Source organism: Megalops cyprinoides, chromosome 3, assembly GCF_013368585.1.
Source record: "Megalops cyprinoides isolate fMegCyp1 chromosome 3, fMegCyp1.pri, whole genome shotgun sequence".
In the NCBI taxonomy this organism is placed as follows: domain Eukaryota; kingdom Metazoa; phylum Chordata; class Actinopteri; order Elopiformes; family Megalopidae; genus Megalops; species Megalops cyprinoides.
Window position 1 is genome coordinate 42,627,380 of NC_050585.1, and position 70,182 is coordinate 42,697,561.

Consider the following 70,182-nt stretch of genomic DNA (forward strand, 5'->3'; position numbering starts at 1 on the left):
TTCTTATTTGAAGTAAAAGGAATAAGACAGGCTCGATTTAAAGATTCAAGGTGCGTGTGTGTGGGTGTGTGTGTGTGTGTGTGTGTGTGTGTGTGTGTGTGTGTGTGTGTGATAAACATGATGTGGAAAATAATTAAATACGATAAATACAACACAAAATACAAATTTCGATTTTGTGGTCTGTATACTGGGTGCATAACTCGTGTCTTGAGATCCTCCAAAAGCCCAGGCTTCTCTCGCTGTAATGTAAAGTATTGTGGCCCAAATAGATTTATTTTAAAATACAAGAATGATGAGTAAATGGGGAATGAAGAGGATGTAAATAATTTAATATAAATGTAATAGTTATTGTTTACAACGGCAGAGAAAACAACACAACGTGCACCATATAAACATATGAGAGAACATAAACGTATGTTACTTGTATTTATAAATACAGATTGCACTTACATTACTTTGGCAAGCTCCAGCGAACCTATAGGCCTATCTTAAAGTCTTTTGGCTTTGCAGATAAAAGGAAAAATCCATGAAAGTAATTCCGAAAAAAAAGTCGGTCAAAGCATCAATAGCATAAATGACTATTTCTATATTTTTGGGGTTATTTTACGCGATCGATCATTCCCCCAGCCGAAGTTCCTGTACAGTAGTATAACGCTGTACGGTCCGTACCCTGCTCACCGAAACTCCAAATGCCGTTTCTAGCTCTTTTTTCTTATTATGACTTTATTTCTTACCTTCAGTTTTTCTTTCATTTCCTTCTGTGTTTTTTTCCAAGGAGGTTTGTGAGAGTCGTCGCTGTATGATTCATTCTGGTACCTGTCCGCCTTACGGGGACAAAAGTTCAGGTGTCTGTATAGGCGTTTTCCTTCTGCTTAATACATTATTTAAAAAAAGAAGAAGAGGGAGGAGAAAATGAACACATTTCACCTACGCTCGATTCTACACTGGCTCGTGCTTTGACCTCATTCGTATATAAAGGAACTGATTACTACTGATTTGCATAGACGTATATTCCATTTAACACACGGTACACACATTTAGCTACGGAAAGTCCCCGTGTTATCCCTTTGCTAAGAGAGAGATGGCATATTTGCACAAGAGGGATGATAAAGCGTACTACAGTGTCACAAAACATTCGATAAAACTGCTACCATTATCATTAACGTTGTCAAGAACTGAAATAGTTAATTGATAATATTTTATGGAAATGCAAAAAAAAAAAAAAGAAGAAACGCGCACCGCTGGTGTTACACAAAAGCCCGCCGCCAGAGCAAGAGGAAATGTTGGTTAAGTATTCGATACATCGCTTCCGTTCTGTAAATTCCGTGGGCTGAGCCGGGGAAATCCTGGACCTCACAATCAACTGACTGATAAACTCAGCTGCTTTTCAAGGACTCTGTCTCCTCTACAAAACTCGACATTATCATCTCTGTCATATGGTTATAACTTGCTATTTTTATTATTCATTCTGATCAATTATTCTCACTGCAGGTTGAGACCAGAGATGTATTATTCCCTGGCTTTCAAAAGCTGAGATGTACCACAAAAGGTTGTCACAAAAGCAGTTAATTTGGTCTAGGGTATTATTTATTTTATTATTAGAATGTGTTAAACTGTGATGCAGCACAACCCCTCCTAGGAGCAAAGGCAAACCACACAGCTTTAAAATGGGACCTTGTTGTGTCTGGATCTGCCCACATGACTTCTGCAGCCGACAGACACTTCAGACCTACAGAATGGTGAAAGCCATTCTCTTGCTGCACTCCCCCAGATTCTGTGATGATGTATGTGTGTGTGTATATATGCATGTGTGTCTGTTTAGTACGTGCTTGATGGCACTTAAGGAATTGCATCTTTGGACCCGTGGCCAGGGACAGAGGTAGAGCTAGCTATCTTGCTCTGCATGAACCTGTGAGAAAGAGGCTGTTTGCCGCATGTCCATCATCCACCTCAGAGTGTAATTCAATAGCGAATAAACACGTCGACATCAACATCCTGTGGCACAACCACTTTCAGAAAAACACCTGGATTGCAAAAGAGCCTTGTGCGCAATAGCTGGGAACGTCCCTTATTGAAACCATTGTGGCTGAGCCTTGTGTACACCGTGACGCCACTTCAAGCACTCTCTGTGCGGATGTGTGTGTGTGTATGTGTGTGTGTGTGTGTGTGTGTGTGTGTGTGTGTGCATGCAGAGGCCATATTAGGATTGTGTAAATGGTACAATGTAAAATTCAGTTCTATAGATCACCAGCAACAATGTTAATATGCTTAATCAGACCCTTTAAAGACTGTTGAATATAAAAACTTTGCAACATCTCAGGAAAAAAAACATACACAGTACACAGTCAATAGCCTGAATTTTTTTTAGCAAATTAAATTCCTAAAAGATCAAAATGTTATAACCAAAACTAAAGCAGAGGGATGAGCCAGTGTCTTGAAAAAATATAATGAAATGGCTAATTTCGAAAGCACAGAACCTGATAAGCCTTTGCATGTATCTGAACAATACGATACAGCCCATTGTATATAACACCTACTTGTATGAGTATGCGTGTGTGTGTGAGAGAAAGATGCCGAGGGAGGTGTATGTGAGAGAAATAGAGAATAGTGTTACATCTCTGTGGGTTGGTGTGTATATTTTTCTTGGCTGTGTTTAGGATCACTTACCATCAGAAGGTCAGCAGGCAGCTTCCTCCTCCATCGCAGCAAAAGGACGAAGGGGCGGAACACGCTGTGAGGCCCAGGAGGATTGCTGAGTTTCACTCCTTTAATGATCGTTTCCTCCACTGAGGCATGCAGTTTCTCCGTCTGCTGACCTCACATGACTGGAGTCAGGTCCTATCAAGTGACTTATGACTTTAAGTCATGGGGGAGGATGACAGGAACAAAATGAACACATATGTGGCCTTTTCTGTAGTCAAGCTAGTAAAAAAAACTGTCAACAGGACAGAAAAAGAGAATGATTGGTTGAGCTGTGGCTCTACTCTCTCATTTTGCTCATGAGTAGGCTGAAAGACAGATAAGATGTATATATAGATGAATGTGTCGCGGCTACGTCAACAGGCTGATGAAAACTAATGTCTAATTCCTAAACCAAAAGAAAGAAATGAGAGTCACAATGTGGTGCATGCAATTTGCGTTCAACCAAGGGGCTTTGTAAATCTATCAACCAACCTAGATCAACCATGACTTGTGCAGTAATAACGTAGACTCCTTTGCATGACTAATTTCTGTATGAATATAGATCGTCACATGCTAAAAGCATGCTTGAGTGAAAGCATAGAGATACAGTATCTAGTGGATACAGTTATGTTCTATTGTGCTGGAAGTCACTCTGAACAAGAGTGATAAATGAATGTTATGTAATGTTATGTAATGTAAAACTGTCAATAAGTTAAGGGTCCATAAAAGCTATTTCTACAATGAAGTGTTGTTTCACATAGAGTCCAAAATATTAATCTAGACATATAACTGTTTGGGTGGCAAAATCTACCAAATAATTTTTAGAACTCCATATGTATACCAAAGCAAGTCTGAAATGAGGGAATACTACAGTAGTCTATGTATTCCACCTGTTCGTTTATATAAGGGAGATATGTTTTTGCAAGCACACCACTGCTTTTTTATAGTTTCATAGGAAATCAAAGTATAAATGAACTAGGCAGTTGAACATTCATCTCATTGCAGAGAAGTTTATCTCAATACATAACTTCCCGGGAAAATTTTGATGTAAAATGAAGTTAACTTTGCTTGTGATGGAAACGCCATTATTGTTATCCTGTATCACAGTGAGACTACCATAAGATTGTCGTGTTAATTGGAAGTGCCTTTATATGTTTAATGCAAACAAGAACATCTACGTCGAATCTGAGCAGAACTGAAACAAACGTAAGCGTCTCCATAGACCTCTATCGTTTCAGAACTGCCGACACATGCACTCATGTTGTTTCGGCTGTGTTTTTACAGCAAAAAGGCAATCCTTTCAATTTCAGTGACCAATATCAGTCGCGCGTTTTTTTTTTGCATTGCGGTCACTGCGGAACAGCCAGTACGATATGTCAGCATATTTAACCCACGGTTTGACAGCCATTCAAGCGCTCTGACTGACCACAGCGGGAGGTCAACAACCATGATGACAAGGACAAGCATTCCTATGGTGGTTATCTTCAAAAAGATTGAAAGGCCACTGAAAGATGGTGTGACACATCTTTTAACACTCCACCATCTTTGTACCTGATGTCACGCAATAACCCTCCGGAACGAGATCTTTTCTTTTTAATTTAATTGGTCTACGCAGAAGTCTGATGGATCACGCGGTTCCGCTGCCGGATAATAATCAAAAAGAGCATCTGCATTGCCCATGTTTTGATTCTCGTCCCCATTCATCATGCTCCGATGTCTGTCGTGGCGATGTATTCTGATATTGGTGTCATCCCTGTCTGCGCTTGGAGATGCCGATTCTGCACAATTAGACGGGGCTCCCCCTTCTAAAATCGGTAGCTATAGCTCGCCCGCAATGAATGATCACATTTTTTTTTGACAGAAATCAACCAACTTTTTCTCCATCAATACTGTTTGGTGTTATTACTTTGTGGGATCTTCAGAGGCATGCGTAATCTTTAATGCTCATGCATGCGCGTCGTTAGCAAAGGTTAGCTTGTCTTGCTAAGTAGCTAGCTATCATGTTAATGTCGCTGTGTCGCTGGCAGTGCAAGGTTCCCATGTAGCTAACATTAGCTCATCTATATGTGGCACCCCAGCTAGCTACATATCTAAACATCTAAATTACCTAAATTAGCTCTGACCAGATGACCACATAATCAAGCTAACTGTCAAGGTAACGTTACATTAGAGTTGCCAGTTTGTTAGTTATCTGGCGGTCAACTTTGCCAACTAATTAGACCAAACAGTTTAATCTAAACAGTGAAATTTAGCTGGTTTGGTGGATTGGCAACTACCTCTTTCGTTAAAAGGGAATTTGGGGAACTGTAATACTGTAGCTAGCTAGCCAGCCAGCTAACCACTGCAAGCAGCCTGTCACTTCATCAGCTGCCTTTGTTCACAGCCATAGTCGGAGCCGGGATCGGCGGAACTGCGACGGCACATTTCCTACGCCAACACTTTGGACCGGAGGTGCGCATCGATGTTTTTGAGAAGGGCACAGTCGGGGGCCGGCTGGCGACCGTGACCGTCAACCACCAGGAGTACGAATCCGGAGGCTCCATCATCCACTCCCTCAATCTGCACATGCAAGACTTCGTGAAGCAGCTCGGTGGGTTTAAGTGGCTGGGAGACAGTGATAGTCCCCCGCCGTAGCAGAAACGTTGCTGACCAATTCACGGGCAAAGCCACATTGTCTGTGAAGCTCTCTTACACTTTTGGAGAGTAACGTTTATTTAAAACCGTCGCATCCCGGTAACTATCTACGCCACTCCCGGCCGGCTTTGCAGGTCTCAAGCACCGGCGCAGCGTGGCGGGGAAGACGGCGGTGTTTAACGGGGAGGAGTTCATCTTGGAGGAGACCGACTGGTACTTGCTAGACCTCTTCCGACTGTGGTGGCGCTATGGCATCAGCTTCATCCGCCTGCAGATGTGGGTGGAGGAGATCATGGAGAAGTTCATGAGGTAGGGAGCTGCTGGAAGGAGAGCAGCGGGAGGCAGAGAAGGCAGTCAGAGAGGAGGGTTGGGTGATGGGGAGGAAGGCAGAAAAAAAAAACACAAGTGTTTTGGGTTATGGTGAAATCAGGGAACACAATGTTAGAAAGGCAGTGGACATCTGGATTACCAGGGGTAGGAGGGTGAAGCTTGGCAAGGGATAGGTGGTGGAGGATGGAAGTAGTCAGTGCACATGGTACAGGGTGGGTGGGTTGGTGGGGTGTTGGGGGTCATACTCTTACAGGAGGGCCTGTATCAGAGGCTTTACTGTATTGTGATCCTGGACTACAGTTAAGTGCTGGTCATTTCGCAATGTTTATTTCCTTTACCTTTGCAGCCATTTCTGTTCTGAAGACTGGGTGACATTTTAGCATGTATCCGGCTGACTTGTATGAACCAATCAAAAACTTTGCTTTCTGTTGAGAAAACACCCTATTTGGTTCAAATCAGTGAGTCACTGATAGTGAATGTGAGCTCCATCCATTTTGGGGTTTATTTTTTTTTGCAATCACTAGTGTACCCCCATCTATGTGCTTCTGTACAGGATCTATAAGTACCAGGCCCATGGGTATGCCTTCAGCTCGGTGGAGGAGCTGCTGAACTCCCTCGGGGGTTCTGGGTTCCTCAACATGACACGCCGCTCCCTGTCTGAGTCACTGCTGGAGCTGGGAGTCTCCCAGCGTTTCATCGATGAGGTCATCGCCCCCATAATGAGGGTCAACTATGGTCAGAATATCAGCATTCCTGCTTTCGTAGGTAGGTTGAAACAGAGAGCTGATGTTGTACAGAACAGTGCTGACTTCTGTTGATCGATGATCATTCTTTAGAGGCTGTGCACCAAAGGTGTCAGGCACCCCATTATTTTAGTTTCACACATCAGGTCATACGTAGGTCACATGGGCTTGAAGCTGTACTGCATTTTGTGGGGACTTTCAAATTTATCAAAATTAGTTATTGGAGGTGAAAAGCTTCTCTGTCACGCTTCCACTAAAACTTCAATTTGCTAAGGTACATACATAGCCTTTGTTAAAATGTAAACCAGATAAGGTAGAGAGTTGCCCAACGCCATTTGAATAAACAGATAAGCACCATTAATATGTGTGCTTACTGGTGTCAGAACTGCAGCCAGAGAAATATATTCATTCAGCTATTAAATGTTGTGTTGAAATAATTAATATACCATACACATAGCTGGCCAACTAGATATCTGTAGCTGTATTAATTCAGGTATATATAACTAACCTGCTTGGTGCTTGCTTGATTGTATTTTCCTTGCAAGTTAGCAAGTTAATTTACAATAGTATCCATAGGTTGCTAATTCATATTTCAGATTTGTATATTGGCTCTTTTTAATATATGAAATCAATCTTAATATTGCTAGTGTGCGAGTAAGAGGGTAAGCTTTGTACTGCACACCAGAATGAAAGTATTTACATTTGTTACAATACTATGCTAAAAGATTTATTTAAACAGTTGTCTTGTGCCATCAGCCAACCGATGCATTGCCATTTCAGACCACACTGCAAAACTGGCAAAGTCCCAGCCCTAAACTTTATCAGGGCCCATGTTTGTCTTGATTGTGACCTCATAGTTCCTCTCTGTCACAGGTGCAGTGTCACTGGCAGGTGCACAGGCCAACCTGTGGGCAGTGGAAGGAGGGAACAAGCTGGTCTGTCTAGGGCTGCTGAAACTGGCAAAGGCCAACCTCATCCCAGCACAAATCACCACCATATCACCTCACACAGCAGGTACATGAGATGAGTGCAGCTGTGCAGCACAGTGAAAATGACCAAAGTCCCAAACCCATTCCAAAGAGAATTTGATTTTTATATGATTCACGGTACCTGTAATTGTGGACAAGCGGTAACACATTGTAGCTCTGGCAACACTCTGTTTTGTTATGACTGCCAAACTCTGAGGGATGTACAGGTGATTGCAGCTGAACACCATTATTGCCACATTTTAATGTATTATTACCCCTTTATCCTGAACTGTAAAGTCAACTCAGTGCGGACAAGAGACATAAAACATGCAATGAGAACTGTAACTGGCGGCTTGCATGAGACATGTGTACTCTATAATTTTTCAGTGTCATTCAACTCTGTCCAAAAATGAGTTCTTGTCACATACTAAACTTCACTATTTTTTACACTGTGTGTCACTTGCATGCAAGACATGCACTTATTTGTATATCTGTATTTGTAGATGAACTTCAGATCTCCTAAAGGTGTTTAGTCTGTACCTTTTACATTTAAATGATTAATATTGATTTACATATCCTGTTGTCTGTACTGACCGCTTTGTTTTATATATATAAATATATGTATTTGTCATTACTTCATTTAAATCCACAAAAGGAGACTCCACCCAATATCAGCTGAGCTACGCCACTAAAACGGAGAAGAGTTCCGAGGTTTACGACATTGTGGTGGTGGCCACACCCCTTCAGCCCAGCGTAGGGGCGGGCATCTCCTTCCAGGGCTTCGAACCTCAGCTTCCTGAAATTGGGGGCTCCTACCACCACACAGTGGCATCCATTGTCCATGGCTACCTGAACTGCTCCTACTTCGGCTTCCCGGACCCCAAGCTCTTCCCCTTCGCCAGTGTGCTGACCACTGACACCCCCGGCCTCTTCTTCAACAGTGCCGCCAGCGTCTGCCCCGTCAACATCAGCACCAGCTTCCGGCGCAAGCAGGCCCAGGAGGCCGGCGTCTACAAAGTCTTCTCCCAGGAGCCCCTGGGCAAGTCCGAGCTGAAGACTCTCTTCAAGTCCTACTACTCGGTGCAGGTGACGGACTGGCAGGCATACCCCCACTACGGCAGCACTCAGGGGCTGCCGCCGATGGTCCTGCACGACAGCCTGTACTACCTCAACGGCATTGAGTGGGCCGGCAGTGCCATGGAGATGAGCTCCGTGGCTGCCAAGAACATTGCGCTGCTGGCCTACCACCGCTGGAGCCGGCAGTTTGAGATGATCGACCAGAAGGACTTGATGCACAAGATCAAAACCGAGCTCTGAGCTGTGACCTCGCAATGGGGGATCAAGGGGACAGGAGGGCAGGGAGGTTGAGAGAAAGGGCACCACTTGGGTTTTTTTCTGTGGTGCGCGGCCTATATGTTGCCTTCTCCTACAAAGATTCGGGTAGGCCTGCGGCTTGTAATTTCCTTTGAGCCATCCTCACAGCCTGCCCCACTGCCTTTTTTTTTTTTTTTAAAGTTGTGTTGACCTCCTCGGAATCTTATAAAGTTTGTGTTTTATTTAACGGAGATGGGAAAGGACATTTCAGTTTACACAGATATATTGCATTCCAAGCTGAGCCTTCCAACAAACCTAAGAAAATAATTTCAAGTTGCCTCGGCAGCAAATGTTCTGGGGAAATGCACCCTGTGTTAAAAAAAAAAAAAAAATGTGTGTCTCATAAAATGCACTGCAGTTTTAACTAGATCAAGTGACACGCACTGAACTGTCAGCATTTCATTTGCAGCAGTATTCTAAGAATCAGGCCATTTAAGTACTTTAAATAAGCTCTTTAAGTTGACGGGTTTATTCTTTTGCACTGTTTCAGAATAATGCTATTTGTTGAGGTGCTGACTGGGGGCTTCTTTGCATCTCTTCGAGAAAGAAACTGTTTGCATAATTTGTTCTGGATTGCTTTGAACAATAGGATGACCAAAATGTTTTAAGTGTTCGTTTGCCATGGGAAAAAAACGTAAGTTATTTTGTTGATGTGAATTCAGATTGAGGTGTCAACAGCAGTTTGAAATAAACCTCAATTTGTGAAAAAAATTCTGTGTGTGTTCCATCAATCCACTTATCTAGATTAATGAAGAGTATTAAAAGTGCAGTAGTTTATAACTGAAAAGTTGCTGATTCAATTCCCTGCTCTGAAGCTGCTACTGTGTCTCTGGACAAGGCATTTAACCCACAATTGCCTCAAATATTCAGTTGTATAAATGGATAAAATTGTAACCTATGTAAGCCACTCTGGATAAGAGCATCTGCTAAATGAATTAATTCAACGGTATACTGTAAAGCTACTAATGTTGTACTATGAAAGTAGAAGTATGTCCATACCATGCTGGTCCCATTTTAAACCAACTGGCATCATTTGCTCCTAAGTTATGTGCATGATCTGGTTACATGTATGGCGTTACAGTAATCCTAATTGTCCCAATATGCAATTATCAGGGCTTGACTGTAAAATTAAAATAACACTTTTGATTAGGTTACCTACTAAGACCCAGGCGGGTAATATATTGAGTTTGGTGACAGAAGGGAAATCCAAGGTGTTCAATATTTACGAAACTTCTCTTCTAATGGCAGTCAATAGTTCACAAGACATATGAAATACCCTTTTACTTTGTGGACGCGGGTCAAGTTAAAAGGAAGTCTCGTTCAGTGTCTCACACTCTCGCGGGAACAGAATGCCGACTACCGCAAGCGGAAGTAGGCTGAGTGTCTCTTTTGCGGCGGCCATAATACACATTTCGCCAGGGTAAGGGCTACCGGCAACCAAGGAACCCTATCATATCTCCATTCATCCTTGGCACAATCAGCTGGCATTACAACCAGATCCCCGTTTTGCACAATGGAGACCTTGTTCTGCGTTTTAATATCTATATTTCTGCCGGATACGTTCATAAAACAACCTTAACGTTAGTCGCCTATGTCACCAAGTCCACATCTATGGCATTAGCTTCTCACGTTTTCTTTGCCATTGAGGATGCGTAGGTATATATACCATATATGACTATCCAGCTTGAACATTTGTTAAATGCTCCATAGCACCGTAACCCATGCTAAAATGTAGAACTCTTATCTAGGTAGCTAGCGAGCAAGTTGTTGGCATGGTTGTCCACTCTGCGAAAATAAACTGGCTGGCTATCCAGAATGTCACGTTGGATATCTTGGTAACGCTGGTTAAGAGGCAATCATCACAGTAATAAAATGCAAGCAAGTTCCAGTCCAGTTTTGGTTTACATAGCCAGCCAGCTAGTGAAACCTTTACGCTGTCCTGTAGCCAACAAGCTAGGAAAGGATATGATCCTTATTGAATGAACTAGCTAGTTATGGTTTTATTGCAGCCATTACATTTGATCAGTGTGACAGATCATTTGAGGTACACAGTTATGCATTCTGGTAGATATCTTCAAAGTTCAGATACGATGACTGTGTTAGAATCGGTTTGTAAGCCATGTTGTTTGTCATATGTCGTGAACTCATGTCATCCTGCCGTTCTAAGCGTTTTACGCGTCTCTCGCCACAGCCAACATGAAGCTGAACCCGTTTGTGACGTCGTCCCGCCGCAAGAACCGCAAGAGGCACTTCAATGCCCCCTCTCACATTCGGCGGAAGATTATGTCCTCTCCGCTGTCCAAGGAGCTTCGGCAGAAGTACAACGTGCGGTCGATGCCCATTCGCAAAGACGATGAGGTTCAGGTAGGAGGGTATACAGACCCCGCCCCCACCCACCTTTCACGTGGTCCATGGCAACAGCCAGTTCCAGTCTTTGTCCACGCTTAAAACTGTTAAGCTTAAGCAGTTCTACGACTCATTGAAGACCCGCATGCTTGTTTAAAGTTCAGCTTTGACTGTTGCTGTCGAGTGGGCTACATAGAATGGGCAACACTGTCACTTACCAGTGACTTGATTTATGATCTTAACCCCCAAAGTGTGTTTCATTTGCAAGTGCATTGGTGCCTTACTCACTTGCTCAACAGTCACCCTTAAGGGAAGCTTAAATTTTGCATATTCTGTAAACAGTTACGGGATCAGTTCAAGTTAAGCACAATACTTTGCACGTGGGAAGAACAGCAGTGCTCCACTCCGGATGTGAACCTGTAACCCTCTGGCAGCAAGTCAGGTTCCCTGTCCATTGCAGCACGCTGCCACCATAGATGTGTCTTGGCCAGCATGAGTTTGCTGTCCCGCATAAACCCTTGCTAAAATGGTGTTTGGTCTGCAGGTCGTCCGGGGACACTACAAAGGCCAGCAGATTGGCAAGGTAGTGCAGGTGTACAGGAAGAAGTACGTCATCTACATTGAGCGCGTGCAGCGCGAGAAGGCCAACGGCACCACTGTCCACGTCGGGATTCACCCCAGCAAGGTGAGGACCTTCACCTGTCCAGCTCGTCTACAGGAGCTTGTCCATCACTATCCCAGCACAGTCTGTTTGCTGAGCCGGATTCATAGTGATATTTGGAGCTACCCACATTGTGTGTGGAGTGTTGGATGAGTTTAATTTAAATGCCATATACTGCTGAAGCCAAAGCGTCTCCAGCTGGGAAATATGTGCTTATATTTCTCGGTTTCTTGTGTCCAGAGTGAGCTGTGGTTAGAAACCCCTGAATTCCAAGGCCTCCCTGCATGCTGTCCTAATGACTAATCAGATTTCTCCATCTGTTTCTTGTGTGTGAAGAGTTTGAGGTGAAGGTGATGTAAGCAACAAAATTGTCAGTTTCAAAATGGGGGGGTTGAGGACAAACCCATGAACAGTAAATGTCATTTCAGGTTGAACCTTTTTATGGGAAAATTTTGTGAGGGTCCTGGTTGGCAGTGTTATAAAATGATTACAAAGTGTCATATGAAAACCCTTTCTCCCAATTTAGCAATAATGTTTGGTTTGTCATTTGTGTGAATCTGTTACACTAGTGGCAGTCTCTATTTGATTAACTTCCTTGAACCCAATTTTGATATGTGCAACTAGCTGAAATATGGCTTTCCATCCTGACATTGTGCAGTCAATTTCTGTGGCAGACCCTCTGTGAAGCATTGTATTTTCACTAAGCAATCAATGAAGGCTTTTGAGGCTTGGGTGACTGTTTTCCAATAATATCACAATGTTACAGTCAGTCACATTCTGAAACAGAGAAAAGGGAATGTCCACAGTCTTTCGGGGTGACATTGTGTTCAGATGTGATGACATGGGTTCACTCTAATGGTCCAAGTAAATAATGGGTTGAATCCTTGAAGGTGAACTGATGAACCAGACATGAATTCATAAATACATGGTCGACTGGTCCACATGTAAGGTAGTTTCCAAGATGAGCTGTTTTTTTGGGTATCTCCTGTCTCACACTCTGTTGGTCTTGCCGTGATGACTTTGTGACTTTAGCTGATGGTGTGATGATTCTAGTGGCTTGAGTGACGGGCAGCCAGATTCTGTACTCTGTGTGCTTTAAACACATATCTTATGCTCTCTCCTGTTTTGGACGCCAGTATAGCAGCACGCAGTTTCTTCTGGTTTTTCCTTAACAAATGAATAAAGAGGAATGATGTTATGAGCTCCATGTATGGTGTGCCCAGATTGTGTGAATGAGTGTTAACAGGCTAATCAGAAAAAGAAGTGGTTAAAACTGACGTTTTTCCACTTTTTGTAAAGGAGGCAAAGTATAACAATTCAAGTTGCATGAAGGAAATGGCACAGTAGCATCATCAGACAGGTGGTAGTTTGAATATCAATGTTAAAGCCTAACCCTGATATGCTTATCTTTTATGTTTTTTTTTCCTGTAGGTTGTGATCACCAGGCTAAAGCTCGACAAAGATCGCAAGAAGATTTTGGAGCGCAAAGCCAAATCTCGACAGGTCGGCAAGGAAAAGGGCAAATACAAGGAGGAGACCATCGAGAAAATGCAGGAGTGAACAACACACCCTTGTTTTTCTCACAATAAAAGACTGTAAAAAATTCATTTACTGGTATCTTTTGTCCTGAATTTTTTGGTGCAAATCTTTCTAAATTTGTGTGGAGCTATTGTGTCCAAGATAGAAATGCAAAGGTAGGCCTGCCTTTAATTGCCTGGTGGTGATTGTAGCTCATGGTGATATAAATGCTACACGAAGAGTTTCTAGACATTTATAATGTGGTGATGGTAATTATCATGACATGCATCTGGGCAGAGAATTGTGGGTATCCCTAAACTGATGCTGTATGCAGTAAATGTCACAAAGAAATCTGCTGGCTTGGGGCTCCACCTGCAGGACTAACTGCCATAATTCAGTGTGTGAAGTCCAGTGGCATTGTGGTTTTCCTGCTGGGCTTAGGAGGCTGGTTGGGGGAGCCAAGTGTCAGGTTTTCATTCCTTGAGTCTTATATTGTCAAACTGCAGTGAGCAAATCAGATACATGCAAACTTCCAGGATTTGGAGTAGGGTTGTGAGGCCCTGCTTTACAATAGGCTGCTCTACCAAAACGACATAATACATATTCAGTGCTTAGAGCTTTCAAGCTGGTAGTGGCTTGTTGTGGGTGTTTGTAGTGAACGTGTAGTAAATCAGTGGTGTGTTACAACCTGTTACAATCGTGAGCTTTTTCAATTAGTAACTGAAATAAATTTATTGGTCCCTAACCATAACCGCTACCGTCGAAACGCCGTGCTCCCAGTTCAAGACTAGGCTGTAAAAACTGTAAAATTTCGATGTGACGTCATTCCGCCCTTCGTGCCATGTGACCGTCACTTCCTGGTGTGAAACGCTCTGCAGTTTCCACGGTACTTTGTGAGTATGTGACGAAGTGACAGGAATTTTTGCTATTTACTCTTATAATCCGTTGGCCAAATTAGACTGCAACAATGGCAGAAAATACTTTTGTTATTGCCATGGTTGTGTTTACGCTATTTTGGGCATTTGTCGGAGGGGTAGTGCCATGGTTCATTCCTAAAGGACCAAACCGGGGGTGAGTATCTAGCTGGTTTGCAACATCCATACTAAAATACTTAAATTTCTCGTTTGTTTCTTGTTTCATTTTTTTGCATGAAGGAATTATATAAACAACTTCTATGGATGATGTTTTATACCTGGAAACATTTCGTAGAAATTCAGTTAATAAGCAGCCTGCCCTCTCCGTTGGGGAAACTACAAAGTCAAACGGCAGTCATAACACGATGATTCTTACTTAAAAAAATATGTCTGAAATAAGCAGTTCCTCTTCCTCATAACACAGATGAACAATCACTTTGAATTAGTTTGTTAGCTGACGTAATTCCCATCAAACGCAGTCAACACCTGGGTGTTTTTTGATAGTACGATCGTCACTTGTGACAGTGGAAAGGCTAACAGCTTCAATAGATCACAAGACACGGTGACGTAAACGTTCCCATCATTCTTCAATAATTTAGGACCTGTTTTTAAAGGTTTAAACGATACGGTTTTAGTATTGGACATATTCGAATTTCAGTCTTACATTCGTCCTTACCGTACGTATTACACTCAGTGTATGCGTAGATGTAGTTCGCACTGCAGAAATGACATAAAATATTCCATCAGTGAGTGCGGGTCATGTTAAACTTGTCTCTTTGTGGTCATAATTCTCTAGGTGTCCTATATGATAAATTCAGATTGTGGGGGCAAACATCGTTGACTATTAACTCCCTCTGCATGTACTTTTAGGTTGCTTTTAAATTCAACAACACCCATACCGTCGAAATGATCTGGTGCCTGATTTGACTAAGGTTTCCGTTTAGCATAACTACTTTGCCCTTTGGCTCAAACGTGAGTGACAAATATAAGCAAGTAATATGCTTTTCAGATTTTTATATTTTTTTCTGATGCAACATTTCATTATTCATTATGATATTTCAGTAATGGCAGAATTCGTAACATCAATGGGTAAAATGGGTAAATTGTAACGCTTGTATAACATTTCATTCAGTATGAAAGAAAAGGTGCTTTGAAGTTAGAATTAATTGAGACCTTTCATGACTTCTTGGTACTGTATGTTCTTCTTGGTGGATTAAAGACGCGTTTTTCCTCTCACAGGGTCATCGTTACCATGCTGGTGTTAACGGCAGTCTGCTGTTATCTTTTGTAAGTAGAAATGCCTCAGGAACAACCTTTCTAGAATAACGGAAATGAAGCGCATGTGGAAATATTCTGTGTGACACAGTATATTGATATTTTGAATTATTAGACGAGCCATTATATCTATATATATATATAAGATTTTGTGTTATTTTTATATAATATATATTTGTATTTGTATATTTGTATTTTTATATAATATATTTATGTAGCAAGCAACCCTTGTTACATTGTTGCAAATAGCCTGAGAACTTGCGGCAAGCGCACTTATTTATTGGAGTTCATAAACAGTCACTCAAATTCTCAGTGAACTAAGATTTTACCATTTCCAAGCAATATTAACGGAAAACAGAATGGTACAATACCCGCCTTAGATATACATTTCATGTGGTCTGTAACTTAGGTTACTGGTTTGGTTTCCCAGGTGAGTCAGTGTGATTGTTTTTTTATCTATTCAGTTCAAAAAACTATTCGGCTATTATTCAACTACTCCTGGTTCTCTAACCAGGAAGTTCAGTATAGAACCAGTTCTAATTTACAATAACATTCTTGCCAAGAGGCATGAAAACATTGCAGTTAATTCATGCACAAAGTGCAGAGCAGTTAAAAATAGGCGTGTATGAACAAGCATAAAACCACAGAACTATATATTGTGCCTTATACACAGTATGTTGTGCATGATACGTACTAAAGCAGGTCAATAAGAGGAAGAGCCTGAGAGCTTGTGACTTCTCCCTTTACAACAACGACTGAGAAACGGCTAGTTAATGTCAGACTCTGGTAGCTCATTCCAGGCTCAAGCTACAGCTAAATGCAATGGATAGCAATTGAATGTAACATGCTGATTCAGAGCTGTAATTACTAATTACATTATTGGCATTTAGCCAATCGTCTTATCCAGAGCGACTTGCATAGGTTACAGTTTTTACATATCATCCCTTTATACAGCTGGAAATTTACTGAGGCACATCTGGGTTAAGAACCTAGCCAAAGGGTGCAGCTGCAGTGCCCCAGCAGGGAATCAAACCAGCAACCTTTCGGTTGCAAGTCCTGCTCCTTACCACTGTGGTACTCTGCAGACCTGCCTGTATGTATGGTTGTACCCTTGATCATGGTGCTTCACATAAATTTGCAGGTAAATATTGAGCAGTATAAATGGGTCTTATGGTACCTGTGTAAGGCACTCCGAATAAGGGTATATGCTGAGCACCCGTGTAATATAGTGATTCACTAAACTCTTTACCACTCCTTTGGAGAGCAAGGTTCGTGACTACCTCAGGCTACCTTTTTCTATGGACCAAGTGAGAAGGTACTATTCTACAGAAGGCAATTAATATAACTTCACATATACATCAGGAAGTTATACTTCAAGGCTTTTCACAGTGGATATGTAAAGTCTGCCCAGGTGGGCCTTGTTTCGGTGCATATGAGGGTGCTGGAAAGCAGGAGCCTGTGGAGGAAAACTGCTAATATCCCCAGTGAGCAAGCCGCAGGTGGTGATAATGAGGCCTAACACCATCCAAACCAGGGTGGAACAAGCCTCAAGGAACCAGATCTTTGCAGTACAAAAGCCGGTCCCAGTTCTTCTTCAGGTTCTTTCCATACTGGTGGTAGCTGGTCCATATCTGTAAGTTTTCGTGGGCTTTTTCCATTAAATCCCATCACCATGTTTGCACAGACTGTATAATAATTTGGGTTTTGGCTCTTAACATTTGTTTTGTTTTTGCTGAATCTGTTTTTTTTTAAATGTTCCCGGCCTTTGATCTTCACAACTGGTGAGATCAGCTTGATACCTTGGCCAAAATGCTTTCACAGTCAGACTTCCACTTTGCACCAGTCCAAGGCGGTTTGACAGGGTTTCTTCCTGCCAGTGTGAAAATTCAAAATGATTGCTGTATGGCAAGCATTTTCAAAGCTGGAATGAATTAATGAGAGAGCAGATGGATACGCAATTAATCATCAAGTCTGAAGTTGGACAATTAGTGTTTACTTTTCACAATGCATTTTGTCGTTTGCTGTGCTTATTTAAACACTTTAGACAAACTAAACAAGCTGAGCAAACAGAAGTCATTGGTTGTGGGATTTTTTTTTAGCTACACAAGGGGGCAGTAGAAACCAGATAATGAATTTAACTTATATTGTGTGTTCGTTTTTGCAATCATCTGATGCAAAAATACAGCTCTTCTGGTCATATTAGTCTTCCATGACATGACGGCGAGTGAGTCGGGGTTTTTCTGTTGTTGATACATGCATATACGTACAAATCTTAAAAGGAATATACAAAAAAAAAGAGAATGCCAGTTCAAGATCCTTTTCCTGACACAATCCATGGGTGTAGGCTGCCAGGGTATGACACAGGAGTGCTGCTGGATGTTTAATGGTCCGTGAGAATTTTGGCTCTGGCAGACAGATGCCTTTGACAGAGATGTTTGTTACCTCCACCCTCTCCTGCCAAGCGTGACAGCTGGACCGATCACAGTACGCCCGTGCTCTCAGATCCAGGAAACTGCACAAACGAACAGCCGGGTTCTGCCGTTTTAAACAGCCTGCATCGTTTATTTATACAGCGGCACATGAATAAATATTGAGTCCGTTCAGCAGAGCCTGTTTCTGTGTGCAGCCGGGTCGCTGTGTTTGTGGCAGAGCACAGAGTGGTGGCAAACCGTGGGTTTCAAACCAAACATGCAGAGCAAACGTGCGCTGCGTTGTCGGTCAGATGTCTGCTGTTGTCCTGCGTACAGTTGTGTCCCAGCGTTGCCCATCTGTTTTCAGGGAATTGTTGTTTTTTTTTTTTTTTTTAAATTGCGTAGACTTGTGCTCTCATGTTTAGTATCATTAATGTTGCATCACTGAACATGCACGCACCAGGAACTGGGAGGGCTCTGTCTTGCAGGGCAGAGAGTACTACACGGGTTAAAAAAAAAAAGCTGAATCATTGAGGTTGGTCCTGACCTGATGTTAAATGTGGATGTCTGTTCTTCTAACCCGCAGCTGGCTCATTGCGATTCTGGCCCAGCTGAACCCTCTGTTTGGACCCGCCCTGAGCAACGACAGCATCTGGTACCTACGGTACCACTGGAAATAGAGTCAGCACCCCCACGCATTAAAGGTATTCACATCCCAGCTGATCACATCTATAAAATTAAGTGAAAAGGCAGAAATGCTGTTACAATATAGCCATGTTGTACACATGACTGTTACCTACTGGCATAGTTTTCTTTCCTTTTAATGCTGACAAGCTTTTGGTGGTACGCAGAGGACTTTGATGCTATTGTCATAAATGTCCATCATCATGTCTGAATAGTTTATTTTAGTCATGTTATTCACCTCCTGACTGAAAGAGGGTTTAGAGCAGCTTGCATTACGAGTCATTTTTGTTTGCCCCAGCACAACAAGGCACACAGTCAGGGCTCAGTAAACCTGCTGGCAAAGGTTAGGGAGGAGTGCTGGAGCCTTCAGTCTGTCCCTCTCAGCTCCTCTCATGGGGTTCATCTCACGAACACTGGCGTCCAGATCCTGCAGAGTTATTTCGGGAAGCAGCCTGGCAGCTTCTTCTGCTGTAAAAAGGAGGAAAGAAAGAAACAACGTTAAACTTGTAATCAGTCTGGAGGCACAAAGCCCCATTCAGGTGGGCTGTGTGTCAGTTTTATTCCATTCTGCTGAGTAATAGCCGTCATAATTGGGTGATAGGGCTGGCATGTCGCCCAGGCAGTCCTAGGCAGATAGTGCGGAGCAGAGTCCTCCAGACTGTCCCAGGGTGCTTTGCACAAAGCCCCTCCCACTGATAGAATCCTGGTGCTTGTTGCTATCCTTGTTCTTTTTTTTTTTTTTTTTTTTTTTTTGCTGCTGCATGCTCTGAATGCGCAGTGTTTTCTTTGGTGCTGAATTTACTCCACCGAGTCAGTGGTTTACTCGGGCCTTCGCTCGAAGTGTAGCCTGAGAAACTGCTCCGGGGTAAGGACTGCAACCACTGTTTTGAGAGGGAAAGGTTGACATTGTATCGGATGAAATTACGTTTCCTCTTCCTTTTTCCACAGTGCGCAGAACGAGGCCTCCTCCTAACCCCCCCCCCCCCCACCCGTCCACTGCTGTACTCACAGTTCTCTCCCTCGTCGGAAGGAACGTTTTGATTGCCTTACCACACGCCTTACCTAAGGAGCCATGCGGCCTAAATTTACATTCATAATTATTCACTTTGCAGACTCTTTTAATGTATAAATGTGAGAAGAGATGAAGAGCACAGCTTAAAATGTATCTGTCACACAGTGCTATAAGAACCGGTGCCGTACTGAATACAGACTAAAGAAGTGGTCAGAGAGAGAGAGTGCCAAAGTGAGATAGGGAGAAATATTACAGTAAATTGTCATGGTAGAGGTTAGTTGAACTTAAACACAGAATTTGAAGAGGAATGTTCTTGAGAACTAATAAGATTTTTTTTGATGCTTTCAAAGCTTTAACCTCGTACTGACGAGTCTACCAGTGCCTGAAATTGTTTTATTACGTTATGCTTAGATAGTCTTATCCAGAGCAGTTTTCATCACTTACAGTTTTGATATGCATTTATACAGCTGGATATTTACTATGACAATTCTTGCTAAGTGCCTTGCCCAAGGGCACAAACAACAGTGGCCCACCTGGGAACGGAACCAGCAACCTGTGGGTTACGAGACCTGCTCCTAACCTCTACACAACACTACTGCCCTTGTTCTAATCTAATTTTCTGATTAATATGATCTCAGTGTATCCTTAATTTTATATGTGTGTTGTATTCGCTGTACAGTATGTTTGCAATGGAGGTATTTTATGATTTTCAAGGAGAAGATCATCTGCGCTCAAATATCCACAATTTCAGCACAGATATTAATTACATTATGAAAAATGACAAGATGACTCAAAATGACAACAAATACAGGAAAGATGATAAAATATAACTGCCAATGTTCTGCTGTTGGATGCTGTCTTGATAAAATTGCAGTGTATCTATGGGTTTTAGCTACAATAACTGTGTAATTTATGTCCGTTAAATTTTTAAAAAAAGCTTATCTTAAGCTTTCCATGGGAAAGATCCACTTGAACTTGCATAATATAGGTCATGATTAACAAAATCTCTCTGTGCCTTTTCAGAAAAATCTGAAATTTTAAATAAAGCCTGTGATAAATATTAAAATGTCAAAATTGATCCATCTTCTGTATGTGGGCTACCTTGAATGGTGTGGGAAGTTTAAAATTAGCCAGATTTAGTACAGAAGGCAGATTATGAGATCCATCAACAGGCCTTCAGGTGTTCTCATACTATGAAGGTGAACATAGTACATGGATGTAGAACACAGACATGTTTCACAGTAACAAAGGTATAACTCCTGATGTCTGCACACTTGGTTGCTAGTTGGTATTCTCCAACAGTTCTAGGGTTTTCCAGTTCCCACAGACAATAGACTAGCAGGTAAGTTTGGCCAGCAAGCAAGCAAGCAACACGACAGCAACTCGGGGATGGCCAACTGAGGAGTGGTGTCTGTTGATAAGTAAGTCGGGGTAATGGTTGAACCATGTCTTCCATTATTAAATGCAGAGCCCAGAATCAATCTATGCCTGTTATAAGAGGGGACTTTGTTCGGTAGCCTTCCCCACTGACATCACGCGCCAGACCACGTCCGTCTGTAAAGAGTCATGCTCCGAATGCTTAGCCTGCCACTCTCAGTGCTTGTTCCGTGCAAGGTGACCGATTGGTTATTGTCTTGTTGGTCATACACACCTCTGGGAAAGGGCAGAGAAAGGAGGCAAAGGTGAAATTTTGCAGATATCGCGATTGGGCTGTGGTATAGAAATGTCATCCTATCGCAGCCTGCGCTGCCTGAGTCCAATGCAGTGCTAGAGTCTTGCTAGGCTCACCATGTCTCCAGCCTATGGGGAAGCTTCTTCAATGAGGTGACAGATTTTCCCTGCGGCTGACAGGCACATGGCAACAGTTGTGTGTATGCACCATGTTTGTGTAAACACACTAATACCTTGCACATAAAGACATCCATTCAGGGCACAAGCACACACGTGCATCCTATTACACTGGCACACATGGAGATGCATTGAATACCACAAAGGGACTTGCATATATAACAGTCTCCTTTTACAGTCCACAAAGAGTTACAGCACAACAGAGATGCAGCACAACAGAAAAAGATGATGTGGGTAGAAAATAAATTCAACAGTTTTGTTTCCCCAATATCTTAATGCAAAAGTATATGCTCTATTTCCTTCAGAATGATGCACTTATATAAGTGCATACCGTTGCATAATTATTTATACAGTGGTATCTAAACCATGTTTCTTACTGTCAGGATAGGGGAATAAATGTCAGCCTTGAAAATATGGAAAATACGCGAAGCTGCATGTAAATAATTTTATACATAAAACGCAGCAGCTTCGTCATATAATAACAAATATGACAACTGATATGTGGATCTGTGCGAATTGTCGGTAGTGAACACATTCGGGGAAGATGGGATGTACAGTAATTGACTATTGCGAAGCAGATCTGTTGGGGGGTGTGTGCGTGCGTATTAGGGGGTAATCCTTGAGCTACACTGTGATTGGTCGCTGTAGGAGCACGTGAAAGGGGAGTCACGCGCTTTGCAGGAGCCCGTCAGGAGGAAGATAAACAAAACAAACCAGAGAGGGAAGCAGCGTGGTCTTACCAGTAATAGCAAAAACATCCCAGTGGAGATACAATTGCGGTAATAAACACCGTTCAAAAACTGTATGCGAAGTCTCAAGGTGAGTAATGTGGTTATTTAACTTGTTGTTTGAAAGTTAACTGAAGGTCCTGCCCATGTTTTCCTTCTTTTAAATAAACAAATTAGAGCCTACCTAGCTAGCTGAGCTAGCTACACTGTAGAGGGGAGGGACGGAGGCCATAGTTATTCACTGTTCAAAAACAGGATTTAGTTACGAATGAAATCGTGATCAGATTTTTAAGTACCTAGCTAGCTAACTCCCGTGCGACAGTTCAGGGCTTTGCAGCTGGCTAGTCAGTACTGATGGTTTTGTGTCACATTCATGATTTTGCTGCCAGTGTAGGTTGCAGTGTTAGTTTGCATGTAGCTGGTTAACGTTATCGCAGTTTGTAGCTGAGCCTGACGTCTGTAGCAGCGAGATCACCTGCCACATGGTATTTCTAGCCCATCACCCAGCTAGTTAGTCAGACTAGTCAATTGTCTTGTCCCCTGGGTACCCAGCTAGCTTGCTACGTTTGCTAACGTTCGCGAGCTTCATTTCCGCAACTTCTCACTTTGCTCGCTGCACCCTACTATCAGCTAGTATGTCCATTGCTGAGCATTGGCTTTCTACATAACGCTATAGCTGTGCTGCATTTGTCTAGATATGTCATGTCTGTCGAATTTTAGCATACGAGGATATAAGTCGATAAAATCTCTGACATGTTGTCTAAAAACATGGAAAAATACGTGTTTAATTATCGTCAGTTTGTCTAAAACAACACCAGCTGTTAGCCATAGGATCCCCGAGCAGCGGTACACGCCCCCGCCAGCACGGTTCTGTTTCAAGGCTTGCTGGTTGACTAGCTGGGAAGCAAGTAACACATGTGCAGAGTTATTATCAAAATTCTTCATTGTAAACAGGTCATGTCGCATGTTCATAACTGTTTATAACTATTTAAAAGGAAAATGATTTGTAATTACTTGGTTAAGATGCGCAGCTTGGCTTGGTTTTTTTTTCACCAACAAAAAACAAGAATAAATTTTCTTCTAAACAATGAATACATATTTATGCAGTCGTTTTTGTGTAAGGGGCTCTTCTGTCACGTTATGACTTATTTGACCAACTATTTATGTAACCCTAAAAACACCCTTAAATATTGTTTGTTATTCGCCAGTAACACGGCTTAGCCCAATTCTGAAATGGGTTGGTGCTCGTTGTGAGACTTCTCCTCAGATGGACAGCGTATTTGTCCAATGAAATATTTCACAAGGCGGGTTGTGTTCTTGGTTTGACCAATAGGACAAGGCAATGCGTGGGCGTGGACCAAGTATGTTATCGTGTTAGGTTGACGGAGCCTGTTTATTTGTTGTGTGCCATGTTGGGTTCAGGGCCTTCGGGAATGTTAGTAGGTCAGACCAAAGTATGTTGTTTCTACCCCCAAACAGTCATTATTTCTTCAACAAGTGAATCCCCCTGCCAGCATTTAAGGGAATTAGTATATCCGTCTACGTTGCCGTGCTCACAGATTTTGCGCAGTACTAAACTGTCGTATCATCAAATGTTTTCTAGGTCATTGCTGTCGCCTATTGATAGCTGGTTATCCAGTTAGCTAGACAGGGCTAGTAAGAACTGACCAGCCGTCGCATTAGCTGTATGTAGTAGTAGCTAGCTATATGTAAAAGTTGTGGGACCTGTCCATTCAAGAATGTCGCAGCGCCCTTTCGTTGCCAAGCTAGTTAGCTAGCATCTAGAATAATTGACGCGCTTGTGACACAAAATGATCTTGTGCGTCTCAGAGTTATTTAACTGGCTTTATCTGGGGAAGCAAACTGAAATTAGCCCTTAATTTAACCCATAACTGGTATACTCATAATTCTAGTTAGCTAGCGAGCTACATGGCCCGTCAAATAGACCACGTATAACTAAAAACTAGCTAAATCAAACAAGGTTGGTAGTTTCGAAGAAGCAATCTGAGAATGAGTTTTTGCTATTCTCACTGTGTTATGTTAACGTTAAAACAGATTTCCTAGCCGGTTAGATTCTACTAAAAACGGTGCAATTCAACATAATACATCACATGACCACAACCACGCCCACCCTTAGCTGGTAGTTATTGCCCCGGAACGGCGATGTTTCATGAAATTTTCTTCTAAGTTGACTTGAGTAGCTACTTAGCTAAATGGAGAAGTTATGTCTTCGATGACATTAAGGACCCTTGTATCTAGATACGCTAAACATCTAAAATTATAACTATCGTTAATTTAATTATTACAGATAATTCAATAATACTCCTTAAATGATGGTAACTTGTATTTATGGACATTACTGATATGACGATGCCGTAGAGCATAGGCTGCATCTGTGAACGTTTTGGATTTACTGAGTTGTCATGTATGTTATGAGTTTTTCGGGCGGGCATGAGGCACAGGGGTGACAGAACATTATTTCAGCCCCAGCTAAGCGCACACGCCTTGGCGTGCGCAGGGACGTGCGAAAGTGCACTGAAAAGTGCTGCTACCAGACCATCGTAGTGTCAACACCACGCTTGCGCACACGGCCGTGCCAAAGCGATGACACACAAATAGACACGTTTTCACTGCGTTCTGTGGCGGTCGGTTCGCTGAGAGTGCTGTCAATGAGTTTCTAAGTGGTTGTGCAGCTCTCCGTTTTACCGCTGATCATGTCCTAATGTAGTAAACAATACAGGGAGCGAAAGTGGGCGGGGAGGGGTTCTTGCTGGTTTTGGCTGCGTTTGATTTACAAAATGCCTTTTCGAGAGGCAGGTCGGTCCGCGAGCAGAGGAACATTTTAAAACAAGCCGTAAATGTGCAGATTCTAGTGCTCGAGCAAATGGAGCGTTGCCAGCTTGCACAGCTGACTGCGCTCGACGCCTGCTACCACAAGCAGCAATGCTGGCATTTTACATTCCAGCTCAGTGGCGGTGCAAGTGTCTGCAGCAATGAGGATATACAGTAACATGGTGGAGCCTCGGGTCTTCTGCACGAGGAGACTCTTGGGCTTGGCTCTGCAAGGTTCCAGAATGTACTTGACGTACATACCAGGCAGCCCAGCGTGCAGCATAAAATACATCCTGCTTATGAGAGCAGAGCAACAAGCTTGCTCTGAAAGGTTTCCTGTTGGCGAGAAAAGCCGCAGTCTAGCCCTCTGAGTGAGGCAGAGGCTACATTTATCAGCACCGCGAGTCAATGCTCAAGACTTGCTGCACGAAATAGGAACTTAAGTTGGCCTTCAGTGCAAAATGCATGGAAAATCAAAGTGAGGTCTTGTGTATTTAAGTCAGCAATATCCTTATTTTTTAAATAATTTCAGAATATAGTCAAAGGGGAGCTTGTTTTCAGCCCAAATTTTCAAATGACGAAATACTTCTCATAGACGACTATTCATAGACTTCGGTGGAAACCATTGGTGTGCAAAGGTTGCGTGGTTGTTTGGCCATCTGAGCCCTCAATGAATTTCAAATCAGCCTAGAGCCATAAAACAGACTTAACAGACTGTTCTTGTTTGTTGGTTTCAGTGGTAAGTGACAACATATAAATCATTGATTTTTAATGTGGTGTCTCTCTCAAAAAAAACTCCCTATAAAAAATCACTGTTAAAAGCTACAACAGTGTAGATTTGTCTGCTGGTTCCTCGTAGCATTTGGCGGCTTCCTGTTTGCATCGACTGCAACACATGGGAGGCAGTCCAGTGCAGCGGTTAGGGAAGTACCCCTTTAACTACAGGACTGCAAGTCTGAATACCAGACTGGGTGTTGTGATTTGTTGTCTCGAGCAAGGGACTCGGAAGGGCGAGTATCCAGCTGTATATCACAGATGGACTTTTGTGATGGGACTAATTGCTTGCTGTAAAACAGAATTTTAATGCTAACAGTTGTGGCCTTATTTGGACACATTGTGTTGACAGACATTGTCAACGGTAGTGGGTTGGATGTTTGACTGCACCAGCGGCTTAGAGTGCTACCAAAAATTCAGTATATAGTCGACATCTGAGATAAGGAATTATTAACTAGGAAGGAATCTGAGGTTCCAAGCAAGAGTGAGTGAGATAGCTATACTTGGCCGACAAACCTGTGTGATATTCTGGATTGCTTACAGATGCATGCTTGCCTAGAGGCAGTTTTTTTGTCTCTGTTTCATGGCTTGGTTTGCACAGCTTTATGCATATCAAAAAATGACGTGTTGCCCATCTTAGAAACTGAGCTTTCAGTCGTGTTTATACCGTGTAGACACTACCAACTTTATGAACATTGGTTGACTGTGCACTGAAAGAATATTAGCTGGAGAACCACGTAGTTCTTTGTGGTTAAGTGGAAAGGATTTTGTTTACTGTTTTTTTTTTCAGGTGGATAAAAGATATGGAAAAAGAAACCCACCATAAAATATTAATCGCTTCAGGAATGTCTCTTGAATATTTTTGTGTTATTGCTCCTGACAGCTGTTAATCAGTTTGATGGCAAGGCTGCATAGCACAAAGAGACATTGAGTGATTTGGGTTAACGCAGTGGTATAGGTAGCATTTTTCATTCATGTCAAAACACATGTATAAATCAGTTTAGTTTTAGTATGCTTTGATGCACTGTTTCAGGGTAGATAATAAGGAATATGGTTGTGGAGATGGTATGGTGATGGCTTATTTAGAGCTTTATTAGAATACAAAGCAGAGGCCCTGCAGCAGAAATTTGCTCATTCTGATCAGGTTGATTACTTTGACATTTGCATTTGCTCCGTCCTTCCTCTTCTTTCCTCTCTCTTTCTCTTGCTCTCCATCCTCTTCGTCTTGTCTCTCTCCCTCCATTTGTTGTACATGCAGCCAGCAGAATGCTGCTCTGTTTGACTTCCAGTTTCATGTCTCCTCTTGCAGCATGATTTAGCCTGAACTGTGAGCGTACGGTCATGTACGGTATCGGACAAATACCGCCTGACTGTTCTTTAACCTCACAGACTTGCATGACTCATCAGGAAGTTGCTACATATTCTTCTCATCTCTCCACTGTGATCACATCATTATTCAGCAGTGCACTTTCTGGTCTGTTGTGTGGTTCAGAGAAAAATCTAATCGTTTCAATTTAGTGACCCAAATAAATATTTTTGCATTTGGTGGTTTGATTTTCATTTTGGTGCATAAGATACAGAACCTGCAAAGGGACTGTCTTGGCAGCTTTAGGTAGCACAAGATCTTGCTGATCTACTGTAAAAGGCCAAGGCTTTCTCGGAACAGCAACCAACTGGATTGAAATGTTAAAATAAACCTGATGAAAAAGCAAGTCCTGGAGAACAATTGAAGTACTTCTGACGTCCTACAAGTAAATGTCAGTATTTCAGTAAAACTAAAGGAAATCTTTGATCAAAAACAGATTTTTTCAGAGTCAATTTCTTGACTGATGAAATTGTTTTTACTAGAGGAAACTGAATACCAACAATTTTGCTTTTTCGAGTCGAGATTCATGTCCTGTTTGAAACAAAGAGTGGGTTTGTTCGTTATCCTAACGTCTGTTTGAAACCAGAGTTTGCATGTGAAAAAGCCATCTTTTGATAGCTGTGATTGCCATGGTGCACTTCTACATGAGAATCATGCAGATCGTGCGAGGTTAGCGGCACGTCCATCGGTGGGTCTGTGTGGATTCTTATCCTGGCAGAGTAGAAATTCCCAAATGACATGATAGAAACCAGTGATCAAACAGAAGGGAAAAATGACAGTGGTAACACTGTTGGAGTGGTACATAAGACACCATTGACTGAAGTAGAGTGGTGACAGTGGGGAGGGGGTGTTGAAGACTTCACAGACTACAGTAAAGTGGTGACTGTGTGTGTGTGTGTGTGTGTGCGTGTTGGGGGAGGGGGTGTAAGATACTGTTGACTAAATTGGAGTGGTGACAGTGTAGGAGGAGGAAGGGGGCTGACTATAGTAGAAGGATTTTTTCTTAATCCCTGCAGAAATCGTTTGTGGGATGTTGAAGGCATGTTAAACTACTGAGCTACCAGGCCCTGCTGTAACGGATGGATGCCTCATAGATGTTCAAAATAAAGGTTCCTGCATTGCAGCCAGCACTACTCCAACGTCAGGTGGTAGTTTTTTAGGTCCCTGCTATTGTCAGTTAACTTCTTACATCTAGTATCACATGCACTTTCATGGCGGGAGGGGACTTCCCAGTGGCATAGAAGGTGCTGCAGTCTGAAATGCTACAGTAACATTGTACAGAGGCTTTCAGGCACAGTGTGGCATTTGGCCAACCAGAGGCACCATGTGCTTGTTAGTAAGGGCTTCCCTGGAACCCCCCCCCCCCCCCCCCCCACAAAATCACCACCGCCCCCTTTGGGAGTCTCGGTAACAGGTGGGCTTATTATTATTTTTTCCAGCGTTCCATGTGGATCACACGCGGTTTCCCTATGATGTCATTTTTAAAGTTGCCTCCGTGTTACAGTTAAACACTGCTCTTGTCACATCACATGTAGGCTTTTTTTTTTTTTTTTTTTTTTGAACTGACTCGACTCGATTTGCAGATGCCTTTTTGGTGAAGTAACTCACAGGAGTTCCAGACCCCTCTCACGCCTCTTCCATCCTTTTTTTTTTTTTTTTACGAGCTGGCGGAGCGGGCTGCATGACAGGGAATCTGTTTGCCTTCAGAGAGCAGGGGAGCAAAAGGAGTGCAGTGTGCAGAAGTGCTGTTTTTTTTTTTTTTTTTTTTTTTGCCTGTTGCGGATCGTGTGCAGAGGGAGCGCGATGCGAGAAAGCGCAGAGAGCGGCGGCGATAGGTGACACGCTCGGCCCTGATAAACACGGCGGCAGGATGTGATGTCATCCGCCACAGAGGAGAGGCGGCGGCGGCGGCGGTGGCGCTGGCCCCGCTGCAGGTAGAGCCCGCAGTCCCCCGTGCGCCGGCGTATTTTAATGTTTTGGTATGCAAAGAACGGCCGCCCTTTGTCCCCCTTGTTTGTGACGGGGGGGGGAGCAGTGGGAAACGGAGCCATGGCTGTTTAAAAATAGCCCGGTGTTTCAACCCTGGGCCCGATTCGCATCGAATTAACGCACTGCCTGCAGGGGCTCACAGCATTTCCTCTGCAGCCATCAAGTACATGCACATACTTCGAAAATGGACAGTTTTTGCAACAGATTGTGGTAATCACTACCTTCATCCCTGGGGGGTGGGGGGTGGGGGGTGGGAGGGGTGAGGGCAGTCTTTTTTTTTTTTCTTACTTGTTTATCTGTTTATTTCGTTTCGTTTCGGCGCTGCTGCGGTGAATCGAGCCGTATCACTGGAGGCTCAGAGCCCCTCAGTGTGATTACAAAGGAACAGCAGTTCTTGACAGACAGGCAGGCAGGCAGTTCCTCCTGCAGTCAGATGTCTAGTTAAGAATCATGATTTGCAAGCCAAATCGGACATTTTTACTCTGCGCTGGGGGGGAGCTTAGAGGTAACCCTGACCCAAAGAGCAGACCCCGTAGTCTCCTCTGAAACGATCTGTCGGGAAGCTAAAGATGGTTATGTGAAGTGTGTGGACGCACTGTTTCTGTGTATTTACTCCCCCCTCCCCTGCCTTGTCTGTCTTTCTTTCTTTCCATCTGTCTCTGTTCAGTAGGGAACAGCCGACTCAGGAGGACGAGAGGAGAAGGCTTCAAAGAGCCGCTCGGGCTTGTGGGTGAAAACAAAAAGACCGCCTTTGTGACCCAAACAACTGATTTCTTCTGGCCTAGGACAAAAACTGGAAACGAGTGGACCTGGGAGACGGTGTATAAGTTTCCGCTTAGAGCCCAAAGATCTGTGCTTGGCAATGCCTCAGGTAAGAGCCCGGGTGTCGTAGCAGCGCCCCACTCAGAGCATGCACATCTCTCTCTGTACTGTGGACTGTCTAGTGGAAGAGCTCTACACTCTTCCAGGGCGCAGGACATTTCTCGAACCCTCTTGCGGTATTTAGATTCACAAAAGAAACTCCTGGGACTTGCCTTGCTTCAGCTCGTTTCAGATTGAAAGAATTTGACCTCTGTCGCTGTTTAATTCCCACGTGTGTGCCATTTTCTTTTGTCTGCGAATGCTGTAAGGTTTTAGGCATGTGACCTTGTGTTGCATTTATGTTGTAACAGTATCTTTGTGAGCGTAGTTTCAATCTCTGGAATAAACTTCGTACTTCTTACCTTGTGATGAGGATAAGCATTTCTTACATCTGGACAGTGCTTAGTTTAAGGTATTTTTTTTCTTTAATAATACTGTAAATTGGGTCCCATTATTTTGATTTGAATGAAAATTGCTGTGATTGGAGAGAGTATGACGTGTTTAAAACATATTTTTGAATAACCTTTATACTTCGGTATAAACCTAAAAAATAGCACAGGCAGTCATGGGGTAAGTAGATAACACATGCGTGAAAGCGATTTCCTTGCATAATGATCACAGGGTGACAGTGTGAGCAGAAAATATACATATCAAAACAGTACATTTTGATTTGCTCAGACACATACAACGCAATCATGACAGAGAAGATGAACTGTCCTTTATTAAGATGCTATTTATGTGTAGAAAGTAATTGTTTGGAAGACAATGTATATTCCTCATTTGTAAGCCATATGTATATATGTCCCTGCGGCAGTCATGAGAAGCTCATTAAACTATCTTTCTTCAAGTAGTCGAAAACAATCTTTGTATTCTTTTCTTGGTAATGGAAAAAGACTTTGCATTTTGTGAATTTCAATCAATTGTACATTTTACAGGCTTAACTAGTAGTTTGATTTTGACGTTTATCAACTAAATTAGTTTTTATAACTCCAACTATAGCACCTGTTACAGGTGTTAAAGTAGTTGCATGTGGTAGATTTATACATTGTTTTGTCAAACTAGGTAGGATTACTTCATAGTAGTTTTCCTGTGGTGACAACATGATGGTAAAAGCATTTGCCTGATTACAGCTTGTATTATTCATTTGTCAACAGAGGAGCATTTAGTGTGATTTGTTTGTTATATTTCTGCACTCACTGTAAGTATGTGGGCGTATTATGCTCTCCTTGGTGATGGGTTTTGCTGTGTAATCATATTTAAAAAAGTTAAGCAAACAAACAAAAAACTATGAAATCGTCACATTTACAAGTGAAAACTATGATGTTATTAGCTTTTGATAGTGATCCCAAGTCATATGTAAAAAAAGTTCAATTTAGATCACTGTATCTGTCTAAATCAGGGCTCAGTGATAAAACATTTTAATTGTCAGTAACACTTAGTATATTGTTGTCTTCAAACCAATTGTGTCACTTGCAGACCTGAGGAAATACTGCCAAAGGCTGTTTCCTGTACTGTTGATGATATTGATTTTTCTCCCCCACCTCTGCCCCGCCCCTGACATGCCCACCCCTCCCCGCCCCCCACAGCCCAGCATCTGTGGGATGGATCCTCCTTTCGGGGATGCCTTTCAGACCTACACCTTTGCTGACCAGGCGCTGACCAGCACCGACCTGTTGGCGAGCAGCTCGGACCCGGACTTCATGTACGAGCTGGTGAGTGCCCACCGCCCTGTCTCTCACTGCGAGTCCTTCTGCCACGCTGGCGGTGGGGGGGGGGCGGGGAGCCATCATTAGCCGCCGCTGACGGCGTGCCTTTTTCTCCCTCCAGCACCACCTGCCTCTGTAGCAAACGATGACACTAGGGACAGGTCAGCAGGCGGTTCGGGGCGTGGGCGCTGGCTCGCACTCTCGCTGTCCTCAGATGCCCTTTTCCGTGTGCCAGAGTTCAGGCGTGTTTCTTAGAATTTAGCTCACCTGAACTGTAAATTTTCAAAATCTGAGGTCAGGGAGGCCACAGATTTCATATATCTGATGTAGAGCGCAGAGTGTTGGACAGTGTTTAAATGTTAGCTGTGTTTGCTTTGTGTAAAACTGCATCACGCTTACAGCTCCAAGACTTCTTGGTATATAATATTATTAGTATCATGCACAATTACCCTGCAACCTTTTGACTTCCATTAATTTTATTGACTAACCGTATGTGTCTTTGAAATAGTCCTTAAATGATATCTTTAGTCAAGTCTGTTTTGTTGTCTAAGATCTAATGTAGTTTCTGTAGAGTCCTGTGGTATATATGTATAAATAGCATTTTGGGACAAAGGTGCAAGAGTTAAAACATTCAGGAAATTAAAAAAAAAAAAGGTGTCATACATTGATGGTATCATTCTTCTTTGTGTTATATCAGAAGCCATGCAGCAGTGAATGTTTTCATCTCCCCTTCTAGGACAGAGATATGAGTTGCAGACAGAGCCCCAGGTCTGACATCCTGGCAGTGGGGGACTGCAAGGAGATCGAGAGCATGGAGCAGCTGGCAGAGGTGCTGGACAGCGACCCCATCTACAGCTCCAACTTCGAGCAGTGGGACTCGTACTGGGAGGACCTGACCAAGTACACCAAGCTGACCAGCTGCGACATCTGGGGGACGAAGGAGGTGGACTTCCTGGGGCTGGACGACTTCTCCAGCCCCTACCAGGACGAGGAGGTGATCGGGAAGACGCCCACGCTGGCGCAGCTCAACAGCGAGGACTCGCAGCCCGTGTGCGAGACGCTCTACCACCCAGACCTGCTGCAGAGCCAGAAGCCCCACCCGCCCTCCGCCTCATCGCATGGCAAGAAGGCACCCGTCCGGCCGGCCTCCGCCAGGAACCCCCTCCCGGATTTCGCCGAGGGCTCCCAGAAGGCCACCTGGCCCGTCCCCTCCAGCACTGAGACCATGTCGAAGGCCCAGGCCAAGCCGCCCAAGGCTGCCACGTCCCCGCCCGCGCCCTCGGATAGCAAGGACTACGTGCGCAAGGCCAGCGTCCGCGTGAACGCGCCGCGCCGAGCCGCGCCGGACGGCGTCTTGCCGCCGGCTACCGCTGCCACCTTCAGGGAGGGCCCTGCTGCCCCCCCGGCCGTCGTCGCCGCCGCCACCACGGTTACTGCGGCCTCTGTCGCGGTTTTAACCACAGACAAGAAAACAGAGAGGCCGCGTCTTGGTGAGGCTCCTGTTCCAGATACCGGCGTTCCCCAGTCACTGTCCCACAAGCTCTTTCCGGGGACAGAGGACAACCAGGCCCTGGTCCCCACCGGTCCCCTGGGGACTGAGGCCGCCCTGGACAAGAAGAAGGAGGAAGAGCACAACTACTCCCTGTTTCTGTCCCAGGGCAAGCTGGCAGTCAAAGAGGAGCCAGAGGCAGAGGAAGAAGACGAGGAGGAGGAGGAGGAGGAGGAGGAGGAGGAAGAGGAAGCAGAGCTGGATGATGAGGGTTTCGGCAGCGAGCACGAGCTGTCCGAGAACGAGGACGAGGAGGACGAGGAGGAGGAGGAAGACGAGGACTACGAGGGCGACAAGGACGATGACATGAGCGACACGTTCTCTGAGCAAGGTGGGCGGTTAGGGAAAAGGATTTGGAGTAGCAGTTATCATGGTCCCATTCTTTCCAGGTTAAAAATATTTATACTTCTTGTCTACTTTACTGTATTAAACGTGAATACATGCCGTGACTTGCTTTCTCATAGCTTTCCACGGAAGATATGTAGTACAACCCACTTGTGTGCAGAGTACGTTCTTTAGTGAGCTCACCTGATGAAGTTGTAGATAAGACAGTGGGACTTCAGCAATCATAGGTCAGCAATCAAAAGCAATCTGGTATTGCCCTCAGTCATATGCATGCATTTAGTTATTTAACAGGAGCTGTTATCAGGAGTGACTTACAATATGCAAATACAAAGTGGATACAAAATGGCGTGAAGTGTACAAAAACAAGGACATTTACATGATTCAACATGTCAGTGAACTGCAGTATCTCTTATTGTGAGGGTGAAAAATTACAAAATTACAAAAAACTACAAACAACAAAATTACAATATATAAATTACACAAAAGGGGAACAAAATAACACTTGGGAAATTTGAAGAGGTGGGTCTTCAGTTAGGGGCAGCAGTGCACCATAGTAATTAAGGAGCAGGACTTGTAACCGAAAGGTTGCCGGTTCGATTCCCCCCCAGGCCACTTGTGTTGTACTCTTAGGCAAGGTACTTAACCCATAATTGCCTCTGTAAATATCAATCTGTATTAAAATGGATATCATTGCGAAAAACTGTAACCAATGTAAGTCACTCTGGATAAGAGCATCTGCTAAAATGCCAATAATAATGTAACACATTACATTGCAGGGAAGAAGTTTGCGATGGAATATAGCTAGCAATTCAGCTGTTCTGACCGTTCGATTCTGAATAAATGTATGTCTGTAACAAAGTCATGTGCTGAATGACTGTGCATGAGAAGGACTTTCAGATACAAACAAGACTTTCAAAGCGAGTGACAAAGGACTTCTGTGAATGGCACGAGCGTCTGCCGTACAAGAATGCCGTTAACCTGAAAGACAACACTGTCCTGCAGTGATATGTGTAGGCAAAGGCGGCAGTAGGTGTTGCAGGTTACATAGTTCCATCGGTACAGGCAGATTCCGTTATTGCCGCCCACTGCATGAGCGAAATGAGGTCAGTGCAGTAGGACAGAGATGATGAAGTGTGGTGGGACAGGGGACATGTGAAAGTCACAGTGTCTGGGTTTATGCGTGTCTCTCGCTCTCCTCTTTCCTCTACTGTTGTTTTCTCTCTCTCTCTCTGTCTCTCCCTTACTGTCACTCATATTTTACAATGTCTCACTCACTCTCTTACCCTCTCTCTCTCTCTCTCTCTCTCACTCTCATTCCCTGTATGACTCCGCCTCTGACTCGCCCTGTGATGTCATCAGGGTGCGACAACGACACCGTGGAGGACGTGAAGGGCCTGGCGGCAGGGATCTCTCGTAAGAGGGGCAAGCGCCGGTACTTCTGGGAGTACAGCGAGCAGATCCCCTCCTCCAAGCAGGAGCGCATGCTGCTGCCCTCAGAGTGGGACAGGGACACGCTGCCCAGCAACATGTACCAAAAAGGAGGCCTGCACCAAGGTGAGCAGCCAGGCCTGCAGTGGGCGCTGTGGAGTGGAGATTTTCTCATGCATCCAAACTTACGTGCACTCCAACCAGATTCCCCAACTACAGATCTTAACCATTGTAAGCTAAACTTCAGGCACTTAAGGGCAACTGCCTGAAGCTACATACATGCACACATTTCGAGACTTCTCCCCTATACAGTACCAGTCAAAGGTTTGGATGCACCTACTCATAGGAGGGTTTTTCTTTATTTTGACAATTTTCCACATTTTTCGAATAATAGTAAAGACGTCAAATCTATGAAACAACACAAATGGAATTACACAGTCACCAACAAAGTGTTAAACAAATCAAAATTGTATCTTATACTTTAGATTCTTGAAAGTAGCCAAAAAATATAAATTAAAATATTTTTTTTGGAAAGAAAATCATATGCGCTATTCATGCACCAACTTCACTATTTAAATTTATAATTAAAAGCATTTAAGCGTAAGTCCATAGATGTCTTCAAAATGTCTTTGAATGCATGTTTCGCATTATCTTAATCAGGTGTGTCCAAACTTTTGACTGATGTTGTATGTGTAGGTAACAGGTACTCCTGCACACACCAAGGTTTGTAGTGATCACAGTGGCTTGCGTTGCTTGTGGTGTCATGACAGACTACTGCAAGACCTGTATCTGTTCTGACGCAGTGCGCGTTCACCATTGCGTTCATACAGGTGGCGTCAAAACTGGGCTGTGGAGGGTATCGGTCCAGGGCTTCGTTTGTATTTAAAACCTTGAGCGTGGTCCACTTCCCACAGAGGCGGAAGAGTACGATTGCTGCGGTCGCTCCTTGCGCTTCATGTCATAACAGCCTCCCTCACTTCCTGTTTGGAAACAGGGAAGTACATGGTGAAGAAGTCCCGGCGCACCGACGTGGAGGACCTCACCCCCAACCCCCGCAAGCTGCTGCAGATCGGGAACGAGCTCCGCAAGCTCAACAAGGTGATCAGCGACCTGACGCCCGTCAGCGAGCTGCCGCTCAACGCCCGACCCCGCTCTCGCAAGGAGAAGAACAAGCTGGCCTCCAGGTAATTCATCTCTCTCACCTGCCCACCAGGTACAGTGACATGCCCCTCTGCCCCCCTCTCCACCTCTCCCTCTCTGTCTCTCTGTCTCTGGTGATGTAATTTGTACATCAGAGCAGAGACCTCGGGCTATCTTCACATTTCTTTTCAGTCTTGCTGTTTGTGTATGGCCGGTGAGTGACGAAGTGAAGATTTGAATTCTTCAGTCCGTCTTCGTTTTTATCAGCCTTTCTACCATATTCGACTCCTTTTGTTTCTCCATATTTATCAGGCCATCTGTCCATGCCTTTCACTCCATTTTTGTCATCGCTTTTCTTTTTTTTTTAATCGCTTCTGAAAACATTGGGAGAAAAGCCAAGGGGGTCAGTCTGTCATTGGCTTGTGCTAATGCCATTCCCAGGCTGTCGTCTGAATCGTTTTTGTTTTTTTTTTTCTTTTTTACCGTGCGAGTTTGCTCTGTTTCCCAGCGCTCCTTCTCTTTTCCCAGGGCCTGCAGATTGAAGAAGAAGGCTCAGTACGAGGCTAACAAAGTCAAGCTGTGGGGCCTCACTACCGAATACGGTAAAGGCGTTTAACGTCAGCCAAATGTCCTTTAACTGCCTTTTTAATTTCCGGTTGTTTCTCAAGGCCATCTTAGTTGTTGTAACATCATTGCTCAGATTTGATGGGTGGTCAGCCATTTTTTTTTCCAAACAGCGAGGCAGATCATCAGTAGAGGCTTGTTTTTAGTTTTATAAAGGAAAATATACTATGACAGGAGGAGTAGTGGAATTTGTATTGTCTGCTGTGACATGTACATTCCATTACATTATTATCATTTAGCAGATGCTGTTATCCAGAGTGACTTACATACATGTAGGTTACAATTTTATCCATTTGTACAGCTGAATTTTAACTGTGGATTAAGTAGTACCCTTGCCCAAGGGTACAACAGTGGTGCCCCAGCGGGGGAATCGAACCAGCAACCTTATGGACACATGCTCTACTATGTAGCAGCAGGAAATATACTAAAACAACGAGACAGCAGTGTGTAATGAGTAAGTGAATAGAGTAATGAGGCAGTGTCTGAAACAGTGTGCTGTATGTGTGTTGTGGCTTTTTAGACCGACTGCTGTTTGTGATCAATGCCATCAAAGAAGAGATTGTCAGCAGAGTGCAGGATCTCACAAAGGGAGACAAGGGAACAAGTATGACTGAAAATCTGGACAGACTCATCATGGAAACCCTTGGTAAATTATGTTTTTTTTATCCTCTGTTTGTGTTGAAATTTACAGAGTGGCAACACCAATTAAGAAAGCTGTCACTGTAAGGGATATTTGCAATGTAGTACTTCGCATACTTACCATGTAGCCATTATACGTCACAATAACCATGGTACAAGCAGCCAAAAGTGTTACCTTTTATGTGTCGGAAAATGGAAGTTAAGCAGTGCGTCTAGAGTATTTGCCTTGATATAATGTATAGCACAGAAACAGGCACAAATCCAGGCCCAAAGAGGAAACTGCAAAGCAAATAAATCCCAAGCTACTTCTCCCTGACGCTTTCTGACCCTCTCTGTTTCCAGTGAAGTCACCAGTTGCCGGGCAGACGTCGGATTTTGTGAACCAGATCCTGGAGACCACCAGCAGAGGGGATCCCACAGGGGGGCTGGTGGGCCTCCGCGTTCCCACTTCCAAAGTGTAGAGCGGCAGTCTGGAGGTCCCTGGAGAGGACAGACCATCATTCGTGTCCCAAACTGTAACGGCGTTCTGTTTTGCATGCTTATCCCATCTATAGATACCCCCCACAAGCCTAGTGTGAATATATATATACAGTATATATGCCTACTCATGTGTATGTATATTTATATTATGCACTTGTAAGGAAATGGAACTTGTAGAGATCTCTGCATCCAGGTGTGTGTTACTTGCCATTTCTGCATGTGGTTGGTAAACGTCGTCTACGAGCCACCAGTTGCAAACTCAGCATAGAAGTCATACGCCCTGGTATTTTTATTTATGTAAAAAAAGAGAGAGAAAAAAGGAAAAAAAAAAGATAACAAAAGAGTATCAGTCCTTGCTATAGTGATTTCCTACTGCATCCCTCAGAGTGATCGAGGCCTGTTTGCCGTAGCGTGAACTGAACAGCTGTAACGGGTACACTGTGGTGCAGTGGCAGTTTGCCCTCGTGGTTTTGGAACGGCTGTGGTCGCGGAGGGCGCGGAATGGCAGAACGTCACAGCAGACTGCCGTGGAGGAATTTACTCGGAATGTTGTGCGCCACTTGTCCAAACCAACTGCTTACATCACATGACCTGTCTCTGAGACGGTGCGCTGAGGTACTCAGAAAGGTGAAAGGTGTGCAGCTGTCCTTTCCCAGAGACGACGACGCATGCTTTACCGCTGTCCGCCTTCCGCTAAAGTAAACAGACAACTTAGGGTTGTCTGAGAGAGGCAACTCCATAGTGGACAAGCCGAAAAAAGTACAACAAAATACAAGGGTCCGTGAAACGATCGGAAGCTTGTGTCGATATTGAATGGAGGTTGCTCTAGAAACAGCACTGATCCGAGATCTGACATTGGGGCCTTCGGTGTGAGAATGACAGCGGAGCAGACTAGTGTGGTTAGTTTTTGTTGAGTTTGGTCGGAAATTCACGGGAGAGCGCGTGGCAATGTTCCGTCGCCCTCTTGTTATTTTGGAGTAAGCTAAAGGGGCACGGTGACCGGATTAGAGGGGAACCCCACGCTGTTACTGGGAGAAGCTCCTATATTCGAAACTAGATTCTGATGACAGAAACTCTTTCCCACAGTTTGATTGAAATCACTGACATCAAAATACGGTGGATTTTGTGAACAGGGAGGGAATTTGGAATTTTCCCATGTTTATGCTCGATTTTGTACGTTAAACAAGTAATATTCATTGTGCCTTGTATTTAAGATGAGACGATTACAGAATTCCCAGGGGTTTAAGCAAGTGTACTTTTTAACACGGATGGAGTGTTGGAGGCAGGGATGCCTGTTTTGTGGATTTTGTTGTTATTTTAGCTCTTTAAAATATTATGAATGTACATATGGACGCAGAAATTGTAGATATATGCCACAGAGTCTTTGCATTGTATTATAAGATAGCTCTGGCAAATGTTACTTTGGTTTTTGGTACTTTGCTGGTGGGGGAAGGGGACTAAAAAGAAAATATATATAAAAAAGAGAAATATTTGCACACTATTTTGATTGTTTTTTTTTTTGTACCAAAGATGAATGCAACATAAATGGCTAACAGCCAGTTTCAAGTAAGGTTTTGCACAGCTTACCTGACACCGTATTGAATGTAGAAAAAAGTGGGAGGAGTCATTGACATTCATTGAACTGTGAATTTTGCTTAGGTCCAATTATCCACAGGAAAAAAAAAGCATTCATTCACACTTTAAGTTTTTGTGTTCCTCTGGTGGGCTGATCAAGTAGATGCACTTATTATGAAAAGGGTTTGGGATTTTCACCTTAAGTAGATTTTTCACTGCCTTGTTTGTTTTCCTTTCTCTTTTGTGGAACGCAGTAGGAAAAGTGAGAATATGAATCATTTAAATGTATGACTTCATTTAGCATGTTTGTTAGACATTACCACAAATAACCAAAAGGTGTAGTATTTGTATAGTTTATATATGTAAGAGAAACAGATATACATACATTTTATAAATGAGGTATATTAAGTACTGTATGTTTAGTATTTATAGTATGTACATACATATATTCATGCATACTCATATATACGTGTAACTAAGTTGCCACTTTTTCAATTAATGTCTTGTTAAGCATGATACATTTTTAAAGGTCTATCTTCATGCTCAAAGAAAAAACAAAAAAAAAAACAAAAAAAGAAAAAATGATGGATTTTATATATTTTTGTACAGCTAGCTTTTACATCTTTGTCAGTTTTGGAAATGATTCCATTTGAATTGTATTTAATGACATGAAAAGCTTTCACTGAATGTTTGCACTGTAGAGGAGTCTGAAGTGTCACTCTTATACATTTCAGTACTGAAATTGGCGGGAGGCTACAGTTTGTGTAGAATTTAATCTGAAGGATGGGGGTTAGGTATTATTCTGGTTTCTGGTGACCCCTCTATATGTGGATGGGCACAGAAGATTGGTCACTATATTTTAAAAACACTTCTTGAAGGATTGGTGGCAGTGATGCAGTCAGAAAAAATATATTTCTGTAAAATAGTACTTAACCAGACAATAAATATGTCTTGTTAGGCAACAGTGCTTACTTCAGTGGCTATTCCAGGGTAATTTGCATGTATTTGCAAAGGCGTGGAAGAACATGGCTTAGTTCCGTCTCAGAGTAAACTTTTGTTGTATGTCAGTTTTACATTTATGCATCATTTGAACACATTGGATATCAGGCGCCACCATGTTTTATTGCTGCTTTTAATGACGTTATCTCAGCGTTGCATTTTTTAAAAGTGAGTACACTTTATGAGAGTATTGATTGATTCATGTTTGATTCATTGATTCATATTATTGATAAATGTTGATTTGATTGTCAGGTTGAATAATGAAGTCATTTGCAGTCTGATGAAATTGATTAGATCATGTGATCAGATGGGACACAGTACTTTTAGAAAATGGCCCCGCTGCAGTATGTCTCATGACTCAGTTCTCACGTGGACCGCCAGAGAGGACGTGAGACCACTGTGAGCATAATTCCACCATTGACTTTTAAGTCACCTCTGATTAGAAATCATTTCACAGCGATCATGTCATCTTCTCACATGCCATCTTGTGTGAAGACGGATAGAAACCCAACCGTGCAGCGCTGACAGACTGAGTCTTCATGAACAGGCTAGCATTCCCATTAATCCCTCTTAGTCTTGTCCATACAACAGACTTGTTTGCTAACAAGCACACGAGAAATCTCTGAAAAGTCACAAAATTTTATTGCACTTTCTTCTTCTTAAAAAAAAATCATTCTGTAACATGTAACGTGCCCTGATTTGAATGGCTATAATGGTTGCACTATATCCAAATAGGCTTGTTCCCAAACAATCTCAAAATAAGCCCTGCTGAAGTTAAGAGGGGAAGACACTGGTCTGTGTCTTACGGGTTCTTTGCGTTCCAGCATGTTTCCTTGCTGCTATAATTTGGTCATTTTTTAATCTTCAGTTGGAAACATTTCGCATGTGCAATTACAGCCAGACTTTGATTTATATGCTAAATATGTAAGCAAGAAAGAATCATCAACTCACCTTCCGAAGCTCCTGGAAACTGCATCGGCCTAAATTACCTCATAATTTTGTTGGAATTAATGTAAGAAGGGAGATAGCTCGCTTTCTCAGAAACCAGAATGATATTTAAGCAGTTGAAATATATATACATACACATATATATATATGTATGTATATATATATATATATATATATATATATATATATATATATATATATATATATATATATATATATACACACACTCACGTATGTATATAATTTTCGTCAGTCTTTATTATTGTTGTTGCAGTTACTCCTTTTAGTAGCGTGGTCGAGATATACCGTCCATAGTTCCTCACAGCGTTTCCCTTTTTGTAAATAAAAACACGTTGAAATTTACCTTCTAAATGTTGAGTTTATGTAGTGTGTTCATTCTTAAATGTAAGGGGGAAAAAAGAAAGCACTTTGTTTAAAAAAAAACAAAACAAAAAAAAAAAAAAACAAGAAGAATAGCATGATTTGCATATTCCTTCCACTTGCTGCTAAACCCAGTTGGTCAGAATGCTGCAGAGAGGGCTGGACTCGGGTGAGCCGGCTCAGGCACCAAGAGAGCGGAGTTTGAGAGAAGGCAGCAATTTTTTTTTTTTCGATTGCAAGGTTCTTTCGTTCTTGTGACTCATTATGATGTCATTAATCGTTTGCCTTCGATAGAGATTTTCCTATGGAAACCAGAATCTGCTTCGGCTCTTTTCTTCAGGTTGATGTACAAGTGTCAATGACGTCTCCTGGACGATTCCACGATGTAATATCTTTTTTTTTTTTTTGTCTTCTCGTAATTGTTGTTGATATGTACTTTTTTTGTCACTCTGTTGGAGAAAGAGATGTCCGTGGTGTTTTCACAACAGCTCTCATTTCTTGAAAAGTTCAGAAGAAAAGCTTATATCTTTGTACTGTAGGTTGTCAATGGCAGTGGAAAATTAATCAGAAGAAAAGCTCTGCCAGCCATCCATCCATTCACAAAAAAGATAGCCAAGCTTAGGTGTTAACCAATGTTGCTATGGAAATATATCCTGGCTCTCACAGTACTGTAAACAATTAAAGCACTTCAGCCTGGTGGTAGGCTCAGCGCTGACAATGGCAGATGATAATGAGAGAAGACTGGGTGTTGGTTAAGTGTAATGGAAATGCATTTACCACAACCTGTATAGCAGTGTTGTTATAGCTAAATTTCCAGCAAAAGTAAAGTGTTCTTGTGGATTTTCACGTATAAACATGATAAAATGCAAGCTGTACAGCTATACAATTTAACCAGGGGACTCTGTGGCATTTTAAACAGTCTAGAAAAATGGTTGTAATTCAATGCCAATAACTATTCTTTCTGCTTACTTTACTGATCTTAAGAGAGGATGTCAGTGCCTCTTAATGGAAGTTAGTCAACACTGTAAATATATCTTCCATTTAGTTTAATTCAAGATGAAAGTATCCGTGATAAAACAAACAGGAAAGTGGACGTCTTTGTGTGTGTGTGTGTGTGTGTGTGTATGTTTTTATTTTTTATTCTTGCTTTTTTCGGCATGCTTACAGTACGTTTCCCTTAGTGGTGTGTGTGTGTTTGTGTGAGTGTGATGACAATGCTGTTGATGGTGCACTATGCAGGTTTTACTCTTCCGAGTAAGGCGACGTGTTGCTTTAGCTTTGATCTTTTCAGATGGAGAGAGAGACTTGGTTTGCTTCAGAAACGGTCAGCGTAGTCCTGTAGATATGAAAGCAGTCAATCCTGCAGAGTACTGACCTGGTCAAGGGGGTGGTCCCAGAACTGGTCGTGGGCGCGGTTCAATTGACCGTATTTGGATGTGAACCGAATGCTGCAGATCGATTAGTGTACCTCTGAAGGAGGCCTGTCTTAATGTCGTTAAATAAAGTTGCGCTTTTAAAACTTTTTATAACCTGTGGGATGCTGTACTTTATTTTTGGACTATTATTTAATGGACCTTGAATATGGATTCTGGTTTGCATCTGTGTGATGATGTTCAGATGTTTCAGTGTATATGTAGTATATACTGTACGTGTACAGGGTTGACATTCTTGGGTTTCCTGATGTGTACATACCACCGCTTTAAAAACTCCTAACCTCTCGCACAAACATTACCAGAGAGTTTATATATCTCGTAGCTTTCAGAACCTCTCCCCCCTGTTCCCTGTACACACCCTTACACTCCAACGTTGTACAGTTATGTCAAAGCTTTTTTGTAGGAATGAAAAAAAAATAGACTAACTGTATTTAGTTTGAGAATCCACTGAGTACTGGGAATGTGCTCGGCATGACCCCTTTGTGCATGCTAATTCAGCTCAGGTGATATGTCTGGTATGGTTTTAGGAAGCATTGAGTAATGGAAGCAACCTGGCTTTGCATCAAACCAATTTGCAAATTTGCATATCAGTGAAGATAACGGGAGGTCTTATTGAATATGATTACTGCGTTTAAATTCTACAGATGAGCAAAAGAGGGGGAAAAAAAAAACTTGCAATTTTTTTTTCCCTGGATTTTACTCATATTCCAGTCCATGTGCGTTCCATTGTTTACCTGCGGTCCTTTTAAAAGTGACAAAGTACGAACAGGACCTTTCTAAACACCAGAAAAGACCCACAATCTATTGCACTCGGTTTTGCAAAAATATCCAACTTATTTTTAATACGATGCCTGCTCAATCAGGTGCCTTACTTAATGAGAATTAAAACTTGATTTATTCCTTCCTCAAGAGTTCTACTTTTTTTTTATACCAACAAGCTGATTTTGACCCAACATGCCAAGAATTTGTACTTCTCCGTTTTGTTTTCTCAAAAGTTTTGGACGGTTTGACATGTGGGGCAGTCATATGTTCAGCTAAAGGCTGTTCTTGGTCTGCGTCAGACAGCTTTTTATTGAGTGCTCAGCACAAAGATGAATGTAGTCTTCCTTTGAAGGGTTCAAAGTGTCACAATAAACAATATTAGATCACATTGTCCTGTGCAACACTGGGGTAAGACTATCCAAAGAGTGCTGCGGTTATGATCGAAATGAACCTAAACTTGTTTCTCATGGGAGTTCACAGTACCCTCTATGTTTAACTTATTTTCTGTATTCTTTTTTGCATTTCTTTTGTATTTATGGGCTAAATTTATTATTGTACACGTTTTTGCCTTTGTACATAGTCTTCATCTCCCTCTTGTCGTACTTGTTCCTTTCTTTTGTCCAATCAAACGTTTCTTTTTTTCTTTGCTAAAAAAAACAAACAAATTTCTATTCAGCAGCATATAAGGATTTGTTTATGTGGAATTACAGTAGGCTGACCCACGGCTGGAGCAAATACGGGGTTTCTGTGTGGTCCTCCATTGGAAAGGTACATCTGTTCTCTCAGAACAATGTTAAACCCTGACTGTCGTGTCCCCTCACACACAATCAAGATCGATGTGCCTCTTAATTCTGCATTTTTTTGCCGTATTGGAATCACTTCAAATCGGCCCTTCTCGCAGCAGTGTCACTCGCTAGCACAGAGATGGCCTTCAGCAGTCGTTCGTCAATGAACAAACCGGGTTTTAAAACAATAAAACGACACACAGCGTTGGCGTGGTTGTTAAGAGAGGGAGAGGTGCACAGCCCCTTTTTTTGCTTCTACGCCGCTGTGGTGATGGGCTATGTCCGAACATCGTACATGCAGGTTCACTCATCACATAGCCTACGCCATGGATTGTAAATGGACAATGCCAGGGCATCTTTCGCTGCCCTGAATCATCCTCAAATAGCTTACTGAAGTGCAGTGATTTCTCTGTCAATGATGCAGTCAGTGAAGTCCCTTTAATAATAACAAGAAAGTAATGTAACCGCAACAGATCTCAAAAGAAGATACAAACATTAAACAAAATGAGGGCCGGGGGCCACATCTCACTACCTACGACGGTGCTGTACTTGAGCTGCCATACAAGATTTACATTTTAGTCAGTAGGCTGGCAGACCTCTGCTGGTTTTTGGAGCAGCCATGTGACTGGGTCCAGAATCTGTTCAAGCCACTGCGAGGTCAGTGCCAAGACCCTGACCCGAGCAGTGGGACACAGAGGAAATGACCAGCACACGTGTCACAGCTGATTGATTTCAATTGATTCGTTTGCTGGAGTGCTAAAAGCAACTTTGTTGGTGCTTTACTTCAGAAATGCACAGATTTTGAAAAGCATCTCCAGGATGGCTGGGCACAGACCTCCTTACCCCGTATTAAGCGTCAGGAGTCTATACTTGCTCCTGACACTTACAGATCATAGAAGGACAACCAATGAACATAACGATACTGGTTAAAAAAAAAAAATCTTTCCAAGCACAGGCTCCTGTACTACACTGCAGTGAAACTGCATTTCCTTCCATACTTGAAACAAAGTGAAAATACCTTACAGCAATATCAAATTTAAACAACAAAAAAGTTATAATTGTTTTGTGGTTTAAAAAAAAAACAATATAATACCACAAAACAGTAATACATCTGTGCGACGTGGATTTTTTGGAAATATCAAAAAGCCTCACCCTCTTTGAAAACATACAGTTGATACCCTTGTTGTTATGCTTCTAATGTTGTATGGTATATTACTTGAGAACTAGCATGGGGTCTTTAGGTAATTAGTAGTGTGTGCATACTCCCCAAGCGTAACCTTGTGTCACAGTAGAAAGACTGTATTTCATTGCTAAGTGCTCTATTATAGATCTTTTGGTGACATTTTTAAGCAAATCTGCAGAACTGTATCCTGCTGAAACTAACAGTAACTTGACCCTATAGTCAGGTCTATCTTTGTAGTTCACATATATGCCTGTTCAAGACAATATCTAAACAGTTGTAATATTTATGTTGTTTAACTGTTGTGCTGGGTTTATACTTTTTGATGTTTTGGTATTTTTTTTTTCGGTTCCGTTTTTTATGAGGCACAATTGGCTGGAGCGAAAATGAGTGGATTGTAAGCCTTGAATGTGTACACAGGTATACAGGCCAAGGTTCAACCTTAATTGATGTGAAAAAACCTGTTTCTTGTGTAATTGTGCCTCTAGTTTTTATTTTATGTTTATCATTGTAATTATTTCACAGCGTTGTGTCAGGCAGGAGTTGGTACCACAGTTGCTTGTAACCATGACTGTCTAATTCTATTATTGATTTCAATATTAAAAATAAACAGTAGAAAAACAATGTGCTGTCTTTGCGTGAACTTGTCTTGTTTTGCATTTGATTACCGAAAGCTTATCCCCTTTCTTACATTAAGTAAGAACTTCCCTTGCAGTGAGTGAATTATTAGAGAGTACTACAAATTTAATTTGAATGTCTAGAAGAAAGAAGTGTTGAACTATGCTCATGTATCATTTTAATAGTTAATAAAGTTCATAACACGAATGATGAGATGATAGAGAGCCCTTTGGGACTTCACCTGAGTCATTTCTACTTCTCCTCAACACCCATCTCCTTAAAAGACAGAACGTGGCATTACAGTGCGTAGTAGCATTTCCCTTTCATTTTTATTTCCTTCACAATTACCCTCTGAACAATGGGTGAGCTTATGGCACTTGGCACAGAACAGTTTAGAGACATCTTTTTAACACTCAGTATCCAGATATTGACTACTTGGCTTAGATGAGCTTCAGAGTCTGGCATGCGAAGTCTCTTGCTGTGTCTTTGCCCTCTTCAGCGTACAGACGTTACACTAAGCAGACACTTACCCAGAGTTTACATGGTACCTCATTACACAGCTGGATATTTATCGAGGCAATTCAGGTTAAGTGCCTTACCAAGGTTAAAACAGCAGAGGCCCATCTGGAGTGAAAACGTTATGTGCTTCCCCTCTTTCCAAGGGTGTAGGTTTGGTCTCAACACTGGTAGGGACACAACAACCAAGGGTACTTTGGTATTATCTAATATGACTTCACTCCAAAGATAATGCGAACGAGTTCGCTCAAATATTGGCAGGGACAATTCTGTCCTCCAAAAATATTGGTAGGGACATGTCCCTACCGTCCATATGCAAACCTACACCCTTGCCCCTTACCATTACACCACGCTGCTTTCTGTACACAGACAATACATAGATTGAGTGATGTATGACCATGCAATACAAATGATAAAAATGGCAAAAGGACTACTGAGTGTAGTCGGTGACAAGTTATTGGTCACATGCTAGATTATGGTTTGGGCTACATCAGTGGATCCTAAATTTAATTCTCACTCAGATGTACCAGTGTCAAATTAACAATTGTGCTAACTTGGACAAGGTGAATGGAGTCTGTACTATTCTGTCAATACATGTAAGGGTTCAAATTCCTGTATGGCTAGGTAGTCAGATTGCATTAAAAAATTTGTTTAAAAAAACATGTCAAAAGATGAATAAATTAACAAAATCTGGGCTAAAACCCGCCATAGACACCATAAATTACACCTGCTCAAGGACCCCCGTTTAAAAAGTAATATACTACGTACACCATCACATGCCCGTTTCTCCTCAACAGTATGAGCCAAGATAGTACAAAAGTGGACTCTACAGTGCACGCATCCGAACCAACCGTTTACAGGTACGTAAATTAGTATTTAAGAATGTAGCTAAAACCCTCACGTCCAATCCGAATATTCTGCGTTACAGTCTCTGAATCGAATTTGAACGTTCGTCGTTAACGCCAACGGCAAAGGCGTTACCTCTATGTAGACTTTCTTGGACCCCTGGCTTGCCGTACGGCACAAACAGTAATGGCGGCCTCCTCGGATGTTCACGTCCGAATTTGTGGCCAAGAAATAATAAAATATGACCTAGAAATAAAAGCCCTCATTCAGGTGAGTGTTGACAATTGTTTATGCGCAGATTATTTTAATCTTGTGTTTGCCGTTTTGATTTCCCAACCAAGAATAAGAGCAGACAGCTAACTGACTATATAGATGGCTTGCAAGGTGGATTGCTAGCCAGGCGAACAGCTGTGTTTTCATGTTGGTAGCTGGCGTTAGCTAACGTTAGATACGTGTCTATTCGCTGGCATCACCCGGCGCTCTGCAGTTCCGCTAAAAAATAGCGATTGCATACGATGTGCCAGTCTAGCCATTGGTGTATAACCTACTGTTGCCACATTTGGAACATATGACCGTCCTGCTTATTCAAGGGAATCTGTTTAGAGAGGGCTCTGTGCAGATCCACTAAAATTATGTGAATGAGGCGGTATAATGTATCAGTCCACTATCGTGAAAATATAAAGAAGCACGTTAGCCACCTGTTTTTCTTGGTGAAACATAGTCTACAAGGTTGCTAAAATGTAGGCTAACTTTACCAGTGAGTTTTTGTAACTTTTGCAGTAACGTTAGCATCTTGAGCCAGCAGAACATCACGATCTGTTTAAATATTTTCGAATATTCGGTCTGAAACCAGGATATCAGAGAATGTCCGGGTCCTCAAAGCGAGCTGATGGATTTAAACTCAAGAGTCAAAGAGAAATTCGGTCAACTCAGACTTCGGATTGAGGTGAGATGTCAAAATATCAACATGTCTTGTTACTCAGAGGCGGTTAGTTAGCTAGCAAACAGTTCCTCCGGGAGAACTCCCTGTCAACTCACAAAAAGTTTACACTTTAAATAACTTTTATAGTGTCTTGTAAATTGTATGTTCCAGACGTTATTCCAGTTAGCCACATAGATTGATGACACATTCGCAAAAACAATATTGTAACATGTAGCTATAAAGCCTGTTATGAACTGAAGCCTGAACTGTTATGGTTTCACAGTAAAAAAAAAAAAAAAGTTTAGATTCCGTCATTCAGATTTAAACGTGGTTGGCAGTCTGTGGAGAGCTTTTCTCGTTGACAGCATTTCTTCTGATAGAATCTGGAGCAGATGGCAAAAGAACAAGATAAGGAGACGGACAAACTAGCTATCCTGAGTGAGTCAGAGAGCCACCGGAAGCAGATGTTGAGGTGAGAGGTCGTGGTCGTGCCACTGAACTCCTAACCTTTTTGTTGTGGGACGGAATCCCCTTTGGCCAGCTGGTATTAAGTGTAGTAGGAAGAAGGTAGCAGCTTCTTGCTGCCGTAAATTGTGTTGGCGTGCAACTGGATTCATTCTGTTTAGAGTAGGTAACTATGACATCACGAACAGGCGTGAGCATAGTCCGGTATAGTCATGTGAAAACTTAATTTTTAGTAGCATTGAGTCTACATGTACGCAAACAATGCAAAATGAAAAAATTTGTCCATACAGCAGCTCCAGTAAGCTTGGGGGGGGGGGGGGAATAAATAGAACATGTCAGAAAATAAATAGAACATGTAGCAGAGCAGACTGTCACTGGTTGCCTAGAAGCCAAATGCAAATACATAGCCCTGTCGCACAGAGATGATCGCATTTCTCTGTCCATACACCGCTTATAGTCGATGCCAGAAAATTCATTACTGAATTGTACTGATTAAATACTCAAGCATGGCTGTGTTGATGGGTTCATATGCTGCCAGTCGAGCTGCACGGCGTCACCTTGTGTGTTATCATTCCTGGGGGATGCGGACTTCACCTTCGAAAAACCCTGCCAGTAATCAGGCCACCACTGATTTTTACAGTAACCAGACAGCATGGAGGAAAGCCAACCTGGCCTGTAAGCTGTCCATTGACAGAATGGAGAAAGAGGAACTGCTTCATGGTGGTGGTGCCTCAGTGAGACAGAGGTGGGCAGTGCTACACTATACTGTACAGTTACTTCATTCTACTGTGGTTTGGTTATTATGAGTGCACAGCAACACGCAGTAAAGCTGTGTGTTTCATCTCTGTGCTGTCAACATCGTGCACTAATATATGTGTGTATTGTGAATTGTCACAGTGTGTGCACAGAGTATAGTCACAGAGAAGCAGTGGAAATTTAAACAGATGTCACGTCGAATGAATGGATTAAGAGTAGCAATGATGCTGTTATCGGAGAGGACAAAGCATAGACTCGTAGTATATAGCAAACAACAAAGAGGTATCTTCATGTAGCACTTTACTGTTAAATATGGTAAAGTTTTATACATAAGATCAGATCCTGAGAAGATGAGAACCCACAAAATACACCAGGGTAAATTACTGTGAACTCCAAAGAAAGGATGTGTACTTTTCCTAGTAATTAACAGTCGTGGATATAGCCATATAAAATATAAGATTGTCATTTGCAACAAGATTACAATGGGCACATTTTTTTTCATATATTTTGTTTTACATTGAACACCAAACACTGTTGAACTGGATGTCTTCTCAGCTCAGCTGAGACAGGAACAGGAACTTAGAAAAACCATGAGTAGTCTCCCTTGTGATAGCTGCTCTCTGATATAACCTTTTTGTCCAATCAGAAAGACGACAAAAGAGAGCCTAGCCCAGACGTCCAGTGGCATCACAGAGAGTCTGATGAACATCAGTCGAATGATGTCACAGCAAGTGCAGCAGAGCGAGGAGACTATCAGCACATTGGGTAAGTGGAGCCCCCCAGGGCTCAGGGGGAGTAATGGTACTGCCTGATAGAGGGAAAATGGCGTGGTCCATTGCAGGGGTTTTAATCTGCTTCTCTGGTGGTCTGCAGGCTTGGGTGTCTTGAGAGTATAGAAGTATAGAAGATTTCAAGGGCACCAAGGGTTTCTATATGGGAGAAAAATGTTCCTCAAGAAAAGTGCTTGTTTGAATGTAGCAATAATTGATTTGTCAGTATTTTAAGGCCCACCTATGTGGCCTGATGGAACAGACTCATTATTTAATTTGCTTCTGCATATTGGCTCTTTTGTACAGAATTTGAAATTGATTGCCAGTTCCTTTAGAAATGTTAAAACGATAATGGTCTTAGAGAGAATTCATAACTTTTAGAGAGCAACCTTGGATGTCTTTTAAGAAGATTGTGCCTGCAGAAATGATGTCTAGCTGTGTGCCCTTTTTAAATTCCCACCAGCACACGTGTTGAAGGTGTTGCATTTTAAGGTCTGTTGGTTTTGTTTCTGTTCACATCCTTCAAAAGTCACTGGAATAAACAGCCGTCCCTGTCCAAACAGATTTTCTGTGCAGCTTGCTTTGACTGACAAGACAACAGACGCTGAGACGCAGAAGTAGCATTTATTTTTCTAACTCTCCAAGTGGGAGCAGGAGGCTGGCTGAGCCATATGGGGGTGGGGCTAACATATGCCATCTGCCACCTACTGTTTATGAACCAATCAAAAGACTTTGGTCTCCACATCAGGATACATTGATTGGCTCAAATCAGCAATTGCGCTTAGACACATGATCGCTCCACCCTTTTTGGGTGGGGTGGGGGGGTCGTTAGCATCGCTCCGCTGTCACTACTTTTCTCTCCGTAGCCACGTCTTCAAGGACGGTTCTGGAAACCAGCGAGGAGTTTAAGGCCATGACAGGGACTATACACTTGGGGAGGAGGCTCATCACCAAGTACAACCGGCGGGAGTTAACTGACAAGCTGCTCATCTTCCTGGCCCTGGCGCTCTTTCTGGCCACCGTCCTGTACATTCTGAAGAAGAGACTCTTTCCCTTCATGTAGAACCCTCTTATTTTCCCCTCTGCTTCACATTTGGGGTGCTATGATGGAAAAATGCACAATACCGGCAAAAAAAAGAAAACATGCAGTCTTTGAATCAGGATCATTCAAAGGAGAGGTCAGAAGTGTCAGTACGGCATTTCATTTATTGTTAGTTGTTATTATTATTACCCTCAGCTGTTCTGTGAAACAGACCAGGGAATTTTTGTGGTTGGTATATACGTATATGTATTACTTGCAGAAAACAGTGCTATTGTGACCTGAGTAAAGAAAGAAAAGTTTTTCAGCTGAGATATTAAACCTTTCATGCCCTCACATTTATCACAGTGAAAAACTAGTTCTGAATGCACTTTGCTGGTATACTGAAAAGTCAAAACATGTAAGAAAATACATTTTTTAAGAAAGTGGACTAAGAGTAACCACAGCTACATTTCTCAACCTTGGGCCCAGTTCAGTCTGACAGCGACTGCTCTTTACCCTCAATTTTTAAGGAAATGCCCCCCCCCCCCCCCCCTCCCCCCGCAGTATTATTTGTTATTTTAGAGATGACTGAATTTACGCTGAGGTGCTAATGTTGGAAGAGGGGCTGTAACCGTTGATTACTCCTGAGCTGATTCTGAATGTGGGGCTTAGTGCTAAATGGTGGTCCCATTAGTGATGTGAGGGAGGACTCTACAGGGATTGTTTGTGCAGCTGGTTGCAGCAGCTTGCACACCTCGCAGTCTGGGTTGTGAGCGCAGGGTCTGCCTTAAGAATGTGGCAGCCAGTTTGCTCACAACCTGAACCAGTACATTTTGGGAAAATAGCATGAAAACATTCTTCTAAGCCAGTACTAACTTTACTGAATGGCTTGGTTTAAACAAACTACAAACTGGAGTGGCGCAGCAAACCACATCCAAAATGGCTTTATGAGTCTATATATATATATATATATAATTTAAATTTAATACATCTGTATTGTTTACAGCTTTTGGATGATATTTATTTGTAATTACACAAAATGCTCTACCTCATTTGATTTCATTTCTAGCACAGCTTTAACAAAAAATGACATCAAAATGAGATTGTGAGTTGTATGCCTTTCTTATATTTGACAGCATATTAATGGATACGAGTCGTGTGTGTGTTCGTGTGTGGTTTGGACCGACTGGCTGTATGGTCAGACCAGCAGATGCCCATTTCTGTGGTCCTCTGATGGTTATAGGTGTGTTCATAGGACAAGGCAAACTTGCTCTAGTTCTAAGCTAACCGTGAAAGACTGTAAGATTCCACCCGTCAGCAGCATGTGAGAGACAACTTGCTTTTCATTGGCTTGCTTGTGTCACGTGGGAGTGCTTTTGCATCGAATTCTTAAAATAATGCCAAAGTCTTAAAAGATACAACAGAACTTCCTATGCAGTGTCTCAGACGTCTTTGTATAAAATGTGAATGGTAGCACATAACACAGAATGTTGGAAGACAGAGGATATGTAATTATATTTGTCTGATTTTATTAATTCGTCTTCTAAATTGTAATTTCCGTTCAGCTCTTGTATGTTGTTTTTTTCTAATGTGGAGAATATATATTTAAACATGAAGACTCATTGTCCAATGTGGGAATTGTATGGGCCTGTACAACTTCTGAATGAGTATGTGTGCACTACTTCTAGATTAAAACAGTCCTCTTTCCCATCTGTCTTAAGCAATGCTCTTTCTCAGGATGTTTTTTTTTTTTCTTGTGTGTTCTTTCATCTGTATTCTACAACAGGACAAAGTGCTAACATGAAACCGTGTTTGTATGCAGAATAAAAATGTTTTGCTCTTTCAGTTTTGCCTGTTGGGAGTTTTAAAAATTCTGGTACTTTCCTGTTCATCGCAAGTGGTGGGGCCATTCTCTGTCATCAAATTCTCATGTGCTAATTTTAGTAACCCTCCCCCCCTTTACCTGAATGCAGAGCCCCTTTGCAGATCCCCCTGAAACTGTGCTCTTCCTGGTCTTAAAATGGCCAAGTGGGGGTTTTGCATGAGTATAAGTGAAAGTGGCCATTTATTTTCCATGGTACTTCTAGTTCCTGCTCTCCTGCAACTCTACAGGGTAGAGCGTGGCCACAGTATGTTGAGGATTCCTCCTCCTCTGAGTAGAGTTGGCTTTCCTCTTTAATATCCTTGTTCCTTTGGGTTTTTGCTCATTGAGTTTGACGTCAGATGGAATTTGGAGACAGATTCCTTGCAGAAACAACAGCGCTATATATAAAGTACTGTGTGTGTGTGTGTATATATATATATATGTAGTGCTGTTGTGCTTTTGCAATCATGTGTCAGTTTTTGGGAAAAAAATGGACACAGCATTATGAATTTCGAGGCAGATGAAATAAGACAATGTATGTATGTGTAGGAGACCGAACAACGTAATATTTCCTTACGAACGTCTAAGTGCAACAACAAAGCGCCTAGCGCGTTGGCGTGGCTCATCTGGAGTGATGAGAGCTTCCGCTGTAGCAGTACTGTACAGTATTTAATTTCTTTTCTTTTTCGCGTATCTTCGATATTCAAACCAAACATTGAACCTTCCTCTATCATAAAATGACAGCGAATGCAGTTGGAGACTTATTCTTTGGTTTTACCTTTCTCCGCTTTGAAACGCAAGACAACCTCTTAAGGGGTTATAGTATTAATTCGAGTAGTTACTGCAAGGAATATTGAAAAACTCTGACTCCCCCTTTACATTAATGAATTATTGTCTCATACTAATTGTTTCTGTGCTCCCGCCACTTTGCTTATGTCAACGTATTTGTGGTGTCTGTGTCACTATGTCTGTGAATCTTGAAAGGGATTTAATTATATTTTAATAATAAAAAAATGCTTATCCGGATCATAGTCTAAATTTTCGTCGCCTTTTACTATTATGCAGCTTTACTACGTACTTGATCATCTGAATTCGTAGTTTAGCGAGCCGTTTCGGTCATTCAGTGAAGTAATATAACAGAATACAATTTTTACAACTGGAAAATTATTTTTACAGCGAGTTTTTTTTTTTTTTAATAATTTTGGTTATTTCGCTATTTTGAGAGTACTAATGCGAATGTCTATATTGAACTAAATAATCCAGAAATAAATTTCAAAAACTGTAACGTTTCGCTTTAGTGTTCTTTAAGCCATGTAATGAAATCTCATTTTAAAGTGTAAACAGACCTCGTTTCCCACAGTTTTCGACGAGAAATCAAATTGCATTGCTAATTTTTCTATTGGTATTTTAATGCAGGCGCGAGTTTAGCGCGGTATAGTTGTCTTTAAATGGCTGCTAAACCATATGAAAAACTGAAAATGGGCCGACCACATTTAGCCTTTACCCTGAGAAATTAACGTTAAACCGTAGGCTAAAACATACATTGCTCATCAATCAAACGTAGATTAAAACATTAAAAATCAGGCTAGTAATGTGTTTTCCCGGAGTTAGATTCAACAATTTATAGAACATATTTAGGCTTATGCTTTCCGACTAAGACTATGCTGTCTGTGGCAACCCTGTGGCATACTTTTTACAATTTGAAGAAACGCAAATGTATTTTACTTTACAAATATAATTTGATTCTTTTGGGTGCATATGATTTTGAAAATCGAACAAACAAAATAAAGCTGACACAATTTATTTGTGCATAAATTTTTGTTGTCGTTATAATGTGATTTTCGGTAAATGCGCTTTGGACTCTCTCATCTATATTTTAAATAATAAATGATGAACATCCAACATTGCCCTAAAAGTCAGTTATTGCGAAGCATACGATCAGCGTATTTTTTAAAGATCGCTAACTCACTACTCATGAATACTCATAAATGTATCTTTGATCTGGCTGCTAATTAAGTGACCTAGAAATTATAATATTATTAATATGATAGCCATTCTGAATGTTCCTTAAAGTAAAACGTAATGTGGAGCTTTGCGAATAAAATCATGTCGTTGATATTGGCATATTATGTGGCCTATTACGATTTATTAAATTCGTTCACATAATAACTAGTTCGGTGGTCATAAGTTAACAATAATAATAATAATAATAATAATAATATGGCAATATTTATTGATAGTCGGTATTTTTATTAATTTACTTAAATCCGTTACCTTGCAACACACAACAGTGACTGTTAGAATGAATGTTTGTGGTTCTCACTGGCAGCTTCCAATTTCCGGAAGGGACCGACGTGTGTCCTACGCAAAAGGAATACGACTGACGTTAACTATGGAATGGTGATTTATTTATTTAACCAGACATGAAAAGCTACACAATGTATAAATATATTCAGTTGTGTATGTACAATATAAATTACTATTTTATATATTATTTATTTTATACTTTTATTTTATTTATATATATATAATGTGTGTGTATTTATATTATTTATTTATCTATTTATTTTTTGCTTGGAGAGGCAGTGTATATTTTTTTTATTAAAGAGAACTGCTACAGAATCTATCATCGGCATCAGCTACCACAGCGTCGCTCTCCATACATTTGACACAAATGTTTAATCCATACAGAATCGGGTGTAGCTTCTTCACTCGAAAAAAGAATGAATATTTTAATATTTATAAAATAATACTACTTGATATAATCAAGTAGTTGACATCCGTTTTGCGGTATTTGCGCAAGAGATTATAATACAGATCCGGTGACCATAAAAAGCGAACTGAAGACCAAGTTCTTCATGAAAAATTGTGACTTTTGTTGGAGTAATCATTTTTAAGGAATTTATAGGGTGGGATTTATATGAAAAATATTCCACATATATTGTTTAAATTATATTTCTCAATATTATCCCGTTTTGTGGATTTCTGTAGCTAGTTTAGATGACTCGGACTATGGTGCCGGAATATGTACATACATAGGCTTAAAACTGGTTTCCTAAAATAGGTTCTACTTACCTGGATTTTTTGTTTTTGTTTTTTACTTGGGAAAAATTCAGCTCCCCCTGGCAAATTAAGAATCGTTTTGTTCTTATTCGATTCGATTTTTATTCTTTAATTTGAGTCTAATTGATTTGCTTTGTTTGCCTTGTTCAATACTTTCAACACGCGTTTAGCCTGTTTTCATTAATTCTTATTCTTTTCGTGTCACTCTGACTATAGCTTTTTAGGCCTATTTTTTCCCTTGTATATATGTGGTTAATATAATTTCTGTTTAAATAGGAATTAATGAGTATTGCAGGCCTGTACACACTGATAGTCACAACCCGTTTAATTAATCATTTATACATAGCTGAGTGGCGGTTACTAGTGTTAACAATCCTTACGACAATTACTCAATTCCGTTTATTCATGTGTTTATTTACAGAAGTGAGAGTAAGCCTTGAATACTATTTGGACAGTTCTTGTCATAATACAGCCATAGAGAAGCCCTGTCGCAGTTTACATATAAGAAGCCCAGCATTACTGTGTTTTCTTGTGAGGCGAGTATCAGTGTGCATTTATTTGATGACTTATTTGTAGTTCTTTGAACTCTTTGAATCTTTGGAGGGGTTTTACGTTTAAACTGAGAACTGGTCAAATTCGGCTAACTTTATTTTTCTGACACGGATGCTTTTGTTTGTCTACTCAATTATTTTCGTATAGTTAGCTACTGAAATGACGCTAACGTTAGGTTGGTTGTCAAGTTTGAAGATGATCATGTAGGTTATCTGAGTTCAACATACGTTGTGATGTTTGAATCTACGATACTGTATGACTCGATACATGGAAATAGTCTTTCTACCAGATGTCTTGGAAGGGAATTTATGTGCACAGTGTCATATCAATTTCATCCGGTGTTACATCAGATTTGGTTTGCACTGTCAGCTTTCAAAATACGGAAGTGACCGCTTGACCGATTAAAGCATGTATTCAAGGGATGTTTCCTCTGTTTTTTAAACCAGCGAGGACACTAAATAATTTGTTTTTTTCTCCGGTCTATGTGGTTTATAATATGATTTATGTTTATTCTTTGCATTTACGCGCGTGATATCCACCTCAAAGCTCGGAAATATCTTTATGAAACGGTTCCGAATCGCGCACCCCCTTGTGGTTATTTCATCCATCACAAGTACAAATCGTTTAGAGACATTATGGAAGGTGTTGTGTAGTGTACTTGAGAGCTGTTTCAGTTTATGCAGCATATTTGTCACAGAGGGCTAAATACGTGTGTTGATACGGCGAATTGCTCATCGTTTTTTTCCACTGCCGATATTTAGTTCTGTGTCAATCAATGAGTCGCATTTGAGATTACTTAAAGGGTCTACTATTCTATATACCGGTACACGTATAAGTGAAATAATCTTTTGTCCTCTTAAACTGCGGAGTCTGCATTTTGTGTTAAAACGAAATGCTGCCGATTTACGTCTTAAAATATTGCACTTTTGGAGCTCTTGACTTCTGTTGGTCTCGTGAATCCGGAACAGGTCCTTTGTCCTCTGCTCTTGCTCGAATCTCCTTCACCTCCATTGAGAAAAAAGAAAGAGGAGATTCGGAACAGCGTGTGTGTTCGCCCTACTCCACAGCCGGGTAAAAATGTTTAACCCATACACTTTCAATTCAGCCCACCTGGTTGAAACACAGTCGTAATATACACGCTGTCTGTAATACATGTACACGTTTGTAATTTAAACAAATGTTTCCATTAAGGAAAATTCCTTGATATTTATGTATCAGCGGATTTATTAACCTGCTCGGGCCTGAGTTAAACGCTGCGTGAAGCAGCAGAGGGCAGCACGCTTCCAAATTACGTCAGATTTTTTTCTACTGCTGTGCAAAAAGTTGATCTAGTTAGAGAGCTCATCATTCTTCATTCTTCATCATCTTCAGTAATACGCAGAGCGTGTAGCGTGTCTGTCTGAAGCCGTGTAGTGAATAAGGGTACTCCTTGTTACTACTCCTTAAGTAAATGTAACCGTTAAGGAGACTTCAGGAAGATGTGAAATATGATGAACCAGAGAATGGTGGGAGCGAGTAGTTTTATCTATCCACTTTTATTTGTGATTTTAGCATTTTAGCGCACCACCATACAACAGGGTTACCGGTGCAATCATACTAACGCCACTTGCCAGCTGTAGATATAAAGATGATTAATGTCATGTTTAAGATGAAATGATGAAAGTTTAATCCACAAATCTGACCTGTCTTTGAAAGATTAAAAGCAACATGTAATGGTTCAACTATGAGGAAGTGATAGTGTCGTATTTTTACTGCTGCCCAGTTCAAACATTGAAATATCAATGCCAAACATTTAATATAGTATATATACTTTTTTAAAATTTTACTTGACTCTTGTAACAGAGATGCATAGCAGCAATGTCATCACAAGAAGCTGTGATGGAAACCCCAATGTTCAAATGGCAAAGGCACCAAAATAAACACAAATAAAACCACATTTGCACAAAATACACAGTGGATAAACTCAAAGTTGCCCTCATTGGTATGTTGTGAGTGCAAGTAAAAATCACAGTGTCCAACAATTCAGACATGTATTAACTTAGTAATGATTTTGCATCATTCATTCTTTCCTTAGTTCTGTGACCACCTGGCAGCCTCGTTGGAGGTTAATCTAATTCTACCCTTCACTTCCCCACATATAAACCAATTTCACTCTCTTCTTAGATAGCTTTGCACAACTCAATGAAAGTAATGTCAAAGGTGTAGACGTTTTTATTTGTCAAACTGAATAATACAAAAGGTTCAAAAAGTCACTTAAGTTTTAAGTCAAACGGGAACTTGCTCATTGGGTAAATGCTGAACAGACTGTCTTCATGGTATGCGTGATCCCAGTAGCATTCCTTGCTGGAATGAGGTCATGGCTGGAATGGAGGCGTGGCAGGGGTGGGCAAGGCCCCGCCTCCCTCTCTGGGCATGCACAAACTGTGGGACAGTGGAGTTTTGGGATGGTGAAAAGATGTGCATGCTGGGATGCCTGCTCATTTGAGGGTTTAGGACAGTCCCTCCTTACTCACACTTACCCCCACTACCAGATGAAAACAGAAAGACAAAGGGGCAGGCAAAAAGAGATAGCCTTTCCCTGTGAAGGGTGTGTGTGTGTGTGTGTGTTACACAGAGCTTCAGCATCTCCTCTTGTCTCTCTCTGAGGACTGCTTCCCTGGCAAGGGACCAGAGGAATTCTGGAAATGATCTTGGTAAATATAACATCTTCAATCACGTTACTCATGCAACGCCTCCTGTGGGTTTGACCCAGTTCCTGAATGCAGGCCGTGAGTTGATTCACTGGTCTGGAGCTGCAGACCTGATTCTGGTTTATTTGTTCATTCAGCCCTTGATTAGAAAAGTGAGGTAGGACGAGCTCCTTGTAATGCTAGTTTACCAATTGTGAAGCACCAACAATTGTAGGCAGAAATACAAAAAACCTGCAAGACAGTGAGTCACAGTTTTAGCACACAGTGCAGTCTGAGAAGTCATCGTTCTTTGCTAAACAAAGTCACTTGCCTTCCAAAGACACATTGCTGCATAGTGCACACAGTCAGTGGTACTGACAGACCCGTTTGATCAACAAGCCTGAAGTCTGCTGACATGCGATGACTGAAACTGGTTACAGTAAATCTGTGGTACATTTTTCAGTTCTAGGTCCTATTTTGTACTTTCTACTGTATTTTGTACAGGTAGATGATGTGTGCTCACCCACCAAAGGATGCCTCATGCCTAATTTTTCCAGCCTTGTGGTCCATCTTTACACATGCTTCATTTTAGTAATTCAGTGTTTCAAGGTTATGACATTCCAGATTGTTTCACTTCGCCTTCCTAGAAGTGTTACATGTTTTCAGTCTGGTACCTGTCAGCAAACTTTAGGGCTGCATATGAACTGATGAGGGGATACTGGAAAAGGTCAGGGCTCATAAACCAAAGGTTGCTGGTCTGAATCCCTGTGGGACCACTGCTGCTGTACCCATGGGCAAACCAGGTTAACCCAGACTGCCTCGGTAAATATGCAGCTGTATGCATGGTCAACACGTAAACATGATAATCTATGTAAGTCGCGCTGGATAAGAGCATCTGCAAAGCAAATACAGTGGGTGCAGAAGTTGTTACACATGTATATAAATGGTCATATCCATCTGTCTGGTTATGCTCAGGTAAGTACACGCAAATACAAGAGTCAAGCAAATACATAAGATGCTGCTACAGAATGTCAGTCCTCTCGGGCCTGTGTCCAACTACGCTAAGACGCCATGTATTAATGAGTTAGTTATTAATGCTTATAATCCTTATATGCTGTGAGTCACATGAGCCAGAAATGTATTCCATTTCTGCACAGTCCATAGTCAGTTATCAAGTAGTGAGCACTACAATGCAAGCACATCTCCTGCTTAAAAACCAACAAATCAAGGTATGTTACATATCTACAATCAACAATTTGTGCTTTTCTGTGAAACCTATTCAGGGAAAGCTTTACACTGACGTTCATACACATCATATACTGTCTTTGTATAATGAATATATAAACATGGAAGGGGAAAGATATGTACATATATTAATACACTGCCCGGAGAAAATAAATAATTAAAATACCTGTTACAAAGTCTAAGATTATCTGCAAAATGGTATTTTAGAGTAAAAAAAAATGCAACTGCAGCACAAGTATCACTGTTACTAATAATGTCAAAAACAGCAATATGGCCTCTTAATAAAAATACTCACTTCATCTGACATGACCTTGTAAGAACTGGAATGATTTTAGAGTGTTCTGGGTGGTAGGTTCTGAGAGAGTCTGTAGCTTAAAAAAAAGGGGGGAGGGAGACCATCTGCAGTGCAGAGGAGGGCAAACACAGACAGGGAGCTTGGGTGGGAAGGGAGAGGGAGAGAGAGAGAGAGCGAGAGAGAGACAGTCTGATGTTTAGGGGACGTGAAGAGAGACAGAGGGGGATGGCGTGTAGTCTGTGGGACAGGGATGTAATGACAGCCTGTAGTTTGGGGGGTACTGGGGTTGATTGATAGTCTGTGGGTTGGATCTGGGGGGACAGGGAAAGAATGACAGCCTGTAGATTGGGGCAAGTGGGGGACGAGCCTTTGCCCTTTCATCTCCGCATGTCTGAGGTCTCTGGGTGGTTCCCTTGCTCAGTGGTTTCAGCTTCCTGGGTGCTTAGCTGGGGGACCTGGCTTTGAGGGCTCTCAAAAGCCCCCTGATTCCCCTTCTCCCTGCCCCCCTCCCGCGCAGGTTGGGTGTGCCCACCCTCGGGGTCGCCGCGGTGCACGGGGGCGGTGGTCAGTGCGGGAGGCTGCTGTCCCGGGGCGCAGAAGGTCAGGGTGTCGCACAGGGCGCCCCAGTTCTGCTCACACTGCAGGCGCACGCTCCACGCCAGGGCCTCCTTCACCTGCTCCCCGCACCCCAGCAAGATGTTCACCAGCTCCACGTGAGGCCTGGCGGAGTGAGGGAGGGACAGGCTCACCAGCGGGACCAGTCAAACACAGCGCTCACACACATACAGAGCACAGATCAGGTCAGTCAGGCCAGACGTCCATAGCAGCTGGACGAGAAAGCCAGGCCACCCACATACACACACACGCACAAACACAGCTACACAGGTGCACATGCACGCACACACACATACGTACACACACGGAGCACAAACACAGTCACTTGAACACACCAGCCTAAGGTGAGTTGGGCTAGACGTCCAACGGAATTGAAGGAGAAAGCCAGACTGCACACACACACACACACACACACACACACACAAACACTTACCTACACAAACCAGTCTAAGGCCGGTTGGGCTGGAGATTGATAGGAGCTGGATGTGAAAGCCAGTTAACCTCACTTGGAGGAGGCACAGGACTTCCAAGTAGCATATTAGCTCACTGTTGTCCCTGGTGCTTATCCAAAAAAATCTCCCAGCATGTCCTTCTGCTCCCAGACAGTCCACTGCTCTACGCCTCTCTGATTAATTCTAAAGACTAAAGTGCCTCTGGACATGGGGTTTTTAAACAAAGCCTGCCATCATAGGCAGCTAATTTTCTGAATGTGACAGGGAGGACGCGTCTGACTCAAGCAGCTCTGACAAATAAAAAGGTGTTTGAAGAAATGTTTTTTTCCCCCCACTTCTTTTTTTTTGACATTGCACCATGTTTTTGGCCGCTCCAGAGGTCTCTCATTGGCAGATGTGGAGTGTGCAGAACTGATTCTTCCCTCCACCCACTCAGGAGAGATTGCGTTCACGTCCAATAAATATATGACACCCTGCCCCTCTTTTTTTGTTTGCAAAACATAAAGTGCTACCCCTTCCATGTGTTGTCACATGCTGTGAATTGTATGATAAGATCCTTTGCTACTGTACATTAACACACTGTGAGTAACGTATAGCAGATTGCCTAATCTCATCCTCTTGTGCCCTTGCAGCTGTTGTACTTCAATTTTATCAAGGTTCCCCTATTTTTTCTATCCCATTTCGATTGCTGAAATGGGGCTTTGAGAGGGGAATGCTTGAGGTGGGGGTGGCGGGTGATGGTGGTGGTGGTGGTGGGGGGGGGGTGGGGGGGTAGGGTGGAGGCGGCTCGTCTCACCCCTTGGGAAAGAGGTCCTGGAAATGGATCATCTGCACCATGACATTGACGTTGTCCCTGATGGCGGAGCACAGGTCGTACTTGGCGTAGCAGTCCCTCTGAAGCTGCAGCACCATCTCCTTGACCGCCAGGCACTTGCGGCTGACGCAGCCGAACTTGTGCCGCAGCCCGTGGGCCATGCATCTCAGCGCGTCTTTGATGAATGACTTCCCCTGTGCCCGGGCGCAGGCAACGTGCAAGAAGGGCGTTGGGGATTCAGAAGGAAGCATAAAAAAAAAAACCATTGCACAGGTAACAAACAATGAGATCAGTAGTTCTTTTAGTGCTTAGCTGTGACATTTTTTTGGCTTTACGCTTACAGCGAACAAGAGGGGTGGTGGGTGACGTCAGAGAAAAGCTAAGATGGATAACAGGCAGCACGGAGATGCGGGAGACTATCCATTCATGGGCCTGCTATTCACACTTTCAAATACTTGCACCAGGCAGGACTCCCTGTTCTTGGCTTCACTCTCCATTCCCTGGGCTACAGAGCCCTATGCCAGCACCTGCACTCTCACATTTATTTTACAGATTAAGCAGAGTTTGTGGCATTGTTATGTAAACACACATATTAATCACGTGTTCACTGGATTACTGCATCACGTTTAATGTGTTCTGCTTTTTTTGTGTTGGGAAAAAAATCCTCTCCTTTCTGCAAAAGTATATTACTGGTGCAGTACAGTATTCATGGATTCTTCCATTTTGGCGTATCTTAGGAACCCTGTGAATGGCGAGGATCTCCTGTATGCATTGCTGACCTGAAATGAATGAACTTCCTCCTTTCAAACCCCCCCCCTATATAAACTGATAATGCTATACTTTACCTGCACCTTCATAATACACACACACCATACTCATATGTATGAGCAGACCAACAGCAACATAAATCCAGATGATTTAAACAGTGCATGGGAGTACCACCTATGACACTTTATCCCAGCTGGATGCAGTGCATGCTGGGATTTCTCAGCCCTCCCGGGGATGGCACAGGCCCTGTCTGTGAGACACAGGTAAAGAACGCGCGGTACCTGTGGGTCAAACTTGCCGGCATTGTGGAGGAAGGTCATGCAGATCTCGTGGAGGCCGCGGATCTCGCAGGAGTTGTTCTCTAGGCATTCGAAGACACCGCAGCCCACATCCCCGCTGGTCACCAGGCAGTGCTGGATCTCCGCTGGCAGTTGGACGTCACCAAGGGAAAGAAAGAACAGGAAGAGACAGTCACTGCAAGAGCAGTGTCCAGGGGGGCATTTCCTGCCAGAGACTGGGGTCTGAACTACAAGGTGAGATCACCAGATGGGCTACAATCTGGTACTATTTTTATTATCAATTTTAATTTATTAGTCACACACTCTTATCCAGGATCACTATGGCAGGCCACATTATATAAATATCAGAGGAGCAATGAAAACATTAATAAAAAAATGGACACTAACTTGAAGAAGTGCTAACATAAAATCACGCAACAGTAAAACACTACGTAACAATTATCTTTACATGCTTACATACATACTTAAGTAAACCAAGTTCCTTGCAATGATCTATAAACACAGTATGATTCTAAATCATGGTGTTCATTAGGTCTATAATGGCAGCATTAACTTGCACCATACTATTATACTGGCAGTGACTAACAATTATCTCAAAGAGCAAGATTACATGATATACTTTTTATTGGCAAAAATCCTCCCAAATCATCGCAACCTACCCGAACTTGGAACTTCCATTAGAGCTCAGGGGTGTTAAAGGTATTGTGCAATCCTAGCCTCTCTGACCATGCAGTGCATTGTGCAGCCCATCCATAATGAACCAGCAAAACCCAACTGTACAGACTGGTAAATGGACTTGTGATTGGTGTAAGTGATTCCTGACAATGAACACATAAAATACATTCAACCAATCACACTGCAATTGATGATAATATTAATGATTCCTAATAATGACAACAGTCATTAATGATCCTTACCAATGTTTGGAAAGAAATGTCCTCAATGTGTTTGTGGTGTTTCACAGCTTGCATGCACGAAAAAATGATGATATAATACAGTTTCCAGAATGGGGAAGTATGTCAGCTGCTTTTTTAAGCAGCATTGCTTAAATGAGCTATATTATAGTTAACTGTGGTCCTCTTCTGGGTTGTAATATATAATATTTGCAGTCAAACCCATTCACAGTGCAGGAATCTCGAAGTTTCTATGGATACCACGGCTCATAGCTCTTAAGGGAACATCACATACCCATTTCTCTGCTACGCTGCAAGCAAGCACAGGAATTAATAATCTGTTCACATCAAATGCATTGTTACACAAGCAGTAGCACACAAACACAGGCTGTTGCAGTTGGGAGATGTATACGCAGTCCTGGAAAATATGTTGAATGAATTTATATATATATATATATATATATATATATATATATATATATATATATATATATATATATATATATATATTAGTTTTTTTTTCCTTTTCTTTCTGTTGTACATAGAAAGAAGCAATGAGGTGCAATACCCAGCATCTGCACAGTATTAATATGCCATAATGGCCCATCTGCCAAACCGTCACTTGAAAGAGACTGCCAGGAGAATGTGAGAGATATACAGAGCTGATGAAACTGGGCCAGCACGCCGTGACACACTGAAAGGGTGACGGGCGTGATGCATTACATCATGCATTGCAAATAACTGCCACTAGATGGCACAACAGATAATTACACCGGGTTTATGGCAAACCGGAAGATCAAATAACTTAAATTATTGCCAAACACTTTTATTTTTAAAGTTCTTGGAAAGAGAGCAGTTTGAGCTCTCTATTAAATAATTTTGGACATTGTCAAACAAAACAAATATTGTGATGTGTAACGTAAATGTGTCACATTTATTGGAGTAAAAAACTGAAAAATATTTCACAACTTTGCATTTTCGTGAATGTGCAGCCACTACCGTTGACACAATTACTCCACCTATCCACGCTTTTTAATGTCCATTGATAGTATACAGCACAGCCATGTATGTAACTCCAGCACTGAGATTGTAATATTGCTAACTATCACAATATAATGAACACATGACAAGAATCTCAGTAGGTTACTTATAAAGTTTTGAACAATATGTTCTGAAATGTAAAGAAGGCGTGTATCAGGCAAACTGCAAATGTCTGTATCAACAGAGTAAGACACCGTACATGAGTTATTACAGTCACTACTATTCGTGTGCTCTGCATACGCCATTTTCCAAGACGACTTTACTCTTGGGTACAAAAGCAATACCAGCAATATCTAATTTGGGGCTGCAAACTCGGCTCTCAAACTCCGTGCTTCATGAACACATTTCAAACGACAGTTTTCTGCCTCCTTCAGTTCCAACGAAACGGAGCGTAGTGCAGTCACCCCACACTTGGATACTTACGACGTCATTATCACTCCACGTCATGTCACGTCAAATACCTTCGCGTGCCAAGTACTGCAATACATTTACATTTATTCATTTGGCAGACGCTTTTATCCAAAGCGACTTACATAGGTTATAGTTCTTTACAATGTTATCCATTTATACAGCTGGATATTTACTGAGGGAACTGTCGGTTAAGTACCTTACCCAAGGGTACAGCAGCAGTGTCCCAGCGGGGATCGAACCGGCAACCTTTCAGTTACCCGCCCGCAATACTCAGACTTATAATAAATATATATATATATATATATATATATATATATATATATATATATATATATATATATATATATATATATATATATATATATATTGGCACAAACATCTCTTTTAATACAACAGACTCCTTATTTTTCTCCGCGAGGACTACCAGTCGATCAATGTTCAGACGTGCCAAAAGTTTTAAATCAAGAGGTCGTATACAGGCCGAATATGCGTCAATGCACAGACGCTAAAATAACGCCAGTTTCCTCTTGCGTGTCCGGTGCGTCTCTTCCAACCTCTCACCTTACTCAACTAACACGCTAATGCAGACGTCTGTGTCGTTGGAATAGCGATATATCTTGTTTTCCACAGGCAGATGCACCGGTATTAAGGCACTGGGTTAGATTTGGGAAAAGGAACAGTTGCTTGTGTTGGCATTTGAGCGGGAATGCGCTCTGTTGGCACAAGCCGGATGCATCGTTCTGCAGTGTGACCGAGTGGGGGATTCTAAATTGTAAACAGCTATTTTGTTTCTGGAAAGAAAATGAAAGGATGTTTCATTATGACTGGTGCATTTTTTTGGGTTCATTTAGGCTATATAATTATTTGAACGGGCTCCATCTGAAAGCCGCAGATTTTTTTGTCGGGATCAGAACATCCACACATTGGACAGCTCCGCAGTGTTACTGCATCATTCGCATTGACCATATAGAGAGTTGTATCCTCCTGGTGTAGAATGCATTTAACTCCCTGGCCACAAAAACTTCATTTCTGACTCAGAGCTGACATACAGGAGCGCCGGTTGGGTTTATGCATCCACCGGAACTGCATCCACCATTTTAGCAGACAGAAAGAAAACACTTTTTGTCACCGTGGACACAATGAACTGCTAAACTCCAGGGCACGTCGTGTAAATGAATACTGGCATACTTTCCACACTTCGACTAAACACATACAGCCATGACACGCACGCACGCGCGCGCGCGCACACACACACACACACACACACACACTACTTGGAGAGCACGTGCACACGGTGCCATCTAGATTAGATCTAGAGCCTATGTCGTGTGGAAGGTTCGGAAGTGTGAGTCACCCCTACCCGTGTTCTGTAGGGAAATACGTCCTTTCTGCTGGTTGGTCGGTTTCTCTTGAGGGTTTTCGAGAACATCGGTTAAATCCGTCCCCAGTACGTGCTCAAAGACAGCAAAAACAAAGAGCGCAACTGCACATTTCACTAGCATCGCTGCTTGTAGAGGTATATCGACTGACAGACTCGCAAAATATTAATTGGTTACTGTTCTTTCTTTATACCCGCCACTCGCCAAACATTACGAGAGAACTTGCGTCTCACTTACTGTCAAAGCTAGCACTAAAAGTGAGCGCGGATACGGGACTGATGCTGCCTATATTTTCCAAAACCCGGTGTCATTTTTGATGAAGGAGTTAAGCAGGTGTTGTCGTTAGCGGCTCCCGACCAATCAGAGATGCAGGAATCCACGCTCAACTTGAAATGGGCGTGTCCGTAGTAAATTTCTCCCTACTGCCCACTTGATATGAAACTTCGTGAACTTTAGTGTGCGTCAGAACGCGGTGATTTTTTTCCCTCATCGGTAAACATTAGAGCATGAATATTAAAAACACAATTGTATTGAACGATAGTATTATGATTAAATATTGCAGGCGATAAACAAATTGACACTGTAATTGTGTGTGTGGTTGGAAATTATACTGATCCTGTGGGCTTTTAATTTCATACATCACTCACAAAACCAACAGTGACAGAGACACAGAAAGCAGTTTAACATTAAGTAGTGGAGAACTGTACTATTCGTCAAAGAGGTTTTAACATAACAATGATGATGATGATGATGATGCAATAGGTAAACTGGTTGAAAATGGGTTTTCCATCAATTTGACAGAGGTTTTGTGGGCCAGAATTAAAGTCAAATATTGAGGTAACATAACAGCAAATTGTTCACATTCCATCTTAAAGACTTGACGGTAATCCATAGATTCCCTGAATGTTTGTTTAGCTTTATCTCCCATGGTGAACTCTGACACAGATCCTAACACTGCCTCAGAGTGCCCCACAAGATTGTGTGTGTCAGTTTAGTGCACATATCCTAGTGCTGCTCTCTCTGAATGAAACAGCTGTCACTAGAGGGGGGGGGGGGTGATGCAACCCCTGCCACACATTACCACTTTTGCCCCCCCCCCCCCCCCCCCTTTCCTACTCTGCATGAACTCAGGAAGCACTTTGTATTTTGCCTGGCAGACTGAAATTGCTTTCATTATCCACTTAATTATCTGGATACAACCCAAAGCAATCCAGGGTCCTCTTTCAAGGGGACAGCAGCCAGTCCCAAAGCCCACAACCCTCTGGTAATAAGCCCATTTTCCTTACCACAGTACCATACTGCTGCCCCTTTCAACTCAATGACAGAGATGATGCACATTTCATTGGTCTGTGGCCTTCCTGAATTAAAGCATGGCTCATGCTATAATGTCAGGTAAATACATGCATGTCCTCTGAGGAAGTTAAAGTGGTACAATATAGTTGGCAGAATTATATTCGTAGTTTTTGTGCTACAGTGCAACAGTGAAGCAATGTACTGTAGTGTACATCTAATACATTACTTTTTAAATTATAAGACTAAATGTCCTTATATATAATTCCATTTCTTACTGGAGGAAGAAAATTAAATAGACCACTGATGTGCTATGGCCATTGTAAAAATATTTATAATTTCAATTTTTTAAATTAATGTAAGATAAAAAAAACAACGTACTTTTTCATTTAATGCATGTGGATGTGTAATTCAAAAATCAGTGGCAAGGAGCATGTCTTGTAACTCAAAGATTGCTGGTTTGATTACCAGGTGCTACACTGTTGCCGTGCACTTCAGCAAGGGTCTCAACCCAGACTGACTCAGTGAATACCCAGCAGCATACATGGATGATATGTAATGATCTGAATGCTGTGTAAGTTGCTCTGGGCAAGAGTATCTGCAAAGCAAATATGTGCTCTTAATGTACTCCAATGTCTGAGGTGTGAGAGTATGTTGGCAGCCTTACTCTCATTAGGTCTTTTAGCAGACATCT

The 70,182-nt window shown here is 42.1% G+C and overlaps 6 protein-coding genes across 8 annotated transcripts; 5 read left to right on the forward strand and 1 right to left on the reverse strand.

Moving 5' to 3' along the window:
* The first annotated feature begins 4,345 nt into the window (after positions 1-4,345).
* LOC118775397 (prenylcysteine oxidase-like) lies at positions 4,346-8,840 on the forward strand. The gene is made up of 6 exons (XM_036525298.1): positions 4,346-4,496; positions 5,066-5,272; positions 5,451-5,625; positions 6,200-6,411; positions 7,263-7,403; positions 8,013-8,840. The coding sequence occupies exons 1-6, from the start codon at positions 4,388-4,390 to the stop codon at positions 8,672-8,674; spliced, it is 1,506 nt and encodes a 501-aa protein (XP_036381191.1). The 5' UTR covers positions 4,346-4,387; the 3' UTR covers positions 8,675-8,840.
* A 1,275-nt stretch (positions 8,841-10,115) lies between these two features.
* LOC118775162 (60S ribosomal protein L26) lies at positions 10,116-13,345 on the forward strand. Of its 2 annotated transcripts, none has more exons than XM_036524913.1 (4): positions 10,116-10,151; positions 10,923-11,095; positions 11,622-11,762; positions 13,170-13,345. In XM_036524913.1, exons 2-4 carry the CDS (start codon positions 10,928-10,930, stop codon positions 13,296-13,298), a joined length of 438 nt encoding a protein of 145 aa, XP_036380806.1. In that variant the 5' UTR covers positions 10,116-10,151; positions 10,923-10,927; the 3' UTR covers positions 13,299-13,345. The 2 variants fall into 2 exon arrangements, with proteins under 2 accessions (XP_036380806.1, XP_036380807.1); XM_036524914.1 differs by lacking the exon at positions 10,116-10,151 and adding an exon at positions 10,214-10,387.
* A 774-nt stretch (positions 13,346-14,119) lies between these two features.
* LOC118775019 (V-type proton ATPase subunit e 1-like) lies at positions 14,120-19,534 on the forward strand. Its single transcript, XM_036524692.1, has 4 exons — positions 14,120-14,327; positions 15,410-15,457; positions 18,443-18,560; positions 19,489-19,534. The coding sequence occupies exons 1-3, from the start codon at positions 14,224-14,226 to the stop codon at positions 18,534-18,536; spliced, it is 246 nt and encodes an 81-aa protein (XP_036380585.1). The 5' UTR covers positions 14,120-14,223; the 3' UTR covers positions 18,537-18,560; positions 19,489-19,534.
* Positions 19,535-22,113: 2,579 nt separating this feature from the next.
* Positions 22,114-39,614, forward strand: LOC118774849 (CREB3 regulatory factor-like). 2 transcript variants are annotated; one of them, XM_036524395.1, is made up of 9 exons: positions 22,114-22,219; positions 29,757-29,960; positions 31,537-31,662; positions 32,393-33,536; positions 34,910-35,104; positions 35,973-36,162; positions 36,647-36,720; positions 37,263-37,388; positions 37,724-39,614. In XM_036524395.1, the coding sequence occupies exons 2-9, from the start codon at positions 29,952-29,954 to the stop codon at positions 37,840-37,842; spliced, it is 1,983 nt and encodes a 660-aa protein (XP_036380288.1). In that variant the 5' UTR covers positions 22,114-22,219; positions 29,757-29,951; the 3' UTR covers positions 37,843-39,614. The 2 variants fall into 2 exon arrangements, with proteins under 2 accessions (XP_036380288.1, XP_036380289.1); XM_036524396.1 differs by having other exon boundaries at positions 29,760-29,960.
* Positions 39,615-48,090: 8,476 nt separating this feature from the next.
* On the forward strand, positions 48,091-52,380 carry bnip1b (BCL2 interacting protein 1b). Its single transcript, XM_036525319.1, has 6 exons — positions 48,091-48,174; positions 48,758-48,850; positions 49,207-49,298; positions 49,932-50,036; positions 50,694-50,812; positions 51,684-52,380. Exons 1-6 carry the CDS (start codon positions 48,091-48,093, stop codon positions 51,878-51,880), a joined length of 690 nt encoding a protein of 229 aa, XP_036381212.1. The 3' UTR covers positions 51,881-52,380.
* Positions 52,381-61,699: 9,319 nt separating this feature from the next.
* stc2b (stanniocalcin 2b) lies at positions 61,700-68,437 on the reverse strand. Its single transcript, XM_036524205.1, has 4 exons — positions 68,180-68,437; positions 64,457-64,599; positions 63,390-63,601; positions 61,700-62,246 (listed from the first exon to the last, which is right to left on the reverse strand). The coding sequence occupies exons 1-4, from the start codon at positions 68,319-68,321 to the stop codon at positions 61,904-61,906; spliced, it is 840 nt and encodes a 279-aa protein (XP_036380098.1). The 5' UTR covers positions 68,322-68,437; the 3' UTR covers positions 61,700-61,903.
* Positions 68,438-70,182: the final 1,745 nt, after the last annotated feature.

Coding starts and splice junctions, on each gene's coding strand:
- LOC118774849 (XM_036524395.1), top strand. Junction 31,663..32,392: donor CGGACTTCATGTACGAGCTG/GTGAGTGCCCAC, acceptor CTCCCCTTCTAG/GACAGAGATATGAGTTGCAG. Junction 37,389..37,723: donor ACTCATCATGGAAACCCTTG/GTAAATTATGTT, acceptor CTCTGTTTCCAG/TGAAGTCACCAGTTGCCGGG.
- stc2b (XM_036524205.1), bottom strand. CDS start 68,321: ATGCTAGTGAAATGTGCAGTTGCGCTCTTTGTTTTTGCTGTCTTTGAG. Junction 64,600..68,179: donor TATTTCCCTACAGAACACGG/GTAGGGGTGACT, acceptor TCCAACTGCCAG/CGGAGATCCAGCACTGCCTG. Junction 62,247..63,389: donor CAGGACCTCTTTCCCAAGGG/GTGAGACGAGCC, acceptor TCACTCCGCCAG/GCCTCACGTGGAGCTGGTGA.
- bnip1b (XM_036525319.1), top strand. CDS start 48,091: ATGGCGGCCTCCTCGGATGTTCACGTCCGAATTTGTGGCCAAGAAATA. Junction 48,851..49,206: donor AACTCAGACTTCGGATTGAG/GTGAGATGTCAA, acceptor TTCTTCTGATAG/AATCTGGAGCAGATGGCAAA. Junction 50,813..51,683: donor GGAGACTATCAGCACATTGG/GTAAGTGGAGCC, acceptor TTCTCTCCGTAG/CCACGTCTTCAAGGACGGTT.
- LOC118775162 (XM_036524913.1), top strand. CDS start 10,928: ATGAAGCTGAACCCGTTTGTGACGTCGTCCCGCCGCAAGAACCGCAAG. Junction 11,096..11,621: donor GCAAAGACGATGAGGTTCAG/GTAGGAGGGTAT, acceptor TTTGGTCTGCAG/GTCGTCCGGGGACACTACAA. Junction 11,763..13,169: donor TCGGGATTCACCCCAGCAAG/GTGAGGACCTTC, acceptor TTTTTCCTGTAG/GTTGTGATCACCAGGCTAAA.
- LOC118775019 (XM_036524692.1), top strand. CDS start 14,224: ATGGCAGAAAATACTTTTGTTATTGCCATGGTTGTGTTTACGCTATTT. Junction 14,328..15,409: donor CCTAAAGGACCAAACCGGGG/GTGAGTATCTAG, acceptor TTCCTCTCACAG/GGTCATCGTTACCATGCTGG. Junction 15,458..18,442: donor GCAGTCTGCTGTTATCTTTT/GTAAGTAGAAAT, acceptor TCTAACCCGCAG/CTGGCTCATTGCGATTCTGG.
- LOC118775397 (XM_036525298.1), top strand. CDS start 4,388: ATGCTCCGATGTCTGTCGTGGCGATGTATTCTGATATTGGTGTCATCC. Junction 4,497..5,065: donor GGCTCCCCCTTCTAAAATCG/GTAGCTATAGCT, acceptor CTTTGTTCACAG/CCATAGTCGGAGCCGGGATC. Junction 7,404..8,012: donor CATATCACCTCACACAGCAG/GTACATGAGATG, acceptor AATCCACAAAAG/GAGACTCCACCCAATATCAG.